Source organism: Chenopodium quinoa, unplaced genomic scaffold (genome assembly GCF_001683475.1).
Source record: "Chenopodium quinoa cultivar QQ74 unplaced genomic scaffold, ASM168347v1, whole genome shotgun sequence".
Classification (NCBI taxonomy): Eukaryota; Viridiplantae; Streptophyta; class Magnoliopsida; order Caryophyllales; family Amaranthaceae; genus Chenopodium; species Chenopodium quinoa.
Window position 1 is genome coordinate 1 of NW_018743788.1, and position 58,198 is coordinate 58,198.

At 38.8% G+C, this 58,198-nt stretch overlaps 4 protein-coding genes across 5 annotated transcripts; 2 read left to right on the forward strand and 2 right to left on the reverse strand.

Moving 5' to 3' along the window:
- Nucleotides 1-8,452: 8,452 nt before the first annotated feature.
- On the forward strand, nucleotides 8,453-11,894 carry LOC110684941. The gene is made up of 4 exons (XM_021861383.1): nucleotides 8,453-8,616; nucleotides 10,792-10,818; nucleotides 11,380-11,609; nucleotides 11,710-11,894. Exons 1-4 carry the CDS (start codon nucleotides 8,538-8,540, stop codon nucleotides 11,806-11,808), a joined length of 435 nt encoding a protein of 144 aa, XP_021717075.1. The 5' UTR covers nucleotides 8,453-8,537; the 3' UTR covers nucleotides 11,809-11,894.
- Nucleotides 11,895-12,838: 944 nt separating this feature from the next.
- Nucleotides 12,839-13,327, reverse strand: LOC110684936 (nucleoplasmin-like protein ANO39). The gene has a single exon (XM_021861378.1). It carries the CDS (start codon nucleotides 13,325-13,327, stop codon nucleotides 12,839-12,841), a length of 489 nt encoding a protein of 162 aa, XP_021717070.1.
- Nucleotides 13,328-44,783: 31,456 nt separating this feature from the next.
- On the forward strand, nucleotides 44,784-49,155 carry LOC110684943. Its single transcript, XM_021861386.1, has 4 exons — nucleotides 44,784-45,332; nucleotides 45,466-45,697; nucleotides 46,150-46,175; nucleotides 48,872-49,155. Exons 1-4 carry the CDS (start codon nucleotides 45,282-45,284, stop codon nucleotides 49,037-49,039), a joined length of 477 nt encoding a protein of 158 aa, XP_021717078.1. The 5' UTR covers nucleotides 44,784-45,281; the 3' UTR covers nucleotides 49,040-49,155.
- A 255-nt stretch (nucleotides 49,156-49,410) lies between these two features.
- On the reverse strand, nucleotides 49,411-57,949 carry LOC110684942 (cationic amino acid transporter 2, vacuolar-like). Of its 2 annotated transcripts, none has more exons than XM_021861384.1 (14): nucleotides 57,443-57,949; nucleotides 55,418-55,619; nucleotides 55,226-55,310; nucleotides 54,765-54,905; nucleotides 54,539-54,657; nucleotides 54,355-54,451; nucleotides 54,073-54,245; nucleotides 53,900-53,966; nucleotides 53,603-53,761; nucleotides 53,123-53,369; nucleotides 52,743-52,851; nucleotides 50,650-50,762; nucleotides 50,026-50,101; nucleotides 49,411-49,820 (listed from the first exon to the last, which is right to left on the reverse strand). In XM_021861384.1, exons 1-14 carry the CDS (start codon nucleotides 57,609-57,611, stop codon nucleotides 49,664-49,666), a joined length of 1,914 nt encoding a protein of 637 aa, XP_021717076.1. In that variant the 5' UTR covers nucleotides 57,612-57,949; the 3' UTR covers nucleotides 49,411-49,663. The 2 variants fall into 2 exon arrangements, with proteins under 2 accessions (XP_021717076.1, XP_021717077.1); XM_021861385.1 differs by lacking the exon at nucleotides 57,443-57,949 and adding an exon at nucleotides 55,849-56,781.
- Nucleotides 57,950-58,198: the final 249 nt, after the last annotated feature.

Consider the following 58,198-nt stretch of genomic DNA (forward strand, 5'->3'; position numbering starts at 1 on the left):
TCCTCGGGAGCCTCCTTATATCCCGAAAGGGAAGCCGAAAGAGCACCCAACTCTCCGAAAAGGGAGACTCCCGGAGTTTCTCCCTCACACCATTTGAAAGGAATGGTGTCCTTCCAACAAGTGTATTATTTCGACAGAAGGTTCAGAATTATCAGAGAGCTAATTCTTCAGTAAGGTCAAGTGATCGAAATGCCTAGGTGGAGGCCACTTCCGATCAATGATATTTATATCACACCTTAATCTTGACTGAACCCTTCGGGTCGAACCCAATCGAACCACCGATCCGATACGACGAATCAATCCGAAGGATTTGATGAGTCGTCAGAGTATTACGAACAAAGATGTCGGATATCGAGCCTAGGGCGTCGAGACCGAGCGTCGCAAGTCTAGACGAATTAAGAATTCGACAAGACGTGAAATCAATCAAACAAGTCTAAGTTAGTCCGTAGCCCCGCATTTGGCTTAGCCATGCGAAGGCTAGGCTAACTTGAGCCGAAATGCCCATCGCAAGCCTAGCATGCATCGCAAGGCTAGGCCCTTGCTAGCATGCTAGGCGCTAGCGCACAGCCTACCAGCAGCCATCGCAAGGCTAGGCCTTGCTGGCTGACTGGGCGCTTGCGCACAGTAGAGCCCAGCACCCCTCGCAAGCATCGCAGCCATGCGTGCTTGCTTGGCGTGCTGGCAGCCCGGCATCATGGCACCACGCACCAAGCAGCACCTAGCTGGCCTGCGTGTGCGTGCGTGCTGGGCATCATGGCACACGCACCAAGCAGCCCTAGCTGGCCTGCGTGTGCGTGCGTGCTGGGCATCATGGCACCACGCACCAAGCAGCGCCTAGCTGGCCTGCGTGTGCGTGCGTGTTGGGCATCAAGGCACCACGCACCAAGCAGCGCGTAGCTGGCCTGCGTGTGCGTGCGTGCTGGGCGTCAAGGCACCACGCACCAAGCAGCGCCTGGGTGGGCTGCGTGCGTGTGCATTGCCAAGCGATGCACCAAGGCATGCGTGGCTTGCTAGCAGCACGCATACCTTGGGTGCGCTATGTGTGCTAGGCCACGCATAGCACCAGCGCCCAGCACAGGCTGTGCGGCAGCACCAGCACGCATGGTGTGCGTGGCTTGGGCTGCGCACAGGCATGTGCTGGCTGGCATGCTAGCACAACCATGGTGCTAGGAGCCAGCAAGGCTGCCTAGGCCTTCATGGCTGGCAGGCTTGCCAGCTGTCCCAGCCAGCTCACCATGCCCATGAGGACCGGTCATGGTGGTTGGGACATGGGGGCCATTTGCAAATGGTCCCCCCCCTTTGGTTGGTTGGTTAGGAGGGAAAAGTGAGTTGGTCCCCCCCTTGGGGTGGTCCTCATTTTCCTCCTTTCACCTCATGCCACTTGTTGCTTCATGATTGATTTGCACATATTGAAACTCTCCCACATTGATCATGAATGGGAAGTTCAAGGATGATTTCCTTATAAATACCAAAGTTTTGGTATTTGGGAAATCACTTGAGTGGAACTAAATAGGCATCTCATAATTAGTGAGAAAAACCTTAAGTTCGTAATACTCTATTTTATATTTGGTCGGGTCTCGACTAACCTTCGAGACTTGGGCCGTTCGGGTCGGGTTTGTGGGTACGAGCCGTAGGAGACCTTCGCGCTTGCGGGGTTCAAGTAAGAGCTCGGGTTTGCGAGCAAAGCACGCGTCAAGGGTAATTATCTCATACTTATTCTTGTTAATTAATGTTTAATTATGTGATTGCATGCTTAGTTTGCTTTAATTAGTGGGCGGGTCTTGGGCGGGTTTTCTATTCCGTGTAGGGTCGGACTCTACGAAAACCCAAGCTAGGCTTTGCTGGCTTGCTGGGCGCTGGCGCTTAGCAAGGCCCAACACCCCTCTCAAGCATCGCAGCCATGCGTGCTTGCCGGCGTGCTGGCAGCCAAGCTTCGCAGCCTAACGCATCGCAGCACGTACCATCGCAGACCTAGGCTATGCGTGTGTGCGTGTGCTACGCATCGCAACACGCACCATCGCAAGCCTAGGCTATGCGTGTGCGTGTGCTAGGCATCAAGGCACCACGCACCAAGTAGCGCCTTGCTGGGCTATGAGTGTGTGCCATGCTTAGCGATGGCACGCCCAGCCAACACGCACTGGCTAGTTATAGCGCTAGGCATGCATGGCACGCTAGCAGCACGTATGCCTTGGCTGGGCTATGCGTGGTGCTATGCGATAGCATGCACCAAGCTGCAGCACGCTATGCGTGCTAGGCCACGCATAGCACCAGCGCCCAGCAGCACCACGCACAACATCCTTGCGATGGATGTGTGGGCTGGCTGTGGGGGTGTGCTTGTGCGAGGGGTGGCTGGCCCCTTGGCTAGGTGGCACGCCCATAGCTAAGGAGGGGAAATGCAATGGTCCCCTCCCCCCTTTGGTTTTGTTGGTTAGAAGGGAGAAGAGAGATGGTCCCCCCCTTGGGTGGTCCTCACTTTCTCTCTTCCTCCTCATGCCACTTGTTGCTTCTTGATTGATTTGCACAAAATGAAATTCTCCCACATTGAAAGAAGATGGGAGAATCAAGTCTCCTTTCCCTATAAATACCCAAGTTTTGGGTTTGGGAAAAATCACTTGAGTTGAACTAGAAAGGAATCTCCTTAGAAAAGTGAGAATACCTTAAGTTCGCAAAACTCTAGTTTTTTATTGGTCGGGTCTCGACCAACCTTCGAGACTTGGACCGCTCGGGTCGGGTTCGTGGGTACCAGCCGTCGGAGACCTTCGCATTTGCGGGGTTCAAGTAAGAGCTCAGTTTAAGAGCGAAGCACGCACCAAGGGTAATAATCTTCTCCTTCTCTCCTTAATTGGTATTTAATATGTGATTGCATGCTTAGTTGCCTAATTAGTGGGCGGGTCTTGGGCGGGTTTTTTATTCCGTGTAGAGTCGGCTACGAAACCCAACAGTTAACACATCAATGACCATATTCATAATATATCTAACCAAAACAACAATACTACCTTAATCAAATTATAAAAAACTAAAATGACATACATGAATTTTTCCTATGGCATTTGTTGGAGTGTCATCTGCTTGGACTTTCGAATTTGCTGTGACTATCTTAGCCTTTGACACATATAAAAAAATTTTACCATTTTAGGAAATATAATTAAACGACTGTTGTACATTAGTATATTTATTGATAGATTTACCTTCTTTTTTAATTTGGAGGTATTTTGTAACCAATTTCAGCTAGAGTTTCATATCGTCCAGCTTAGGGCCTGCCTCGACCTCTCTTCTTAGGAATAATGGGGTATTTCATTACTATGCCATTGTCACAAAGTGCACCGTATGGTGGCTTGATCAGCTTGAGGAGGTGGCTTCTGAACTGATGATGTAATCGCCCTATCTTCTGAACTTGGTATAACCGTAGCAGCACCTTCTCCGGGGTAACTCATAGCTACGGTTTTGTCTAGCTTCCTCTTCATACGCTTAGTAAATTCGGACTTTAATCTAGTAAGCGATGTTAACACCATCTCCACCATCTCATCATTAACCCTAGCCGCCTCATCAAATATCCCTTAATGCGATCATAAGCCTATTGTAGCGGATAACTTCAATTGACTTACTTGGATCATGGTAGGACACCTTCACCCTTGTGTGCTTTCGTAGTATATCTTTACGCCATCTGTTAACAATGTACTTGTGATAACTTGCTATTTGACATGATTTTGGGTGTTTTTGAACCTAGTTTACTTGATAGATGTTTTGGTTCACTTTTACTCTATTATTATGCAATTTTTGTGTATCTTATGCTTCACGGGTTGTTAGTGTTTTTTGTTGAGATTCTAGGTCCAAAGACGACCAAATGAAGCCCATGGATACTAAACCGAGGTTAGAAGAAAGAAGATGGTAGAAAGAAGCCAAGTAAAGGAGCAATATAGAAGAAAAGATGAAGAAAAGGGCTTAGAAGACCCTGCATGGTCGTGCCAGACCTTGCACGTTCGTGCAGTAGTGCTCCAGAAAATCAGAACCTTCTGCCAAGGCCTGCACGGCTGTGCTTATGATGGCACGACCGTGCAGAAGAGGTTGCACGCCCGTGCCAGATCTTGCACGTCCGTGCAGGAGTGCTCTAGAAAGTCAGAACCTTCTTCCAAGGCATGCACGGCCGTGCTTAAGTTGGCACGACCGTGCAGAAGAGGTTACATGTCCGTGCCGTAAATTGCATGTCCGTGCAGGATTTCAAGCCCAAATAGAAGCTTTTGCCTTCCTCTGCACGGCCCGTGGCAAGTCCGTGCAGCTTGGTCTGCACGTCCGTGCCATACCTAGCACGTCCGTGCAGACCTGCAGTCGAGCCCGATTCTTGTTTTCTCCGTCCTTTTTATTTGGAGGTCTTATAAATACCCCCTTTGAGCTCATTTGTAGGGAAGAAAGGTTTTTAGAGCTTTCTCTTAGTATTGCAATCCTAGAACATTAAATTCTCAAATCATTAGTTAGATTCTAATTATTAGCTTGGAAATATTCAACTTCAATCATTGTAGAAGACAAGTTCCAACATTGTTGCTCACTTTGAAGCTTCATAGTAACTATTTCTTACTCTTCTCTTCCATTACTCTCTACTTTGTTGTTAATTACTTGCTTAATTCCTGCATGCTTAGATTGTTAATTAGCTTAATCCTTAGTTTGAACTTGTTCATGAATTGCTTGAAATCTTTAATTGCTTTAATCTCCATGGATTGTGAGTAGTCTAATTTCTAGGGTTTGGGTAAAACCCTCAATGTAGTCACTAATTACTTGTTGCATGTAATAATTGAGTAATTATTGGGTGTTAATTAGTTGAGCTTAAGTGGTTTAATTGCTCAGTTCTTGTATATGGCCATTGCTAGAACTATATATATATTTATCCAAGCTTTCTCAACGAAGGATCGAGAGATGAACTTGAGTTAGCTCCCTTATGCTTAATTGACTTAAAATGCCATGAGAATAGGAATTTTCGGTCAAGGGAATGTTTATGTCATCGTGATTATGCTTTAACACTTGCTTTATGCTTTGTAACCACGAGAGTAGGTTGTATTCATGATTCAAGTAATCCCTCTAGTTTGAGAGAGTAGTTGGGTGCCTTAGATGACTTCCCCTAATTTATCCCCTTAATTTACTTTGATTGTTGCATGTTAATCGTGATTTGTGATGAATTTGAGTGGTATAACCCGAGCCCTTGATTCCTCTAAATATTGTGGTATAACCCATCTCACAAACCCATCATCTTCTCCTATCATCAAATTTTTGGCAAATACACCCAGATGACTCAATCCGACAACTCATGTTAGGAGGCTGCTAAACAATGACACCCACGTTACTAAACACACTTAGTTAGCACATATCATCAAACAAAAACATACAGTAAATAGTCTTACCCTCCTTCTGCTCTTAGCAAGTTGTAGCATCACCTCTCCTCTCGCTTTCACAAGTCCTCCATAAGTTAACCTATCATCTTACCACAACAGCTACATTACCAACTGTTTTAATTTATTACTACTAACAAACCAAAATCGTAACCTAGCTACCTTAAAAATTACAGGGTACAACTCTATTGTTTTCTACCTCGGTGTGCCTACTACCTACAATCAATTTAGTCCAAAATTTCATTTCACGGATTCATATTAGTGTAGCAAAACAGAATATATTATATGGTTATACCTTATTACTCAACACAAATCCATCATCTTCTTCACTAACCTACATTGCTCATGTATTAATTCACATTACTCACCAACCAGCAATTAACATCTACAGAACAAACTCAGTATTCAGCAAACTGTAAAGTACATACCACATTCTCTGGTACATCACATTATCACAACATGTACGTCTACGCTTACAATTTCCTTCAGACGTTTAAACAATCCTGTTGTGATGTATTAATTCATCTATTCATGCGCATCTATGAACACACACCTCATCTATTCATGCACATCTATGAACACACACCTCTACCAGAAATAATTCAACCAATTTCAATTCATGCACTTCAAACACGGAAATTAAAACCAGTTCATCAAATTTACAACAACACTTTCGTAATTCAGTAATTCACCTCATTATTTGCAAATTATCCGACATTTCTACAAATTAAACCATGTTCCGAACAGACACTTCAAACCCAATTCAAATTTAAAGTTACCTTTTTTAGATTACCAGTAGATATGAGGTGCCAAAATTCCTCCACTTTACGATCTCCGATCTCCAACCTGCAAAATGTTCGAGTCCTCTCTATCTCCTCTTTATCTCTTTGATTTCGTTTTTCTACAAAACTCAGATTTCGTTTTATTTTTATCGATTTTCTGTAATTTAATGCTGTAATTTTTAACCGTTAATAACTCCGTCAATGTCTGTCCACCAATCACCATACGTGGAAACAGTTGGCAATCTCTAGTACACATCACATGACAGCATTACCCCCTGAAATGACTATTTTGCCCCCAAGAGAAACAAGAATGTTAATCTCTAGTTGTCGGATTATATTTTTAGGTTTATTTGGCCCATACCTTCGGGCCAACAACAACTAGGGGTGTTCAAAAACCCCGACCCGGTTGTCCCGTGCTGATTACCCGATGACCCGCCAAAAATCCGATGGAAAATTGACACATTTTTCTGTTTTTTCTGGTCGGGTACTCGTCCCGCTAAAATAGCAATTTCATGGGCCGGGTCATGGGACAGACTTTGCTAATCTCGGGTACCCGGATACCCGTTTAAATAAAAAAAAAAAAATCGTTATTGATGGATAAGTGATGAAATGTGATTGTCTAACCTCTTTTTCGTTGTACTTGGCTTGTTATTTATAGTTGTACTATTCCTCGTGCTGCGGGCTGGGAGATTATCCTTGACTCTGGGCTGGAGCCATGAAGCTAAGCCCCTGTGAGGTTATCCCTGGTTTTGGGCTGGACAAGCGTGAACGCGCACCTCTTAAGTGGTGCCGGGAGCATGGGTCAGCTCAGCTAGAGCTACCCTATACAGTTGTAGTTGGAATTATGACAAGTGCGTTTGATTAACTATCTTATCTTATGTTCGAATTCTTTGAAAAAATTTAACCCATAAATAAACTTTTTTGGTAGGAAAAATTGGTATACGATGTTGTATTTTTGGACTTAATATTTTTAAGCTTTTTGAAATTTATGGCTCCACTTTGACAGCTTCTATGATAATCAACGATAGTTTGTCTAAATGATTCAAGTGTTTTGAAGGTTCTCTCTCAATCAATATTTTGTGCAGCATGTATATATGTGTAGTGTAATTTGAATAGTTAATTTAGTTAATCTGGTGTGTCTATACTATATTACCAGATATAAATCGTCGTTGGATGTATGTTGATGACCGAACAAAGCGTGAATACAACGATGGTGTCGAGGAGTTTTGTGATGTAATTGATATTGTAGCCATCTTAACTCAACAGTAATATTTGTAGAAGTGTGGGTGAATGAGGCTTCCCTTCAGTGCTACCAGCAACGCTGAGTCACGTCCTTCTCCAAATTTTTTTCTGATGTTTACCTGCAAAAAAGAAGAATAATCCTTATCTCCCCTCCGATGCCTAAGTAAGTATGTGTTTAGGGAAATTAATAACAATATTAAGTAGATAAACAAAGGCTAATCTAGAGAGAAGTTGGAGGGGGGTTTTAGAGAGAAAGTGTGTGTCACTTTCTTAAGTGAGTATTCCATCCTCCTCAAACATGCACTCTTATGGGGTTTTTATAAGAACAATACAGGGGTCATTGACCTCTCAAATTTTGACAAGTGTAACTCACCCATTAGGTGGTTTGGGACACGTGGTCCATTGTTATTATGCCAAATTGAAAATATAATACAATTCTAATTTTTCAAAATAAAAATAAATTTTTTTTATGATTTTTCTAAATAATGACATGCGACATTCATAATAAAAATGAAATGTATGATGTGGCATATTTATAGGTTGGGGTTTGTTTTTAAATATTAGTATAGATACAGATATAGATATAAATACGTATGATGACATCATTTTTACTTATTTATTTATATGACGCTCAAGAATCGTTGAGAAGGAATTTTGGCTAAATCTATCTATCGGTGTGAATAATTTGCCTAGTGGTGGAAAGATTGTTGATGTCGTCGTTGAGTGCAGTTAAGTTTCATTATTAAGGAGAGGGAAGGTGTTTGTGACAAGAGATGAGAGGATATAAAAGTAGTTAGGCCTTTGTGACCATATAAGATAAATACTTATGAAAATACTAACACCAATGTGTTGAGCATATAAGATAAATAGATTACGAAAATATATCATGTGTGATATATTTTCAATATAAATAAGATATGATATAATATTCTAGTTTTTATTTAAACCTTGGTAAAGTAAAGGGTACTTTAGTCAATTAAAAATACTACAGTAACAAAATTTACCACGGATTACTTGGTAGATAAAGCCAAGAACAAAGGAGGCAACTTCAGAAAATTACCATTTACCAGAAGAAAACCCTAGCTAAAGTTTTTAGTTTTTACGCTCCTTCATCCTTGCCTAGTTTTCGTAGACGATGGGCGGAGGCAGTAGAGTCGGCGGCGGCGGCAAATCAAGCGTAGGAGGGTGGTTGTCACGCTCCCGATTATTCCGAGGTTACAGTTTCATAATTGTTTCTGTATTTATTCTCTCTATGAATTTCATAATTGTTTTGCTTTGTATGATCATCAATTTGTTTTATTTTCCGTTTAGATTAGCTGGATATGAAATTATGAATGAGGTCTCGTTTAGTCTTAGAGGTGAGCAAATTAGGTTTCGGGCGGATTTCGGGCTGAAAAGGCGGGTGGTTGGGCCCGGTGGTTTAAGACTCGGGTCGGGTATTTCGGACCGAAAGTACAAAAGGCCCGGTTGCAAGGGTCGTCCGGGGTTTAATATTGTCTGGTCATCTAGATTCTGAGTTGCATTTTCATGTAGTTCGCTCTATGACCACTTACAGAATCTTCAACTCTCTGAACTTTTTGTTTGCACCTTTACTACTTGGAAGGCAAAGGTACAAAAGCTGGTAATTTGGGGACTCCATAAGCCGTTTCCCAATATTTAAGGCGCACCAGCCTTTTGTTTTCAGTGTCTCTGATGAACTCGGTGACTCCATAAGCCGTTTCCCAATAGTCACATATCGATTTCAATCACCTTCATTAAAGTTTGCTTTGGTTGTCCTTTACCTTTCACCTTCCTCTATCCGATCCTTTCCAATTTTCAAGTCTCCTCATCCAAATTCATAAGATTGGGGCCTTATATAATAAAACAAAGAACAGCCTATTCAGCTATGTAATTCCTCACCCAAATTCCGTTATGCGGGCGAACAAAGATTGTTCTAATTTATGTTTATCCAATGCTACATTTTATCCTTATTCCATAACTAACATATGATAAACAGTTTGTATCCTGTACAAGTATGAAAGCCTTAGTTTGTGATCTGATTAACTTCTGCAATGTACACCCTCTTTTCTTTGTTAAGTTTCATTATCTTCACTGAATTGAGTTGAAGTGGCCTGACCCTTTTTTTTTTTTTTAATTGTTATTAGGGATCACACAGAAAGTAACTTTTATATGAGTCAAATTGTGAAAGAATTCAAACTGACGTTGCTTCAATTTGATAACACTTTTATGTAGAATTGCATGTCAATCTGTGATTTTGGTTGAGGAAATGAGGCTTATATGATTGTTTTTAGGAAAAGTGGAAAACAATAATCCCACCTTTGGGTGGTATTCTGTTATGGACTGGTTTTTTTGGGCAGAAAATGTATAAAGATGGTGTGTGATTGTGGTGAATAGAAACGGCAGAAATAAGGAGAAAGTAGAGGATTACACTAAAATATATTATCTTGTTCTGGCTACTTCAGTGCGCCCCTTGATATGGATCAGTTTTTGGGTGGATTTCAATGACAGGAGTTTCAAAGGTTAACTCCCCTTAAAAATATCAATTTTTTTCTGGTTTAATTAAATAAACAGAACTTTATAGTGATTTATTTACAATTTTAAGTTTTTAACTACACAAGTTCAACTTTAACTACACAAGTTCAACTTATTAGTAGAATTAAGTTGTTTTATGGAATGATTTATAATTGATTCCAAATTATTAACCATTGGAAATCTTGTACCATGTTTTCAGGATAAGACTAGGAGCATCTTTTTTTGTCCTGATTTGCAACCTTAATTTTAGTAGTTAAACACGTTAATCATTCTTAGCTGATATGATTGAATGGTGCTGGGGCGAGAAACATAGATCTATTAGAAGTTGCATTGGTTAGGTACAATCATACAAAGATGTTGTGATGTTGGGGTAGGAAGTTGTGGTGGCAGGGGTTGAATTTTTGGATGAGGGTGGTGCTGTACAATTACAGAAGATGTGAGCTGCAAAGATATTGATTATATTTTATAGTTTTAAGCTTTTTAAGAAAAATGAATATCTAAACCAATGAAAACTTGACAAGTGCTACAATTAACTTGATATATCGGTTACCATAGCTTAGCAACAGGTAAAAGGCTTGTTTTATTAAGATTGAAGTTAAAGGTAGGATTATTTTGAAATTAAGTAAATGTGGGACTATTTTGAGAAGACCACCCAAAGGTGGGATTATTGTTTTCTATTTTTCCTTGTTTTTATTGCTCAATTATGTCACAAATTTTCAGAATATTGTCCCAACTTTCTTTTCGCTCAATCATGTATTGTACTCTTGTTTTACCCTATATCATGTATTGCTCAATCTTCATACTCTTCCTTTCAATGAAAGTCCTTTCTCACGTTATTTTACTTGGCCTTGAAACAGCATTGAAGCTTGGAGGACCAGGCTACTGTAAGTCGAAATTTTTTCCATTGTTTCTCTTTTATGTATCATATTTTATAAATCATGGGGCTCAATTATATATATGGGTGCTCTTATTATTTTATGATCATTCTTGGAAGCTCAAGTATCGTTAGGACATAATTTGACTGAACTAAAACAAGGCCTAACTCGAAACCACATCTTAAATACAAGCATTACAAGCATTATTGCAAGAAAGAGGCCAGGACATGATATACACTAATTACTGTTAGACTAACAAACATGCTTGGGGAGCAATCTTCTTCCTTGAATGATGATGAAAGTCTATTGGAAGGAGATGAGCACACTTGCTCTTGTTGCGAACTTCAAAGAAATAATATAAATACTACAACTACAACAACAAAGCCTTGATCCCAAAATAATTTGGGGTCGGCCAGAAATGATGAATCAATATAAAGAATGTAGAAGGCGTCAGCATAAATTCTCTCCCTCAATTCTTCTCTGTTTAAAGCCATATTTTTATCGCAAAAATGATATAAATGTGCAAAGTTATAAATAATAATAATGTGAATGTTATGTTATTTCTTCCAGATCATCATGACATGCTTAAGCAAGTTGCCGTTTTACGGGGTTTATCAAGTGTTGAAGAGCTTTTAGCCTCCCTGGGAAAGCAAGAGAGTGGCATGTCAATTCAAGAAGAACTTGCTTTTCTGAACAAAGAGCTTGGGACTGCAGCAGTTACGCACTGGTTAGTAGCCCAGTCTTATTCTGGAAATAAAGGTCGTAAGAGGTGTGAGGATCTCTTCAAGACTTATATGAAGGTTTGTTAGCTTTGCCATATATATGCTCATTATGATTTTATAATTCACTTTAATTTTGTAGAAAAATGAAGACTTCTAAAGATTTTGTCTATTGTTGTAGGAGGTTAAAGAGTATGGGGAACCTTGCTTCTCTACTGTATCTCGTTTGACAAAGTATTGTGATTATGAGCTTAAGGATTGCAAGGAAGAGAAACTATAATTTTTCTTCTATCGTTATGATATTTCTGCTTGATTCTTCTTGTAACTACTTCGTATTTATTACAGTAAGAGAACTAGTATCTATTTTATTTAACAACTAATAATCTATTTTTTTGCACTTTTGTTTGGGTTTAAAAAAAATATTCAAATCAATTTGCAAACGCTTCATTATTGTTAATAACAATAAGAACTATTATTTTAATTGTAGTTGTTGTAACTGCTTTTATTGTTATTATTATTATCTCCTGCATAAATGATGCTCTTCGTATTACATATGTACTATCCATTTTTTTGGACCAAATTCCCTAAAAATTGTATAGCGACGGAGGGAGTATAACAATTTGTGTACGTACTGAAGCTAATTAGTTTGACATCTCTTATATTCTCTCTCTTTTGGTTTAACTATTACTTCAATTTATGGTTGTAAACTGTTTGGAATAAGACGAACAACATACTGATTCAATCATTGATCCATGTCGATTACATTCACATAATCTCATTCAATAGTAAGTGTATAAGACTTGGTCTTCGAAAAGAAAGATTTGCTCACATAATCTCATTCAATAGTAAGTGACCAAGTCTTATAGTTGCTCACATTCAATAGTAAGTGTATAAGACTTGGTCTTCGAAAGAGTACTCAAAATTATCTTGTAGAATTATACCGATGTTAGCACATCAAAAAATTTGAGATATTAGATTAAAAAAAACCTCAGGAAATATAGGATCAAATTGACTAGATTAATACTATTTGTAATTAAAGGATAAAATTCATATACTTGTAATAAATTAAAAGGAAACATTATTATTGCTATTGAAATAATAAAATTTAAGATTAATTTAATAATAAAAGCCCAACCATTCATTTCACTTCGTTAATAACTACATATTACATCAACAACCATAAATTAATAGATAAAACACAATAAACTTTTGAATCAACAACCAACACCATACTAGCTAGTAACTCTCTATGAAAAAAAAACATACTTAGTAGTTGGGCGTAGGATACAATTATACTAAAACAACCCCTATTACTCATCATCTTCACTCTCATCACTCTCACTCTCATCACTCTCTTCATCCTCTTCATCTTCACTCTCCTCCACATTTGCTTTGCCCTTAGCTTTCTTTTCCTCATCAATCTTGTTGAGCAGCTCTTCTTGCTCCTGCGCATCTCCTATTGCCTCCTCAAGCATGTTGTTCACATCATGGTAGGATGCATTCGAACCCGAGACACCGAGCTTGCTTTTGAGCTTCTCAAAAGTAACATCTCCCTCGGCATACGCTTTTGCCACCGCGCCGGCTTTAAAGGTGTACTCGACTGTAGCACCCGCCATCGCCAATTTCGATGCTTTGTCCATAATATCATCATCAATATTTTCATTTTCTTGTTCTTCATTGATGTCTTTAACATCTTCTTCGTTCATGTCAAAAATTATTTCACCTTTTGGAACTTTTGGATCAAAGTTTTTGATGTATTTGAGTTTGGTTATCTTTGATATAGCTCTTGAAGAAGACATTGTGATATAGAAAAGTTGTTTGGGTTGAAGTTAGTTCTGAGAATGGTTTTAAGTTGAAGAGCAAGTAAGATAGCAACTTCAAGTAAGATAGCGTTGTTTGGTTTGTTATTTGGCTTGTGCTCTACTCTTTTTAAAGGGAAAAAACAAGTAAGATAGCAAACTTCAAGTGTAATTTGCATGTAGTAAAAAAGTACGTAGAACACATATTGCATGCAACTTTGGTCATGGTCACGCGTTAACATCCCCTCTACATTACTAACTAAATTTATTCCACATATGTAAGTCATGATATATAGTTTCTGAACTGCAGCACATATGTAAGTCATGATTACTAACTAAAAAATACTGAATGAACTAAATACCTTGAATGCAGATTTTGATTCAAGTTAAAAACAATAGACGCAACACTTAAAAGACGTACGCTGTCCTAAAACACATATTCTCCAAAAAGGCGGGTGTACGTTAATGTATTGTAAAACGGATTAAAGTTATGTTAAAAGTACTTAAAGTTATCCTTTATACTGCAAAAGTTATAATTTTTCTATTAATAAATTTTATCTTACAAATAAACTTATAATATATTAGATTAATCATGTTAGTTTTTATAATATGTGACCACGTATCTATAAGAAATTACACATTAAAACAAAATTCAAAGCAACGATAAATTAAAAGTTACCCTTTAAGTGGTTAAAGTTACCATAAAAATAGTTAAAGTTACGCTCAAATTGATCGTTTTACAATAAATTAATGTACACCTGTTGTACACAAGACTTATTCGTCCCAAAAATTGAAAAAATGCAAGGAAATAATATTACATGATTATTTTATTAATCCTCATAGAAGACTTTGATCAAGAATTAAATCCAAAAATAAAATCATAAATATATACTAAAATAATTATTTTACAAAATTTGCTCTTTAAAATTATTGTATGAATACATATATGAAGTAGAGTACATTATATTTATAATTGGTCACTCTAAGTGAACTGTTAAACATCGCCCGCAAATTCCTACATAAAGCCCACAAAATAAGAGTGAAATGACACTTTTGCCCTCAAACTAAAAAACACAATTTCTCTCTCTACTCTCTACTTCCACTTTCTCTCTCTAAATTATTTCCCGAGCTATGTCGAGGCGGCCCGGCAAGGAAGTGGCGGCTCCGGCGGTGGGCGGAAGGCGGTTTGCCGGCGAGAAGGTAATTTTTGTAATTTTTTTTTTAAAAAAAAAACCTCCGGCGACGGTGGGGCGCCAAGGCGAGACGCCACCACCACGGAGGAGGCGCCTAGGCAGGACGCCCGTACGGTGGAGGCGGCGCCTAGCCCAGACGCCACTACCACGGCGGCGGCGGATAGGCTAGGCGCCACAGCCGTGGTGGTGGCGTCTGGGATAGGCGCCGCCACCACCGTACAGGCGTCTTGCCTAGGCGCCTCCTCCTTTTTTTTTTTTTTTAATTTTTTTTTGTTTTTTTTTAATTTTAAATTTTATTTTCGAATTTTTTTTTTTTTTTTTTTTAAAATTTGTTTTTCTTTTTTTTAAATTGTATGTTCCCTTTTTTTTTTTAAATTTTGTTTTTTTATTTGTTTTAATTTTATGTTCTATTTTTTTTTTAAAAAAAAAAATTGTTTCTGGTTTTAATTTTTAATTTTATGTTCCTATGTATTGTTTTTTTTTTTTTTTTGAATTATATTTTTGTATGTAAAAAAATTATAAGTTCCCTTTTTTTTTTTTATAAATTTTCTTTAAAATTTTGATGTTCTTCTTTTTTTAAGTTTTTGCAATTTTAAATTTTTTAAGTTTTGTTAGTTTTTTGTTTTTGGTTTTTCTTTGCATTTTTGATTTTTTGTTTTTGTTTATGTTTTTCATTTTTTAGTTTGTTGTTTATATTTTTTTGTTTTTGGTTATATATTTTGTTTTTGGTATATTGTTTTGTTCATATTTATATTTTTTTATGTTCATATTTATATTTTTTTATGTTTATATTTATATTTTTTATGTTTTTATTTATATTGTGTTGTTTATGTTTTTATTTTTTATGTTTATAATTTTATTTCCGTTACTTGTTTATTTGCTTTTGTGTTTATTTTCGTCCTTTTTTGTATTTATATTTTTTGTTTTTGGTAATATTTTTTGTTTTTGTTTATGTTTGTTTTTTTTTTGTTTGTAGTTTATATTTTTTGTTTTTGGTTATATTTTTTGTTTTTGGTATATGTTTATGTTTATATTTCTTATGTTTATATGTATATTGTCTTGTTTATATTTATATTTTTTATGTTTATAATTTTATTTCCGTAACTTGTTTATTTGCTTTTGTGTTTATTTTCGACTTTTTTTTAATTTGTTTTCGTTATTATGTTTCGTTATTTACTTGGAGTTAGGCATCGCAATTTGGACCTGGTGTGGGGAAGAGTATTGACGTCGTGAGGAGTACGATCTACTCAATGGAGAGCTCGGGGCCCAGACACGTTAGATCCCGTGGTATTTCGGCCTCGGCCCGCAGAGAACGGGTGCACTGTTCTGCGGATGATCAAGATGATGATGATGATGATGAGGAGGAGGAGGAGGAGGAGGAGGAGGTCGAGGACGAGGATGATGCAGATGAGGATGTCGACGATCAGAGTGGACCATATGATGATTACGGTCCATTCAGTCAGAGGCTTGATGATACGTATGAGACGCATAGGGTAGATGTGCGTAAGGGTCGAGATGGTAGGTTTGTTAGTAGATCTGGCACATCATCTGCGTCCACTGTGTCTGTGGGTAGCAGAAAACGGTCGAGGGCCGTTAATGATTCTTGGATGGTGAGGGGTGAGGTGGCCGGGGGACCTATAGACGGGAGTGTGATTCCTAGCTTTCTAGGACACATCGCTACCCGTATTTGGGAGGACCAGGAGCGGGCTTTGGATAGCGGCATTTTGAAATGCCAAACCCGGGAGAGGACTTGTAACTTCTTGTGTAGTTGGGCTGAGGCTTGGCCGGAGGAGAGCGAGATGGTCGGCCGATTGAGGGGCACTAGAGTGAGCGATGGCAGCCGGACACGAACTCTTTCCACCTTCCGTTCGGTGAGATGACGATCATGTTGCATGACGTCGAGGCCATCCTTGGGATTCCCGTAGAGGGAAACCGAGCATCTGTTGTCACAGATGCGGATCAGGCAGATTTATTGGCGGAGCTGTTGGCGGTGGATAGGGCTGCGCTGTACACAGCGGCACTTGGTGTGTGGGATCACGGCGGTGTTAAGATCGCAGCAGTTTTGCAGCGATGTTTGCACCCCACTTCACGTAGGACGCAGGACACACAGCTGGCTGCATATGTTTTTCTTCTTCTCGGGTGTACCTTGTTTCCGGATAAGAGCGGAAACAAGCTGGTATGCATCCTTGAAGTTATCCAAGGCTCGGTCGTACTCTGCCTCCGTGGTAGCTTGCAGGATCTTCCGCCACTTACCATTTACCAATCTCTCTGCTGAATCTAAGTTCTTGTTGAAAAGGTTGTAGGCTTTGACTTTCACGCATTTGTTGATGTGCCATGTGCACAGTAAATGGCTCGACTCCGGAAACAGCTCCGCTATAGGGGCAAAGAGACCTCCCTCACAATCGCTGACGATGGCCGATGGCTGAACACTTGGGCCGATGTAATTTCTCAACTTCTCCAACACCCAACGGTAACTCGCAACCGTCTCATCCTTCATAACTGCATAACCAATCAAAAAGTTCTGGTTCGTTGGAGTCATCCCAACCATCTCAACCAGTGGAAACTTATACTTGTTTGTCTTGTACGTTGAATCGATCAGAATCACAGATGGCCAAGACGAAATCATATCAGCACAATCAGGATGCACAAGGAACAAATGAGTCACCTCCGATGTGTCTTCATCAGATTCAAACCAGTACAGGTAACCACGTGCTTGTGCCTGGTGTAGAAGCTGCTGTATAGGGTTCCTTCCCTCTGACCGTTCAAACCTCAATTTCTGTCTGACGTTGTAGATGTGTCTTCGGTTTGGCTGGTCTTCAGGAAATTTCTCCAACACAGATGCTAATATTTTAGCAGGCTTCACTTGAGCATCACTCATTTCTTTTACAATTAGTTTCGCACCAGGACTTAGGCCACTTAACTGTCGATGACCCACTTCATATGCGATCATCTCATGGTTGTGATACCCCCATTTACCGTAACTCTTCACTTCCCAACCGTCACCCCTTTGCTGTTGTCGAACCTTTACTCTGAACTGACACCCACAACCTTTCCGCTTTGTATCAAACCGAATCGCTTGACTGAAATCTCGTTCCTCCCTTTTGCGATAACGTTCGCATCTCAAAATGCGATCCATTCTACCATCCCGTTGAGATTTATGAGTTGCTACTACTAAACAAAAACCTGATCTAATTGCAACATGTTTCGCCCAATCAACCGCTTGTTGAGCATCTTCGAACAGACCATCGTGTACAAAAATCCCACTATAATCATTTCCGTCTCCACCATAATCCTGCAACAATAACATATAAATATAATCACATAAGATTAGATTAAATTAATACATTTGACACAACATTAGCACAAAAGCAAAAACAATAATAAAATATAAACAACAAACAAAGAAATAAAAAACATAAACAAAAAGTATTCAAAAAAAAAAAAAAAAAAACAAAACACAAAAATAAAAAACATAAACAAAACTTTAGATTAAATAAAAAAAAAAAAAACCAAAAAAAAAAAAACAAAAAAAAAACATAAACATAAAAAACATAGCGATCAAAAACACAAAAATCAAACACAAAATTTTACATTACATTTTAAAACAATTAAAAACAAAACAAAAAAAAACCAAAAAAAAAACGAAAAAAAATTGTAACACAAAAAAAAAATAAAAAATAAACAATTTTTAAATTAAATTAAAAAAAAAAAAAAAAATGCAGTGGCGCCTAGCCAGGACGCCGCTACTGTGGCGGTGGCGTCTAGCCAGGACGCCGCCACCGTGGCGATGGCGCCTGGCCAGGACGCCGCTTTCATGGTGGCGGCGTCTTGGCCAGACGCTACGGCCACGGTGGCGGCGTCCTGGCCAGGCGCCCTACCTACGGAGGCAGCGTCCTGGCTAGGCGCCACCACTACGGTCACGGCGTCCCGGCAGGACGCCAGCCGCCAATTCGTGGTTTTAGATGGCTTCGTACCTCCTTTTCCGGCGTCAACGGCGTCTCTCCGGTGCATCTAGCCGACGTTGAGGGCTCTTCGGTTTCACTCGGCGATCCAGTCCTGCTCCACATTTTTGGTGAGTGAAAATTTTCAATTTCGGTAAAAATTAAAACAAGGGCAATAATGTCAAAATTTTTAAAAAATGTGGGCTTTATGTAGAAAAACGCGGGCGATGTTTAACAAGTCCCTAAGTTTTTCCGTTACATTGCGAGAGATGAAGAGGAGAGAGAAAGTAAAGGGATTAAGATTTGAATAAAAAAATTAGCGAAAAAGGTAAAAAGATTATTGCGCTTTTTTAAAGAAACTATTGCGCTTTTTTTGGTAAGAATTATAATTGATGATTTAAGATTATTAGGTAATTTTTGATAAATTGGGTTTTGTTTGGAAAGTGCAATGTATGGATGTTTAATGAATCAATAAATTGTTAGATTTATGTGGGAAGTAATATTTTTGAGAGCTTTAACTTCTAATAGAAAAAAATTGGTTTCGAAAATCTAATCTAGTGTGCAATTATGTTGAGGTCAAGAACATCCCACATAAATAAGTAAGTTGTTTTTTTAATTAAACTTTTAGGCCGGCCTAATTTTGGGCCGAAAAGCCTGATTTTCTTGGACCAAAATATCTGATTTAGGCACGCCTTTTTCGACTGGAAACTAGGCCCAAAATGGGCCAAAGATTTTGGGCAAAGCCCGTCCCGACCATATATGATCTCCTCTAAATTTAATGAAATTCACAAGTAATTAGGGACTTTTCCAAATAGAACATAAAGTAAGGTTTTGTTTTTCCGTTACGTTGCGAGAGATAAAGAGGAGAGAGAAAGTAAAGGGGTTAAGATTTGAATAAAAAAAAATTAGCGAAAAAGGTAAAAAGATTATTGCTCTTATTTTAAGAAACTATTGCGCTTTTATTGGTAAGAATTATAATTGCTGATTTAAGATTATTAGGTAATTGTTGATAAATTGGGTTTTGTTTGGAAAGTGCAATGTATGGATGTTTAATGAATCAATAAATTGTTAGATTTATGTGGGAAGTAATATTTTGGAGATCTTTAACTTCTAATAGTAGCAAATTGGTTTCGAAAATCTAATCTAGTGTGCAATTAAGTTGAGGTCATGAACATCCCACATAAATAAGTAAGTTAAAAACATATAAGTTACACCATTGAGTTGTAGTGATGAATTACTCAGACAACTCATCTTCACCTTTTTTTGGGGATAAGTCACAAGTTTTGGCCAAATATATGATTAATTTCTTTTTTGTGACTATATTATCTCTTGTGGCAAAATACATGAGCACTTTTCAAGATAACGAGAACATTGTGATCTTCAAATAAATAGAAGAGTGTGTAATACTCTATAGGATTTCCTAACAACAGTTTACTGTATAACTTATACCAACATGATGCATTTTTCTTTTAGGAAACTCATCATATACTTCTTATATGCTTACTTCGTATATGATAAGGCACTCATGTGAAGTTTTTTCAAAGAGCACATAAGTGAATACAAAATATGTCATGACTCGTTAAAATTGGCCTGAATCCAGTTATTGGTTGTACTTTTAAAGGTTGGGTGTGTTTTTAGGTTGTGTTTTGCAAAAATAGTCTTAAGGGTTGTAACCTTGTAACTTGTAAAATGGAAACTTTTGTTGGTTATATTTGGTAATTTATCCAACTAATGTGATGTTTGAGAACAGAGGATAATAAGGATTAAAAATTGAAATCATGTACGGTGAAATTCAATCTATAAAAAATTGTCTAGAAAAAGAAAAAAAAAAAGTAGCACGTTTTGGCAAGTTCATCGATTTAAATAAATAAAGAAAAATTGAGAAATTCTTTTTTATCATATATAGAAAGATTTTAAATGGGAAGAACTTTTTGAACTTTCCTAATTGAATAACATAGAGAACTAAAAGGATGGGAGGGATTATCATTTTAGTACTATTTTTATTTAGGTTTAATTGGATTTTAACACCACACAAATGTCTGAAAATGTTTTTTAACACCCCCCAAAAAAAAAACTTTTATTTTAACACCACCAAAAATTTTAAAAATTGGAAGTTACCACCAAAATCTTGTCTCCGTTAACGGAACTGTTAGTGGGGCCTACTCCAACGGATATTTTTTTATAAACTCTGTATATATGCACGATTTTTGCACGAATCTCCCCCAATTATCCCCTTTTGTAACGAAATCTTTCTTCGAATTGAGTAGAATCAGATTGCATTGCATATAAAAAACCATAATCAGTGAATCATTGTTTGATTTTTGAGAAGAGGAAGAAATTGAAGCTGCTCATAAGAAAGACAACGAATAATGTGTAATCAAATTTAGGAAATATAGTTCGTTTGTTTGGTAATTAAAGTTTAAATTGATTACGTTTACTATTAACAATTGTTTTGTACTGGAATTGATGGTTGGATTGTGTTATGCTTGTATGTGACTGCCCAATTACAAAATTAGGGTTCCTCACAAATTGAAATTGGGGCTTTTCGTATTAGGTGATTAAAATTGAAAATTGTTGCTGACAATGTTAATTCGTCAGTGTACAAATCTATAAATGTGATTGTTGATCTAAAATTGATGCAGATTATGTCGTTTGTTAGCTCTTCTCCTTCTAAGGAAAAAAATGCCAGTGTGGTGTGCCAATGGCCAAGCTCACTAGCTGGACAAGGGAGAATCCAGGCAGGAAGTTCATATCATGTAAGTTTTATGACCCAATCACAGAAACAAGGGGCTGCAAAGCTTTCGAATGGGTTGATCAACCTGATGGGACAGATTGGCAAACAGAGGTTATCAACAACCTGTTGTTCGATAAGAAGCTGCTAAAGGGTGAAGTGAATGAATTGAAAAGGGAAGTTGATGAAATCAGTGGCCAAAGGAGGTGCCTACTTAATGAAGTTGATAGTTTGAAGATGAGATGCAAGGCATTGAACGCTGACAGGAAGAGAATGAACAGGGAAGGCAATGTAAGGAAGATGTCTTCAATCAACTGTTTTGGTTGGGTGGGCATGGCCATTTTTATTGGTTTGTCAATGGTTGTAGTTTTTCTAATGGTTAGGGGTGTTTAATAGTAAGTTGTATGTAGTATTTGATAATTTGTTGTAATGACTTTGGTTTTAGTGTTATACATATGAAAAAATTATGAGTGTTGTTATAGTGATAAATATCCAATATATATGTATCTGACACAGCATCTTTATCACTTGATTAAGCTGTTAAATTGAAAATGTTTAAACTTGCACATATGCACATATTAAGCACTTCATGAAAACTTCAAGTTGACAAAAGAAAACATTGCAAATCTACATTGAAAATGGATCAAAGTACTTCAAGTGCAGGTTGCCAAAAGAACCTTACTTGAACCTGTTTAAATGGCAATCACTGCCATGGAAAAGCTACAATAATGTATCCAATTGTTTAAATGGAAATCAAGGCCATAACAGACACAATGTTATATTACACAGAGACAATGTTTTATAACCAATCAGGAGTACATCACTGGGTGAGGTTTAACTTGCTAAAGGTTTGCAGCTTGGACCTTGTAACAACAGCTGTTTGGAGTGGTTGTTGAACTGTGGGTGGTGCAGGCTGACTTGAGGAAGGCTGACTTGAGGAAGGCTGACTTGAGCTTGGCTGCCTGGACTGTGACTGTGTTTGCTTGCTTAATGGCAGGCAACCTTCTTGCTCTTGGGGAAACTTCTTGTTTACTATGCTGTTTGGTCCTGCCCCAATTGCACTCTATGACATGGATGTAAAATATAAAAGTCAGTGAAAAAACGTACATATATATTAAACCAAATGGGATTTGGTGTTATGATTGTGTTACCTTTTTTGCAGCCCTAACCTCTTTCTTCTTCCTCTCCTCCACTATCCAAGCTGTGTTCAAGGGGGGTCTGCCTACTGACTTTATCAGCTCTGTTGCTGGTGCAGCAGGTCCTTTGCAGGTCTTGGCATAATGCCCAAACCCCCCACAGTTGCTACATTGCTTCTTCCTCTTTGTACTTGCTTGACCCCCTGCAGTAGAACATTCTCCTGGCTCAAGCTTCCTTTTTTTGTTCTTAGGTCTTCCAGGCTGCACCTTAACAGAAGGAGGTAGTGGTTCCCTTATTTTGACTCTCTCCAAGTGCTTGGGACCAGGCATTGGTTGGACAGCTGGTTCATAAGCATCCCTGTATGTGTCCATGGTATAGTATGGGTCAACATATGCCTCTATGTCACCCCTCACATCCAACATGCATGCATAAGCATGAACACAGGGAATGCCAGTGAGTTCCCAATGGTAACATGTGTAGGTCTCCTTATCCAAATCAACCAAGACTTGGTCATCCTTCAGCTGCACCTCAAATGTATTCCCTCTTGATGGTTGCACCACACAAGACCTAGCCACAAAGTCTATCCTAGCCAGAACATGCCTCACATATGGCACTAAGTTGTGTGTAATTTCTTTTGAATCCTCCCACTTTTTATTATTCCTGTTCATTATATACCTCCTCATCCATTCCATTTGGGTGAGGATAGGTTTATCTCTGGCAGGCCTAATCACTGCATTGAAAGTCTCACACATGTTGTTCACCAACATGTTGGACTTGCAGTTTGGTGTAAATGCATGTCTACACCAATGCATGACTGGTAGGAATGTTGGCTAAATAGTCATATGCCTCTTCATCAAGGAATTTGATAGACTCTATGGCAATTTCATGCTCAAACTGACAATATGCAATGACATACCAGTTCAGAACAACATGTATAAAAGCAGGACATTTATAACAGATACAGACAAATGCAGACAGAAGCATATAAAAGCAGGACATTTATAACAGATAAAGACAAATGCAGACAGAAGCATGAACCAATATTCAGACAAGATAAGTAATTATGCATTTACTGTAGCCCAAGACAGATGCAGACATATGCAGACAGAAGCATGAACCAATACCAGTATTCAGGTTAAATGAAGCATATAAAAGCATTTATGTTTTCAAAAAGCAAACCAACTTACATAAGTGGTAGCCCTGACTGCTCTCTAAAATAGCTCCTTGAAGGTTGATCCAGTGTAGTTGAGCTTGAAGTTATCCCATATATGCCTAACACAGAACCTTTGTTCTGCTTTGGGAATAACATCAGCCATTGCTTTAATTAAACCCTACCAAATGCAGACAAAAGCAAAGTCAAAAGCCATACACATGGAAACTTAAAAATTGAACCTAAATACTAAAAAGGGAAACAGAAGCATACCTTCTGCCTGTCAGACATGATGGTTAGCCCAGCTCCTTGATCATGTGTGAACATTGCCATAAGGGATTCCAAGAACCAACCCCAAGTTTCCTGGTTTTCTATCTCCACTGTAGCCCAAGCTAGGGGAAATAAGTTGTTATTCCCATCCTTAGCCACTGCCACCAGAATTTGCCCAGGAAAGGCACCTTTGAGGTGACAACCATTCAACCCTATTATTAGCCTCAAACCTTTTGCAAAGCCATCTCTCAGTGGCCTTAAACAGATGAACATTCTCATGAACAAGGGTGGCTCTGGGCTGTTAATACCATCAACAACAACATTGCACCCAGAACCAGGGTTGTACTTCATCACAACTTTCCCATAATCCCACACCCTTGCATACTGCTCCCTAGCTAAACCAAATATGATCAGTTTTGCCCTACACCTAAATAACCATGCCTTATAATAACTCACTTCAATTCCTAAATCATTCAAAATCCTAGCCCTAATCTCCTTAATTCTCCAACCTGGGTTACTCCTAAACTCTTCTAAATACCTCTCTGCTATATATTCAGCAGTAAGCATCTTGTTCTTCTTCACTCTGAAACGGGTGTGGTCTAATATCAAGGTTTTTATTTTCCAAGTTTGCTGCTTCACAAGTTTTGATGCAAACACCTTGAAATGACACTTCACTCCCCCCACACATGTACAAGCAGGCATTCTACAGGTGTAGTTATTGAACTCACATGCACATCTATACCTACACTGAATTGTAATCCTTTTGCCATCATTATGCAAATAGTAGAACTCATACCTGTTTTGAGTGGCATAAAGTCTTAAGGCCCTCCTTAAGACTGAAGAATTGCTGAATTTCTGATTTAACTTCAACTGGATTGGGTTGTCAAAGTCCACAGCAGCATTAAACCATGGAGCAGAATCCTCTTCCTCATCAGATCCACGCAAACTTCTTGAATCATCTGAATCACCACCAGCCTCTGGATTCACCTTCAGTTTTCCAACATCCAAGTCATCCCTCAACTCTGCCCTCTTATCTTTACCAACTCCCACATCTATTTCACTCCCCAAACCTTTCCTAAGGCTCTTGTTCACCTTGTCCAAGATCTCCTTTGACCCTTCAATATACCATTCCTTATCCCCTTTATCATATTCTTCTTCACCAGGTTCCCAATCCTAGCCCTCATCACTCAAATCAGAACTTGAATAACCAAATCCTTCACCTCCATCATCTTCCTCATCATCAAACCTCAAGACTTTAGCCTTAGCTGAGGCTTTCCCTTTCAACTTCACCTCTGTATTTGCAAAACTAGAAGCTCCTACTTTTGCTACCTTCTCTTTCCCTTTCTTTGTGAGAAATATATCCCTAGGTGGACTCTCCTCCCTATGTTCAGTGTCTACCTTCTTAAACCTAGGGCTCTTCCTAACACTCACAGTTGTTGAACTTCCTACTTTCTGGCCCTTTTTTTTATTTGTCTTTGGTGGATTGGGTTGGGCCTCCTTTATGGGCTTAGTAAGACCTTCTGCTGTTACAAAGACTTCAACATACCCCTCTGCATTTACTGTCTCTAATAGGCCCTTAACCTCTTCATCACTGTTAACTAGTTCCCTTTTCCAAGTGTTAAAGGTTTTCCCCTTCTGCCTATACCAACACCTGTAATGCATAGGCACAGCCATATCACCACTAACAAAACCAAGAATTGCAGCTGTTCTAATCAAATGCACATCCACTTTAGAAACCTGGACTTTCCTCTTCCAGTAACACCAACCACCACACCAACACAGCAGCTGTCTGTCTTTGCTAACTCTTTTAGGGACAAAATCACCTCCCACCCTAAGGTAGATGTCAACCACACTATCTTTGTCACCCATTATCTACCATATTAAAAGCCATGTATCAATACATGCACATTACGAATAAACAACACAAGTACCAAACATACAGTACAAAGCTCCAATTCCAACATTCATAATTAATTGAAACTAAACAATTGAAACCCAATTTAGGTGCTCAGTAACATAAGTTAAATTAATAAACAAATCATACATGCACAGTAAATAAACAATAAACCACTTTATTTAATCTCTAATTGCAATTAACCAATCCAATTAACCTAAGTCGCATAGTCAATTGCAGAAATTGATTTTTTAAGGGTTTCCTACTCTGTTGCCAATATTGACCCTAATTTAGCCCAATATTGCAATTTTGACATCAATAAAGCACCAGTAACAGACAAAATTGTTATCAACAGTAAAAAAAAACAAAAAATTACCTTCGTTGCTGTCAGATTTCCACCAACTTTTGCCCTTTTCTAGTCGATGAAGATTGGTGACGAAACACTGCTGACCTAATCTTCACCAATGTTGACAGCTCCCTCCTACACTGCACTCCTCAGCACACAATTTAGGTTACAATGCGAAATCAATGGTGGTTCAGAGAGAATTGAATGAAGATGGTTGGTGAGAATTCAATGAAGGAAGAAGGTTCGTGTTTTGCTGGGTGAAAAGTTGGAGTTAAAACCAAATTGTGGGACCCACGTCATTTTTCCGTCACAAAAACCGTTAACTGGTGGTAACTTCCAATTTTTAAAATTTTTGGTGGTGTTAAAATAAAAGTTTTCTTTTTTGGGGGGGTGTTAAAAAACATTTTCAGACATTTGTGTGGTGTTAAAATCCAATTTGTCTATAAATAATGTGAAATTATCAATATATATATATATATACAAATTTTATTTTTGTTTCTTTAATTTACTAAATGATGAAACATAAACTATCATAAAATTGATTAGTCAAATAGGTAATTTAAAACTACACATTTAAGCATATGATCATTTTAATATGTTTCAATACATATTGGTACATTTATTTTCCAGTATTCCAAATGAATTTTTTAATAAGCTATGTAATTAATCCCTTGCATTATTGGAAATAAAATATATAGGGTGCCTTATTTAAATTTTGTTAGACTTTTCCCTTTCTTTTTTTAAGGATATAAACATGTATTCAATATTCGCATATAACTAGTTCTTTGGCCCGTTTAACGCACGAGCTTATTATATGGGTAACTAATAATGATTTGTATTGAAAGGTCTAAAGTATATTTTATATTTGAAAATAATGTTTTCTAGACACTAAGGCCTTGATTAGTTCAACTTATTTTTGCTTATTTAAAAAAAAAAAAAAAAAAGTTCAGATTAGATTAAAAAAAAAAGTTCAGATTAGATCAGAAAAAATAAGATAAGTTCAGATCAGATCATCGTTTTACGTGCAGTTTTTTACCGCTAAATATCTTTAATTTCGTAATGAAAATTTTTATAAAAATTACATATTAATAAAATACACATTATTACGAATCTAATAAGACCCATTTGATAAATTTTTTCCTTATAGATTATCATATACTTAAGGTCAAAATTTGGTCAAATCAGACAATCAGATTAAATTAGATCAGACCAGATCAGATTAAATAAGGTCAGATCAAATCCGACTAGATCAGATAAGTTCATATAAGCTAAAATAAGGTGAACTAAACAAACCCTAAGTGTTACATTTGGGGGAGTTATATATATGAACAACTTCTTTTATTTCAATATCTTGTTTAAGCGAATTAATGACTTGACTAGCTACATAGAATGTAAAAAATGAGAATAATTTGTTGGCAGTGTTCCATCCATTTGTTGACAATGCTTTTGCTAATTCATTTTGTATTCCTCTATCACTCAAACCGAGCCTATAGCCTCTTGATCGATATACTGTTGTCTTCAATTGGTTAGAGTTTCTTCATTCTCGTGTGAATCTTGTAAATGCATTAAATTCAATATGTCCTTTATATTACCAATAATCAGTTTAAATTGTTTGGTACCTTTTTTGTTGTTGTATCTTCTGTAATCAAATTGATTAGAAATCCAAATATATACAAATAGCATATTGTTGTTTTAATTACATGTGCGAATGATTTTATATTAATATAATGTTTCCCATTCTATAAAAAAAATAATAAAAAGAATCTAATCACATTATTCAAAAGTAGTGATGACATAATTTTACCAAAAAAAAAAAAAAAAAAAAAAAAAAAAAACATTCGATTTAGAATCATAATAAGAAGCTTGAATTTAGCAATGGACTAGCTTTATAAATAAATATTTTGATGATTGAAGATCTTCATTTATTGGAAGGAAGAGTAACTCTCTCACAATTTATTGTGTTAAGAGAGTTAACATGGGTTGTAGTTGTTTGGGGGACGAACAAGAAGTTGACCATGGCTAGGGTGAGGTGTGTGTTATGGTGGAATGATTATGGTTGTCATTCTGCTCCCTACTTTGTAGTGATCATTGGGATCATTACTCTTGAAATTTTCTATCCAAAGCAGGCGCCCAAACTTTGTTTTGGGGTTTCTCGAGTCTCGACGTTGTCAAAGATTTCTTGCCAACAAGAACGGCTTATGAATGAAAGGTCACATGTCCATGTGATCTGTTTGAAGGCCTTACTTGGTGATAAGTTGATCCCACTAGGTAAGGTTAAACTAGCTATGATCGAACAGTTTCGATACTCTCTGCTCTCTTTGTGTTTTGAAGTAGGTATCCGCTCTTTGGCCTATAAAGAGGTCCTAATTCGCAACTTGTCCGGCCAACTCCAGTTATGTACTTTGGTTTTTAGTGTTGAAAGTTGTAAAGGCTTAAATGTTAAAAGCCATGTAGTAGTAAGCTTTAGTTTTTATTTCGTATGTTGCAAACTCTGATTTCATTAATAAATATAATTTGCTATTGTCAAAAAAAAAAAAAAAAATATTGATACAATAAAGGGAAAAAGAGATATGAGGTTGGTAATTCATATTAAAAAGCACATGAAAATCATGTTATAAATTCACATGAAAAGATGAAAATGAAAAATAAATAATCAAACAAACTCAAAAGATAAAAGTAACTCTAAATTTAAACATGCATTTGAATATGATGAAGGGCCTCAATTAAATAGAGTTAAAATCACATAGAGAGATGAGAAAATAGTCCTAATAAATAATTATGGATGCTAAGTGTAACTGAAGATATGATTATAAAAATTAATTTAAGGGGTGTATGAACTTGGAGGTTACTAAAGAAGAGGATAATATTGAGAGATTGAATTCAAGGAAATATGGACGGTTGATGTAAAATTAAAGTTGAATAGAACACTTATTAAGGAGGCCTTAGTGTTGTAAAGTTTGCTGGAGAATTTTTAATGGAGCAATAAGAATATATATACCCTAATGTCGAAGATGAATTGTGAAGCCAAAACTTTTCTTTTATTTTGTGTTTTCTTCTTTAGGAAAAAAATAATAAAATAAAGAAAAGTGTAATAAGAAGAGAACACATGTCTATTTGAGTTAGTGTTTTCATAGTTTATATATAGATGTATAGAGTTGAAAACCATTCACAATTTTACTGCTTATTAAAATATTTTTTTTACAACATACCTCTTCATTTAGAAAAACATGCCACATATTGACTAACACATTAGTCAACGTAAAATTTGACCAGTAATAGTAATAATAATAATAATAATAATAATAATAATAATAATAATAATAATAATAATCTAATCTAATCTAATCTAATATATATATAAATAAAGTAGGCATTTTTCGAGAGCATTCGGCGCGCCACATAAGCAAAGGTATTATTTCGACCAATTAAAAATTAGATTTGTATTTTATTTTAGAATTAATAAATTCACTCGCCACTTAAGAAAAAGTGACGAATGAGATTTAAGAATTTTGCCACGTAGTTAAAACAACGAATAGTGATTTATTAGGATTTAATTTATTTAAAAAACTAAAAATCATTCTTAAAAAATCTTCTTTAGATATAGGATTTATATATCTAAGATAAATCTTGATAGTGTTTATGATAAGAAATAAAAATTATTCCTTAATAATAAATAAATTAAATTTTGTGATGCATACTATTATAAATTGACGCATCCTACAACACTAACAAAATTTCGTATCAATACAAAACCAAATCAAGCGAATTTTGTGTCAGTTTTAGTCATCAATGGCTGAGTAATTCTTAGCTTAAATTTTAAAATTCATGTTTAAATGTATATTTGTGATTATTGCTTACATTGCTTTAATTGGAATACTTAACGATTATATGTTTATGTTTTGTTTACTGAATTTTGTTTTTACAAGTAGATCTGATTTATTCAGAGAATTAGATTCGAGCAAAAATAATTGGAAAATCAAAGTATGAGTTTCTCGCCTGACACATAAGCAAAGGTATTATTTCGACCAATTAAAAATTAGATTTGTATTTTATTTTAGAATTAATAAATTCACTCGCCACTTAAGAAAAAGTGACGAATGAGATTTAAGAATTTTGCCACGTAGTTAAAACAACGAATAGTGATTTATTAGGATTTAATTTATTTAAAAAACTAAAAATCATTCTTAAAAAAATCTTCTTTAGATATAGGATTTATATATCTAAGATAAATCTTGATAGTGTTTATGATAAGAAATAAAAATTATTCCTTAATAATAAATAAATTAAATTTTGTGATGCATACTGTTTCGGGGGTTTTTGAGGTGTCCCACGGGAGAGTTACAACACCGGGAATGTACGCCTGACTTCTGTACCTGCAAAACCACGAAACTCCGGTTGGGTGGAGTTTCGCCTCCGACGGTCAAGTTAGAATAACTTCGGATGAAATCACGTGTAGAAGGTAAATTGATTCTCTCGGATTCCGGGAGATTCCGCAATTAATATTGCTCGGGTTTTGTGGGTGTATTTATGAATATCAATAAATGAGGTAGATTCCTCTATTTATAGCAGATGGGCCTGCTCCCCCATTGGGGGTACGATGCCACATGGCATCCATTGGTTGGATGCCCATGGTGCAATGGGGGGATGACACGTGTCAGATCCCCATAGGGCCACGTGTCCAGGGTAACTTTTACCCTAAACATTTGCCCCTCACGGGTGCCTACGTGGCTATGCCACGTGGCACCTGTGACACGCACCATCCAAGCAGGAAGGGGGCGATTCGCCTCCTTCCCTCTCTTTTCAAATTTCAAACTGAAGGGGAGGGTGACGGTTCGCCTTCTGGGAACCCCTATAAATAAGCATCCCCCTCCCTTCATTTCTCATTTTGCCATTTTTGAGAGAAATTTCTTGAGAGAAAAAGCGAGAGCTCTGGACCCCGCCTACTTAGTTGCGCAAACAACCACTCTTCTGGATACCGCTTGAGTCTCGCATTCCGTCTCACTAAGGTACCCTTCTGACCCAGTCAGACTTTGATTGATTGTTTGATTATGCTGCAACCGGCATTTGCCGTGTGGAGCTTTTTAGGCAATTTTGTATAAATTGCGTCTATTGAAAACCTCAGCCAGTGTAGTCCGTCTGAGTTATCTTCTGGCACTTATTGAATGTGCACTCAATAGACCCTCAGTCGGTTCAAACCGTCTGGGGCATCAAACAAGCAATCTCATTGGAGTTGCATTCAATAGACCCTCAGCCGGTGAAAACCGTCTGGGGTATCTTCAAGCATTCTCATTGGTGAGTTGCATTCAATAGACCCTCAGCCGGTGAAAACCGTCTGGGGTATCTTCAAGTAATCTCATTGGTGAGTTGCATTCAATAGATCCTCAGCCGGTGAAAACCGTCTAGGGTATCTTCGTTCAAATTTTCTTTTGGCCTGCCTTGCTGCCTACCCAGCCAGTCTCACACCGTCTGGGGGGGGGGTGAGCAAGCAATCCCCTTCTAAACTGTTGTGGCCCCTATTCGGTCTTCGCCGCTTGGGGGGCACCAAAACAGTCTTCACTTTAACGAGTGTACAGCCGGCCCTTCAGCCGACTGTATTGGCTTTAGTTTTGAGCTTTTTGCGAAACTCAGCCGGTTTATGCCGACTGGGGGGTCTTTGCCCGATCTGATAAAAATCTTAGATTATTTGCTTGTTATTCTCCCCCATCCGGCTTTTCCCCGCCTGTGGTATCTTTGGGCAACATTGGTGATTAATTTCCCTTATTTTGCCAATTTGCAGTTTGCTCAAAGTGATACCGTTTGGGGTATCTTAGGTCAACAACCGTCTTTCAACTTCTATTCAATCTCAAGGTAACGTCTTGGTTCCTGCCCTTTTTTCGGAGTTCATTTTTGAATCTTTGATTGTAAATACCTTTAAATAATGACCTCACCCATTACACACACGGCACACCATAATTTAGAGGCCAGCCGGTCTCCTGGTACGGCTGAGTCTAGGACTGGGGGTGCCGGCTCTGGGTACGGGGAGTCTCCTTGTTCTTCTCCGAAACCGACCGTCTCTGTCTCTGTGCAGGACGCAATGGCTCGCATAAAAACAACTGCCTTCGATCCAGAGTACAGAGAGGCAGAATCAGGCGAGCTGCCGCCTGACCCTAGTCAGACGGAGGGGACAAGGGATTCCCCGCCTGGCACCCCAAGCACTCCCAGCGACGGGATTTTGGAAGAGATAGAGAGCGAGGAAGAGGCCGCCTCGCCTTCTAGAGAAATGGAAAACGAGGAAGAAACCGCCTCGCCTTCTCGAACTGGACTGGTACACCAAGAGGGTACCAGCGACGACGATACCGCCTCTCCATCCGGTAGAGAGCAAAGCGGCAGCAGTAGCAGCCTCTTGACACCGGATGCTGATAGTGAGGCGGAGGAAAGGCCTGGTTGGAGTAATAAAGGCGACCCATACCTCATCACCGTCTCAGGCAAAGATAGGGCTAGTATGGCTAGTAACTTAGAAGACTTTGTGAGGATTCGCCCGCTTGGGGTTGACTGGAAAATAATTGTGCCGCCTGAGATGGGCACTATTGTTTGGGAAGACGAGTAACCTAATGCAGACGGGTATTTTGGCTGCTATGAGGCGGCATTCCTCGCTGGTCTCCGCTTCCCTCTTCATAACACAATAAAGGCCATCCTTCGAGGATATGGCCTGGGTATTTGGCAGTTAACCCCTAACTCATGGGTTAACATAATTGGGTACATTGCCGCCTGCGAGATGCAGGATATAAACCCCGGTTGGGAGGCTTTCGCCCATATGCATTACTTGAGCAGAAGCCCAGGCGGTTGGAGAGCCTGGTACACCCTTACAACCTATCCCAAGTACCTGATGACCCTAGACAAGCCGTCTAAGTGGTCTGATTGGAAAAACAGGTTCTACTTGGTATCCGCCCCTACTAAGGCGGAGAACCGAGAGTATAGGGTATACAACCGGAAGCCTGACCTCCTGGGGCATAAATGCAAGAAGCCCCGCATTCCGGATGAGGACTATGAGCGAATAATAGAGTCCAAATTCTTTGAACAGACCACTGTCCCCCTCTCCAATGGAGACTTAATAAGCGTACCCAGAAACTGGGTACCTAAGCACGAATTTCTTCGAGACGAGGCGTTATTGTCCGTCTGTAAACTTAGCACTCAGTTTGACAAATGTAGGTCACATTAGAGACTGCCCCTATCTTGTTATTTGTTACTTATTTTATTTACTACTGACCGGATGGGTACTTTTTTGTGCAGTGCGTGGATTAGCAATGTTGCCGGCTGAGAAGACTCCCGCAAAGTCAGCCGCCGAAATCCGCAAGGCGAATGCGGAGAAAAAACTTGCTGCTCAGGCTGCAAAGAAGGTATCTTTCTTTTCACTCTTCCTGCATAAATTTCCGTTTGGTTTCAATGCCGCCTGACTGTTATGTTTGCTTTTAGGATGGGAGCAAGGTGCCCATTCAGTTTCTAAAATAATCAGGCCAAGGCCTGGAGAGGAGCCGCCTGCCCAGAACAAGGCAAGGAAGACCTCTTCTTTGACGGTCCCAAGCCGTCTAACTATTGGGGGTAAATCCCTCAAAAACCTCAGCGTGGGGCTGGACCTGTCAAAATGGCAACCGAATGCTCCACTAAAGGAGACGGTGCCTACAAAGGCATCCGGTGCTTCAGCCCCGGCTGAGGGCAGTCACGACCCTCAACCCACCACACAAGGTACTCTTGACCCCTTCAACCCTTCTTTGCTTGGCAAGCCTGTGCGGGTCAAGTCGCACTCCCAGCTCCAGCCAGCAGACTCTTCTGGCAGCCGGCAGTCAATAGGAGGGAAGTATGTTGCCTTCTCACCATCTGTTTCTGGTGCAGATCACTCCCCTCGCTGGCCGGATGTACAAAGGTACGCTCGGGCCATGCTGAAGGCCATCCCAAAGGAGGAGAAGGAGGCGATCCCAGGGATCCATTCCTTCAACGCCGACCAGGTCCTGGCCGGCCTGTCTGAGGTACATAATCCTTTGTTTATTTTAAAGTTATTATGCCGCTTGGTTGCCTCTGATACCGCTGGATTTTTGCAGTCAATGCTGCGCGTGGAAGGGCTCAAGAAAGCTTATGCCCGCAAGTGTGACAAGGTAAGGCGGGCTAAACGGGACGCGTCTGACGCCCATAACGTTGCCCAGTATTCCATGATTACGCATGAATTAAAAACTGAAGGCATAATCATGAAACAGGCGGACAACATCAAGCGGCTCCAAAAGGCGCTCGATGAAGCCGGCACCAAGATCCATAACCTCAAGGCGGAAAAGGACAATGCCGAGGCGGAGCTGAAGAAGGTGAACGACTCTTCCAAACTCCTGGAGGTGGCCAGGAAGGAGAACAAAAACCTCCTTGCTGAGAACGTCCGTCTGAAGGAGGCGGCAGCCAAAGCCAGCGACAATTTTAAATCTACGCTGGAGGCTGAACAGAGTCGGCTCATCGAAGAGAATGAGCAAGACTGCATCGCTCGAATACAGAAGGCTTGGTCCCTGGTCCATCCGGACGCAGAATACACCGTTTGGGAACTCGCCTATAAATATGCAGATCTTGCCATTGATGCGCAAGAGACGAACCAGCCGGCTCCGGAGCCTTATGAGGAATGGGTCCAAAGGCAGATCGCGGCCATGCAGGCGGAGAATGGCTCGGAAGGGGAGAACCAAGAGGAGATTGCCCCTCCTATCCCGGGGACCGCCTCGCAAAGCCAGGATCAGGACCAGGCTCCGCCTCAGCCTTAAGCTCTCTGCCTTCTTATTTTCCGGCCTGCGTGCCGCGTATTTGATGTATCCTCTTTTTACCGGACGGGGGTCCGGCTAACACTGAACAAATTCTGTAATATAATTTTATGCCGACTGAGTCGGTTATTTTTTGCAAACCTTGCTCTATTCTTTGCTTTTCGCTGTTTGTATGCTTATGCTTTTTTCTTTTTTTTTGTTTTTTTTTTTTTTTTTTTTTTTTTACAATGCCGAATGGGTTTATTATGCGTGCCCCTGGGTGGGTGATTGTTTAGTGCAAACACTAAGCAAGCGGTCGCCCATACATTCCTATTCCCAGGTTCAATAATCTGAATTTCTGATTGCCGCTTGAGTCGCACTCTAGCGAATTAGGATAACAGGCATATGGAGTTTGATCCAGCCTATGCCGGCTGACTATATGTATTTTTTACCGGCTGGGCTACCTTGGGGTAACATCCATATGAGTTTGACTACCTTTTGATTGGGAGTTAGATAGAATTTTTTCACCGCCTTAGCTGCCTTGAGGCAAGAAAGGCTACAACGTGAATTGCAAATTCCCCGTCTGGGGTGTCATGGGGTAACAGTCCAGTCAGGATCTGTTGGAGGTTAGTTAGTGGGCGCATAAGCTGTCTAAGTTGCTTTTTGGTAATAGCCGCCTGCCCAACAAGATTTAATTTTGCCGCCTGTATTACCTTGGGGATAATGACAGGTCATCTTGTTTGCAATAGGTCATTCGGGCGGTTATGTGATTAACCTAGCTGGTTAAGACCGTCCGACGTTGTGACGCTTAGAACAATGTACCACCCGGAAGGGAGATGCTCTCTTCGACAAATTCACCCGGAAGGGCGTTGTCGGATGCCTGTTCATGGGTAGAACAGGCGGTTTACTCATGTTTGGCCATGCTTCTTTAAACGGCTAAGTTAGGTACTTAGTATTTTTTGGTTTATGTTTGAGGCAAACGGATGCCCAATCTTTAGAAATACACAGAAATTGAAATAAAGCATTTCTCATTGATTCTCTGTTTTACAAAAAATGACTACATCCTCCTAGAAGTGGTACTTTTTCAAGTTATCCACGTTCCAGGTCCTAGGTAACTTCCTACCGTCTGGAGTTTCCAGGCGGTAGGTGCCGTCTCTGACTTCGTCATATATCCGATAGGGGCCTTCCCAATTGGGGGTCAGCTTCCCTTGCTCATTTGCTCTGCCAGTGGCCTCCATCTTTCGTAGTACGAAGTCCCCCACTTTGAGAGGGCGCTTGCGTACTCTTTTGTTGTAAGCCCTCGTCATCCTCAGACGGTATATTTCATGGCGTAAGGCGGCATTGCGCCTGCGCTCTGGTAGTGACTCCAATGCTAGGCGCATGGCTTCCCAGTTAGCCTCCTCGTCATAGAGAATGACTCGAAGGGTTGGCTCATAGAGCTCTATTGGCAGAACCGCTTCAGTGCCGTATGTCAATAGAAACGGGGTTTCACCGGTTGCCCCCTTCTCAGTCGTTCTGATGGCCCAAAGGACGTGAGGAAGCTCATCGGCCCACAGACCACCGGCTCTTTCGATCTTCTTTTTTATGCCGTCTGAGATGAGTTTGTTGAAGGCTTCAACTTGACCGTTTGCTTGGGGCCGGCCAACGGATGCAAAACAATGAGAGATCCCCTGATCTCCTAACCAATCCTTGAGGGCAGGCGTTTCAAACTGAGGACCGTTGTCAAAAACCATGGACATAGGCACCCCAAACCGGGTGATGATGTTTCTCCAAATGAAGGAGATGACATCCTTTGTCTTAATGCCTTTGACCGCCTCGGCCTCAACCCACTTAGTGAAGTAGTCTACAAAGGACCTAAGATGTCCATACCCCACTTCGCAAAGGGAACCGGGCTGTAGATTGCTGTTAGGTCAGTTGCCGGACGGTGTATCAGCCGGGCAAACTTCTGACATTTATCATACTTTTTCACCAAGTCCATGGCATCCGCCTCAAGGGTCGGCCAAAAATATCCTTGCCGTCTGGCCCTCTTTGCTAGAGTCCTGCCGCCTATATGTGAAGCGCAAAAGCCCGCATGCAGGTCCTCTAACACCTCTCTTCCCCGCTCTGGGGTTACGCATTTCAGTAAAGGCTGGAGATATCCCCTTCTAAAGAGTTCCCCTTGAACATTTCAAAGCTTAAAGCTCTCTTTTTAAGTGCTGCCGCTTCTGAGGAGGCATCCGGCAAGATGCCGTCTACCAAATAGTCCCGGATGGGGTCCATCCAAGTGGAGCTTCGGTCTAAGATTCCAATGGGATCATGCTCAATGCTTCTTTTTTCCATGACCTCCCAAAAGACTGACCTAGGCGTGTCGCAAGTGGCGGATGATGCCAGTTTGGACAGGGCATCCGCCTGGTTGTTCTCAGACTAGGGCACTTGACACAAGCGGAACTGATCAAATGCCCCCGCCTCCTCTTTGACCGCCTGCAGATACTTGATCATTGCCGGATGGGTGGCCTCGTAGTCACCATTGAATTGGCTGACGATCAATTGGGAGTCTGAGCAGGCGTCAACTTTCCTTGCCCCTGCCGCCTTACACATGCGCATTCCGGCTAATAGGGCTTCATACTCAGCTTCATTGTTTGAAGCTTGAAATTTGAACCGTAGTGCATATTCGTAAGTATCTCCTTCTGGAGATTTGCAAATTACACCTGCACCACAGCCGTTTGTCGTAGAGCTTCCGTCTACGAATAACTTCCAAACCTGCCCAAGATCTTCCGGATGGGCCGGCCTAGTCATTTCCACAATGAAGTCAACAAACGCCTGACCCTTCACTGCCCGTCTAGGCTCAAAAGTTATTTCCAGGCTCTGGATCTCAACAGCCCATTTAATCATTCGGCCGGATGACTCCATGGTGGTCATTGGTCGTTTGAGTGGCTGATCGGTATAGACAGTTACCGGATGGGCCAAGAAGTATGGCTTCAGCCGCTTGACTGCTTTGTAGAGAGCCAACCCAAATTTTTCAATCACTGGGTACCGGAGTTCAGCATTTCTGAGGATATGGCTGATGAAATATACTGGAAGCTGCTTGCCGTCTCTCTCAGCAAGGAGCACGGCACTAAGGGAGTGGTCTGAGACGGCAAGGTACATGTAGAGAACCGTCTTGGGCAGGGGGCTCACAAGTCTAGGCAACGAGTGTAGATGTTGCTTTAACCTTTGGAATGCCGCCTCAGCCTCTTCTCCCCATTCAAATCTGGACCTCTTCCTGATTGCTTGGAAGAAGTAAAGGCACTTGTCGCCTGACCGGCTGAGGAATCTTCCTAATGCCGCCAGGCAACCGGTTAACTTTTGGGCCTCCTTGACAGTTCGAGGTGATTGCATATCAATCACTGCCTGGACTTTCTCCGGATTGGCCTCTATGCCTCTTTGATCAATCAAGAATCCGAGAAACTTCCCAGACTCAACACCAAAGACACACTTCTTGGGGTTAAGCATGACCTTGTGCCGCCTGAGTGTGGTGAAGGTTTCTCGGAGGTCCGTTAGGTGATCCGCCTGGAGCTTGGATTCGACTATCATGTCGTCTATATACGCCTCTACATTCCTTCCGATCTGATGGGTGAAGACCGTGTTGATCATTCGTTGGAAGGTAGCAGGCGCATTCTTCAGCCCAAATGGCATCACCGTGTAGCAGTACAAACCCTGATCAGTGACGAAGGCCGTCTTTTCCTGATCCTTCTTCCATAGGGGAATTTGATGAAAGCCTAAGTAGGCATCCATGAAACTCATCAGGGCATGGCCGGCTGTCGAGTCAACCAGACTGTCTATCTTGGGAAGAGGATAGCTATCCTTTGGACATGCCCTGTTCAGGTCAATGTAGTCTACACACATCCGCCAGGTTCCATTCGGCTTTTTGACAAGTACCACATTAGCTACCCAATCCGGGTAGTAGCATTGCCGAATGAACCCAGCGTCAAGTAGCTTTTTGACCTCGTCGGCTGCCGCCTGAGACCTTTCCTCGCCATGATCCCTCTTCTTTTGCCTAACTGGCTTTATCTTGGGATCAACAGCTAGTTTGTGGACATCTAGATCCGGGCTTACGCCTGGCATCTCTTCCACTTCAAAGGCGAAGAGGTCTTTGAACTCTTTCAGAAGTTGGAGCAAGTCTGCCCCCAACTGTTCAAAAGCAACCGTCCCAACTTTAATGGTTCTATCAGGACGGCTGTCGTCCAGGACGACATCAATGCTTTCACCAGCCGGCTGGGGCCGGGAGTCATCCGGCCTTTCCCCGGCTAGTGATTGCTGTTTCATTCTTTTGGCGGGGGCCAATTGGTCCGCCTTTCTCTTGGTACCGCCTGCCTTAGGGACAGGCCCAACTTCTTTGTCTTCGAGGTCAGTAGGTTCCTCGTGGGGGTCGGCTGCATGGGCAGTCGGCCTAACGTCTGAGAGATAGCACTCTCTAGCCGCCTTTTGGTCCCCGTTTAGGGAGCCTACTGACCCATCATCCCTCTCGAACTTAATCAGCATGAGAGAGGGGATGATTACCGCCTTAGACTCATTGAGGGTTGGACGCCCTAATATGAGGTTGTAGGCAGTCAGCTCTTCGACTACCAAAAACTTGACGACCATGTGTCGCCCTTCCCCCTTGCCTCCCAGCCGGATGGGCAGGTCAATCCTACCTACCGGATGCACTACCCCACCTCCAAAGCCGACTAGGGGGTGGGGGGCCTTGTGCATACTGCTGGGCTTGTATTTCAGTTTCGCCAGGCAGCGGTAACTTATTAGGTCAGTCGAGCTCCCGGTGTCGATTAGGATCCGGCCAACTCGCTGATTGGCAACTTTACATTCAATGACAATGGGGTCATCGTGGGGCCGCCTGACCGTACCCCTGTCTTTCTCAGAGATGAAGACTTCTGGGAAGACGTCTTTCAACGCCTGGCCTTCGTCCTCTGAGGCGGACAACTTCCTGATGTTGTCCTTGGCACCCCGAATGGTAGGGCCACCACTAGCGAAACCGCCTGCAATGGTGTAGATGTGCTCTTCATCTGTGTCAGAGCTCACCACCGTCTTCTTAGACGACTGCCCTCTATTTGCAGGGTTACCCTTGGACTTTGTCAGGTAGGACTTCAAAGCCCCCTCATCGGCCAACCGGTCCAATAGCCGCCTGAGGCTATAGCAGCCATTGGTATCATGGCCAATGTCCTCATGGAATTGGCAATACTTGCTCTTATCCCGATTCTTGACAGCGCTCTTTAGGGGAGCCGGCTTTTCAATAGTCAAGCGGTTTTTTATCTCCATGAGGATGGAGGAGCAGTCCTTGTTGAACTCGTACTTGGGGACGTACGGTTCCAACTTCTTTTGCTTCTTCTGGGATGACTGACCTGGGCGGTCAGCTGCCCAGACTTCTTTTCTTTTCTTTTCTTCCTTTCTGGCCGGCTGCTGGAACCGGCTCTCTTTTACGTCAGACCTCCTGGGTTCTGACGTGTGCTTGACGGCACAGAGCTCCGTCGCCTGTATATAGGCCTCAGCTTCCATTAGGGCCTCTTGGAGGGTAGCGACCCTCTTGCGAACTAGGTCGAACTTGAATGTCGACCCATCCTTCAGACCCTTGAAGAAGTCTGTGTACGCAACTTCGTCAGACAGTCCTTGTATCTGAATTCTCATCAGATTGAACCGCCTGACATAGGACCGAAGTCCCTCCTTGTCACCCTGCCGGATCGCCCTAGGTCGAGGCTGGTTTTCTTGGCTGGGATATTCATGGAGAAGTTGGACGCGAACAAATATGCAAGCGTCTTGAAGTTATTGATGCACCCAGCCGGCAAGTTGCCGAACCACCGTTGGGCTATGCCCTTTAGTGTTGCCGGGAAACATCGACACCAGGCCGCGTCGTCCAACCCCTGTAGGTACATGAGGTTGGTGTACGCCATCAAATGGTCTTCTGGGTTGGTGGTGCCATCGTAGGTACCAACCAACACATTCTTAACCTTAGCCGGCTGTGCCGCCTCGGTTATTTCGCGGGAGAAAGCTGAAGGCTGTTCCCCTAGGTTTAGCAGCCTGAGCTGCCAGTCCATGGGCTGGACGGTATTTTTCGCCATTCTCCCAAAAGGAGAATGCTGCATGTATGGTGATCCAGCTCCAAATGGCTGCTGAGTCCCAAATGGAGCCTGGTGGATCACATGAGGGGCAGTACGGACGGACGTGTCATGCGCGTGGCTCCTCAGGTGAGTTTCTGAATGCTTGATCGAAGAATTATGGAAGCTGTCTGGGTATGTCGACGTTGAGGCCGTCTGGGACATACTCTGACCTCTCTTATCTTCGATAAACAGCCGGGCATCTGTGAAAGTCTTTTTTGAACCATCCGGCTGTATTTGCCGGATGGCCTTTCGCTGCCCTGATTCGGGGAAACGAATCTTTGAGAGGTCGATTAGGGGCCCATCCCCCCTCTAGGCTTTGGGTGAGGGGTAGGCACCCGGTCTTTGGTGGGCTTCTTTCCTGAAGCCCTCTTAGCCGACTGGCCCTTGTTGGAACCAGCTCACTTTTTGAGGATGTCGGTGATTTCCCCTTTGAAGCTACTCATGAGGTTCATGAGCTCATCTCTGGTGACGGGGGCCGACCCCTCCGCCGCCTGGGTCTGTCCGGTATGCTTGCCGCCTGGGTTGTTGGGGCAAGCCTTGTCCAGACCACGTTCCCTTCTTTCTTTGGAACGGGTGCGCCTGGAGCGGAAAGACCCGTCTGGGGCCATATAGGTTTCGACATTGCAGTCGTCACCACTTCCGCTTTCATGATCCGTGTGGACCACAGGGTCAGTAGTGGGTCGGCTGCCCTCTGCGTTTAGTACATTTTCAGATGCCATCCAAGTGGTACTCTCCCCACAGACGGCGCCAAATGTTTCGGGGGTTTTTGAGGTGTCCCACGGGAGAGTTACAACACCGGGAATGTACGCCTGACTTCTGTACCTGCAAAACCACGAAACTCCGGTTGGGTGGAGTTTCGCCTCCGACGGTCAAGTTAGAATAACTTCGGATGAAATCACGTGCAGAAGGTAAATTGATTCTCTCGGATTCCGGGAGATTCCGCAATTAATATTGCTCGGGTTTTGTGGGTGTATTTCTGAATATCAATAAATGAGGTAGATTCCTCTATTTATAGCAGATGGGCCTGCTCCCCCATTGGGGGTACGATGCCACATGGCATCCATTGGTTGGATGCCCATGGTGCAATGGGGGGATGACACGTGTTAGATCCCCATAGGGCCACGTGTCCAGGGTAACTTTTACCCTAAACACATACTATTATAAATTGACGCATCCTACAACACTAACAAAATTTCGTATCAATACAAAACCAAATCAAGCGAATTTTGTGTCAGTTTTAGTCATCAATGGCTGAGTAATTCTTAGCTTAAATTTTAAAATTCATGTTTAAATGTATATTTGTGATTATTGCTTACATTGTCTTTAATTGGAATACTTAACGATTATATGTTTATGTTTTGTTTACTGAATTTTTTTTTTACACGTAGATCTGATTTATTCAGAGAATTAGATTCGAGCTTTGGAAAATCAAAGTATGAGTTTCTCGCCTGATGGTCCTATTGGATGAGAAGGTATTATATCTTTATAAATTGTTTACATTTATTAAATTTTTTTATAAACCTTTGTAGTTTATATTAATTAATTTTATGATTAGAACAATTTTTTTGTGATTTAGGTAGCTTAATCAAGTCATCAAATTAACTTAATTTTGATTACGTTCATACCTCAATTAAAGTCAACTTTGTAAAATTTGTCCTATAATTAATTGAAAGAAAAGTTTACTCAATTAAATACTTTTCATTCGTCACAAATAAGAAGCAATATTGCACGCATTGTCAGTGACAACAAAATAATGATTCAATTTTTCAAATTACTATTGTTCGAGCGATTAGGGACGATGAAAAAATTCCAATGCATAGATTTGATTTTGTACAATTACAATTTTTAGATCAATTTTACAACAATTTTTCACTTCCTGGTAAATATATTGATTTATTTTATAAGACTATAACGGTTAATTTTATAAATTTTTTTTTTTGGTAACATGTTTTATTTATCCACTTTTATTAGATGGAAGAGATATGGGTGTGAACGAAGTAGGTGATTCTATTGAAATAGAAGATAAATAGCATACATGTTTTTTTACTCCCTCCGCCCGTGAATATCTGCAACATTTGCCAAAAACGGATGCTTTTATTATCTGCAACAAAAGTTTTTATTTCCTTTTTGGGTAATATTTAAATATTAATTACCCACTATTACCCACTTTTTGGTTAGTGGTCCCCTCCACCACCTATTACCCACTACCTAAACCCACTACAAATATTTGTGTTCACACTACAAATACCAAATATACCCTTATTATTCAACACTTAAAAGTTTAGTTTATATATATCATTATATGGGTAATTTTGTATTTTTACCTTTCTCTCTCATTAATTAAACCCACCAAAACTCAATTAACACTCCCCTAAAAGTTTTTCCTAGGATTCCGAAAATATGTCCTTTGTTGCAGATATTCACGGGCGGAGGGAGTATTATTTTTTATTATTTCTATTTTTTTAAAAAAAACTAATAATGATTTAGGATTTAAATTATTCAAAAAATGAAAAAAAAAATCTTTTCACATTAAAGATTTTAACCTAATATGTAATCGAAAAAATATCATATTTACAATTTTTTTTTGAAAGATATCATATTTATAATTTATTCATATTATTAAATTCAGTTGTCATATAACTAACAACAACGAATAAAATACAACACAACAATAAATAAAGTCGCATAATAAATTACATTTAAAAAAATAAAATTATACTTTTGTAATAGGCAATAACACTTTAATTAAATTATTATGTGTTTTTTTCATCTAAAATTATTAAATAGTAAAATAAATCAAATAATTATATATATATATATATATATATATATATATATATAAACTTAGAGTCTATAGGAAAATATCTTTTCTTGAGATTTATGTATGAAAAAAAAACCGTGCATCGCTACCTAGATAATAATAAAGAATTAGACTTGATATATCTAAAATTTTAATGCCAAGTAGATTATAATCCACGAATTAAGTTATTTTAATGAAAAAAATAAAGTAAAAATATAAGAAAAGATAAATTTATTAATTCAATACTACGAGTATAGGAAATCCAAAAAAAAATATACTAAAAAAAAATTTAAATGATAAACGCTTATAAAGTTTGAAACCTATCATATAAGATAAATTTTGATAGTATTTATGATAAGAAATACAAATTGTTCGTTAATTATAATTAAATTAAAATTTGCGATACTTACCATTATAAATTGACAAATCATACGACACAAACAAAATTTCGTATCAATAAAAAACCCCATCAAGCGAATTTTGTGTTAATTTTTGGTCATCAATGGTCGGGTAATTTTTAGCTTCATTTTAAAAATCTTATGTCTAAATTAGTATTTCTAATTATTACTTACATTGTATTAATTTGGGATACTCAACGATTATGTGTTTATGTTTTATTTACTAAATATTTTTTTACATGCAGATCTAACACATCATACGACACAAATAAAATTTTGTATTAATACAATACCCCATCAAGCGAATTTTGTATTAGTTTTAGGTCATCAATGTCCGGGTAATTTTTAAAATCTTATGTTTAAATTTATATTTATTATTATTAGTTACATTGTATTTATTTAGAATACTTAACAATTATTTGTTTATGTAATGACATACGCTTAGATGTTGTATACTTAATATATGGATGACTTTGGTGTAAGTGAATATTACTTCGTATAAAAGTCAAATTGAAACATTTATTTGAAACAGAAAATGTATACGACTAATTTTAAATTCAAAATAAAAAAAAAAAGTAAAAACTTTTACATCTTTTTATTTTGATACTTTGTGTATAGTATATATTAATTCCAAATCACAAGTACTTCGTAATAACACATCACTCAGGCTAATCAAATGAATCTTAGGGTTATGAGAGGGACTACAAAAGAAATGAGGAGGGAGTAGAGAGTAGTGGGGGAATTCTTAGCGGCAAACTTTGTAATATTTCCAAATTTTGGTAGGGAAATACCCAGAAAATCACATTTTTATACCATAAAATCAAATACAAGTATGTGGTACAGTATTTGGTACCAAAAGTCTTCATATGTGATTGACCATTTATGACTGGCCATATCACGTGGCCAATCATTTATGGGGGTTACTTTGTTAGTGCTATAGGATTACTCATTTGATCAGAAGTTACTCTTTCGATCAGGGTTATTAAGTCAGTCAAGGGGTATTTGGTCGGTCAGGATTGCTCGTCGGTTAGGTTTTACTTGGTGTGTGTCAGGTGGTTGTGTGCCCAGTCACACGCAAAAGTGTACTGTGTGATTTTGGTAACCATACTGCGGTGCGAGGGCTGCGAATCTGCGATTTACTGTCTTACTGACTACCCAAATGCCCAAATCCAATTAACCAGCGGAGATGGTTGAATAGAAAGGTCAAAGAAGGAATCAGGAAATTTCACGAGCAAAGTCTACAATGGCGGAACCAAAAGAATCTTCAAAATCCTCAGAACTCCCTCCTCCACTCGTAAGTCTCTCTTCCTCAAATCAATCTCTTAGTTTATTTCCTAACAACCACAACTCAAATAGATCAAAATTCAATAATTTTGCAACTTTTTTTGTGCTCAATTTTGAATCATATACTATATAAATTGACGCAGTTTTTAGAGGTGGCTTGCAAAAGTTCAGGAATTGTGAGGCGATTTGCCCCAGGAACAAAGGCAGGTTTTGCAATATCTTTGATCAATAATAAACTGGATGCTACTTCCCCTCATGCTTTGTACATTGAAGCTGTTAAATCTGGTGAAGAACCCATTAATTTTGGACCCAGTTCTGTTCTTCTAAGTTATGGCAATGGTTGGAACTTGCAAACTGTTTTGGACTCTCAACAAGGTTTGTTCCATTTTAATTAATCGTTACGTTACTAGTTCAAATTACACTATCTACGTTGATGTGACTATTAATTTCGGATGGAGGGACTGCTATTTGTTGTGTTCCTTATGCATCACAATAATGTTGGGGACATAATTTACACATTACTATTGCTACCGTCTTGAATGTCATTTGTTTGCTAAGTGATACGAAGTAAAATATATCAATGAGGCTCGACAAAGATTAAAGGCTTGCATAATTTGTAATGCTCTTATGACTCATTCAGAATAAAAAATAAAGTGATACTCCATAAAAAAAATTACTGAGGTTGAATCATAGAAATCAAATGTGGCCCCCATATATAGTGAAGGAGACAGTAATTTTTTTTTCCCATTTCTACCTGCAGTCCTGCATACTGTGGTTATGTTTGCACTGATTTTCTTTTTTTTTTATCTTTTAATGTTGTTTTGCAGTTAACAAGAAACGTGACGGCGTGCAGGTAATGGCAACGAACCCAACCTGTTATAGTGGTTATGTGATTTGCTCAGTTTTCTGTTATTAATTTTGGTGAATGTTGGGGTTATTTGCATTATAAGATCTTGTCTTTTGACTGATTTAGGTGATGTACCACTATAAGCAATAATCATTTATCCTTTGAATGGTCCATTAGGAGTGCACTTTTTGTTTTGTTAATTCTTCAAGATAAAATAGTTGTTAGTAAAGGTTGATCAAGTAAAAAGTCCTTTGGGATTGAATTTTCTTCTAGTGTGGCTCGCTTTGCTTTTGTCATCTTGGAGCTTGCTACTTGTTAATTTGTTATTCCTGCAAGGAGAAGGTGCTTGCCGCTGCTATGCGATGAGCTTTGTCCCCCCCCCCCCCTTCCTTTCTGTCTTTGTAGCTTAGTATGCAAACAGTGTTAGAGTTAGATTATGTAATTGCTAAAAGTTGATTAAAGAGGGTATTGTGTCTGGAAATTTATGGAAACTGCTTGCAATTCTGTCTGAAAATATTAGAGTTTTGCCCTCTAGTAATTGCATAATAGTTGGCGGAAGAGTACTAATGTGCTTTTTGCAAGGTTAAATGAATTGTTATAACTTACAAGGATAATAAAGATGGATGTTCTGTTATGCTAAGTTTTTTCATTAAAAGGAATCAATTATGATAAAACTCCTTTTCTTTGTCAATCAATTGCTCGTGTCAAAGTTATTTTGGAAATTTTGAGATCTTACTCTCTGAGAATAGCACCAGGCCACCAAGCACTATTATGTGAAAACCACTGTGAGTCTGTGACTTGTGCAATTGAATATCTTTGAATGAAATGAAGCTTCAAATATTGATGAAGCCACTTATTCTTTTCTTTTGTTGCTCCCGTAAGAATCAAGCAAAAAACCTTAAGAAATAGATATTTTGGAACAAAGTTGTTGGAACCCCCAGACTAAGCTTTGCTCCACCCTATTAGTGATGTTTTTACTAATAGTCTCTGCTGAGCTTAATGATTAAGTTATTAGCATGAAAGTGTTTTATAGGAAGTAGTAAGCTTTGTAACACTATGATGCTGCTGGATTTACTGCAATATCAGTTGTAGATAATTTACTTCAGAATTTTATCTTTTGTCTTCCATTAAAAAGCATACGAAGTATTACACGAGCTTGGTCTGAATAAAAAAACTTATGAGCTTGGGAGGCTCCACCATCCAATCACAACAGAATTAGGAGGCCAACTCTTGTTCTTTGGATTTTCCTATGACAGGTCTTTTGTGGACAAGATTTAGTGCTGTTGCTCCTACAATCCTGACTACCCTACCCTCCTCAGATTTAATAACTATTTCGCTGGACAAAAAGGTTGTTTGAACTTTTGTGGTAGTGTTGTCCTTGTCCTCTCAAAGGACATGTTTTTTCCTGCACATCGTGTGATAAGATGCTCCTTTGTTTGAATTTAAAACTGAGAAGACCATAGAATAGACTAAGATAGTATTATCGACTTCTCTTTTCTAAATCAGTTCCTCGAATAAAGATTAGGCGGAAAAAAAAAAAAATGTATGTGTTGCTTTGATTGGCTTGGAGAAGATCAGAGAAAAGACTTTCAATTTCCTTTATTCTGAATCATATCGGTGGGCAACAAGTGCCCATGTAGTCATGTACAATATCCAAGTTATACTCAGTCTTGCAGATTCTGTTATAGACAAAATGACCTTTATGAAACAAATCATATGTTTCTGAATAAAAAGTAGAAGGAAGAACATGTAAGGAAACAGATCAGAAGGACCTTGTGTAGGATAATGTGCTTGAAAGAACCCCTTTCATGTTTCATCCGTGTTGTAAAAATATAACATCATGTTGCAGACTGGTATTGGTATTTATTCTTTGTCAGCTGATTGGAAAACGATAGGATTTTGATCTATGAAACTTAAGACATTTGATGAAGAAGCATTGTTGTACTGCTGTTAAGAGTTCATTATTTCTTAAGTATAACCTAGAGCAAAGCCATTGGACGAATCTTAGAATGCTGATTTTGGCCTGCATTTTGATGAAATTTGTTGTCTTTTGTTAGGAGACTAGACAAAATGTCATACTTTTATCATCCTCAGTTTAGATAATGGAATTCATCTAAACAGGAATGTTTTGGATTAATAATTTGATTAATGTCTGAAAATATCTGTGAATCTAAGCAGCATGTTCAGGAAAATATCTATCTTCAGGTACTGTCGGTGGTAAGTTGGTAACCTACTAACCTTGGTCTTGATTTGATTTATATGATTTACTATTTAGCTTCCCAAAAAATAGGCTGCATTTGATATTTGGTGGCCAAACTATTATTGTACCGTCACAGAAGTTACTACCCGTATGACTGTATCTCTAAAAGTTCTTTCCATTTGGACTGTGATTGTCTCGCTAACATATTTTTAAATCAGAACTGTTAGAGATGAAATACAAATTTTAAAAAGTAAATCTAAGAGAGTATTGTATTCACAATCAATCCCATAGTTAAGTACTAAATAATTAAATATGGAGTACCCCGTAGTTTTCCTTGTCAAATTTAATAGCTTTTGACTATGTAAGTGAGTTACGTGTTACTATGTAGGGACGGAAGGACTATTAATTAATTAATAATTAAATCACTGTCGAGATGAGTATTCTGTCATTACAGTTTTGTACTGAAGCCTGATTTGAATGTTCTGGTTCATAACTTTTGCAGGAATTAAATGCTGGAGCAAAGAGACAAGATTCAGAGCCAACTATCAATTATCTTTACATTTTGAAGATATTTGTTGCTCTTCTTTTCATTTTTCTACTGGGTGGGATTTTTACAGTAGCTCTTGAAAATCTACCAAGACTTGTGCTGTTCATCAACTCGTTTTTGTAGTTCTTGATCTTTTTCTGCATTGTAGCAACTATATCAATAATTTTTCATTTGTAAATGACGAGTATGTTCTCATTTTACCTGGAGATAATGTAAATTCTAATTCTAATTCAGCGTAACAGAAATTACATTTGCAAATGTAGAGACCTAAGGCTGATCGGGTTCAATTCAAAGTCAAATCAAAACTTCCTCAAGTTAGTTTAAAGAGCGATGAATGCTGGAAAACTGAAAATACTGAGAAAAAACCCAATAATAATGAATCCTAAATGAACAAGTTTGAATAAGTTGCATATATATTGTATATGTCAATCCTTCATTCATAATAGGGTCTTTGCTGCATTGTCAATTATTGTATCTACAGTTTAAGACATACCTTAGGCATCAATAGAGAAACAATAACTTAGAAATTGAATGTAGGATGAGAATTCGCATTAAAGATTACATATTTACATTTTTGTAAGCGGTAAACCTTTGTAACAATTTGATACATGTATACACAATATACAGCCAGCAGCGGATACAATAAACTGCCCCCTGTAACAACTATTGCAAATGAATGGAACAATGCAAACTAGTGTACACCTAAAACATTTAAAGCACAAGAAGCCGCCTGCTGGCTGTAGAAGGCTACACCAAAATATCCTGTGAGCTACTGCATATCTCATCGACATGAGCTGTTGGTACGTACACTACATTCCTTAGGGAGCTGTGTCTCCTTCCATACACTAAGTAAACAAGCACCCCAATTACAAGCCACACTGAGACTCGCATCCAAGTATCAGCTCTGAACCAGTCAAAAGAAATTCACAGTCATGCTTAAGCAATTAATTTATTACTCCAAATATTTCAATAGGTAATTGGTAATTATATTAAGTAATAGAAGACATCCAATTTTTAAATTTATAAATCTTTCAATAGGTTAATGATCTTCAACTTTTTGATTCAACATATAAATTGAAATGTATGAGAATGAGAAAAGTAGTACTTACCCCAAGTTTATCAGCAAGTAGACATTGATCAAAATGCAGGCAATTGGCAGTAGAGGAACCAGTGGGCAGATAAAACCTGGAAGAACACATAATCAAATATCGCAAATGATTTAGAAATTTGATGGCCATGGCAGTCCAAACAAACGACTTATAAGCACTGGAAGAACATTTCAGGCAGATTATTGATAATTGAAAGCAATAGACAAAGCTTCACTTGTACAATCAATGTAAAGTTAAAACTATTACAAGTTTATACAGGCAGGATATATCCAAGGATCTATTGATCAAGGAAGAACGAAAATGGGAGAGGAGAGTAAATAAATTCTAGTAATATACTTGACTATTACCTGGATAAAAGGAGTTAACCACCATTTTCAATTAAATTTCTGGGTACCAACAGAAATGCTTTTAATTCAGCAGATAAGCATTGCACTGTACACACCCCTTTTAATTTTTAGCATCAAAATTCATTATGAGTCACTGGCCACGGGCACTGCTGTGATAGCCAATTTGCCTTTTACTTTTCATACTTACCCGCACAATAAGCCCTTTTATTGTCCAAGAATAAAATATTTTATTTTGCAATGAAATATTTATTTGCATTTATTTTTTTTGAGCACATACCTCCAGTGTGGCCAAAGCTGTGTCTGGCATCATCTTGGTCAATGCAAGTGAGCACTGTCAGACCAGATAGAAGAAGACCACCACCCACCCCGCACAATGTGTATCGAAACACGCTGATGAAAAAACCAAATTAGAATAGTACTATAATTAAAGCATTAGTCCCAAAATGATTTGGGATCAGCTAACAGGAATCATCATAAGGAACCGTCTGCAATTTATGTAATAAAGAAAGAAAATGATACAATGATAAAGGACGTAAAACGAGGAAAAAATAGTTAGCAAAGCACTGTTGGGGAAGGAGGGCTATGGAGAACGGAAATCCAAAAAGAGAGTATAAAAATAAGTTTCGAGAAAGTATTAAACAAGGGGGCAAAGGGAAGATAAAAAGAGAGGAAAAACATGCGGGTAAACACTTAAAAGTTTGAGAGAAGCTTAACAAAGGAAATAAATAGAATTTGCAAAACACAAAAAAGTGCACACATGCACATGCGCACGCAAACGCACACACACACACACACAAAGGTTATATATAAAAGGTCATGATATGTCCTCGGTGTAGATTTTCTCCCTTCACTCCACTCTATCCAACGGATCATTTTATCAATCCCCATAAGATACATATCAATTTCAATTACTCTCCTAGTCTCCTCTATGTATTCTTAGGTCTTCACTTACCCCTCATGATCCCATCACTTTGCCACTTTTAAAGCCTCTTTACTAGAGTCTCACCCGATCTCTTCCGTCTTACATGGCCAAACCACCTAAGGCGATTCTTCCTCATTTTGTTCTCAATAGATTTAACCCTACTTTCTTCCTAATAGTTATATCTTTCCTCAACCGATCCTTTTTGCATGGCCACACATCCAATGCAGTATACACAACTCTGCCACATTCATCTTATGAACGTGACAATGCTTCACAACCAATATTTCGTACCATATGCTTTCTCCGATTTTAATTAATTGCAACACTTTCTTGTTTTAGTTTTTGATTAATTGCAAGTTTTGCAACACTTCTTTATTTGGTAATAACCCACTATTAATTTATTATCTCTCAACCACTAACAACTAAATATCCCCCTACCAACTATACTTTTTATTACTAAATCGTCACTTTGGTTCCCACCCTGTAATTTTTCTAAAACTATGTCCCAAGCCTATTGTTGCTTTAATTAGAAATGGATGCTGCAAGCCTAATTGTTGTGCGATAGAATAGTATAGTAGATGACTAGAAATCAAAATTCTATACAAAAATAAATCTCACTTATGATGTTTCCCCACCAAGATCCCCCCCCCAAAAAACTCCCCTCTCTTTATTTTTTTAAAATATCCTTTTTTTTTTAATTCTTTTTATCTCCCCCCCCCCCCCACCAAAAAAACTCCCCTCTCTTTATTTTTTTTAAATTTCCTTTTTTTTTATTCTTTATTTATTTATTTATTTATTTATATTGGTCCTTCTCTGTGTACTATGTAGGTAATGTTATGTATAATTGTTCAGAAGTACCGGGTAGCACCCTTAAGGATTTTGCAATTTCTCATGGTACCTTTGTATTTTTACGAGGAAAATGATACACAACAACAATTTTATAAAGCTAAAAGTGAAGTATTTAGTTTAAATCAAACATTATTACCATTGATCAATGCATGTTTTAATCAAGCATTTCTAAATTATTATCAATTTAGAAATTGTATTGATATTCATATGCAGCTCTTAGATCGTAAGATGTACATGGTTTATATAAATGGTATACCTCATTACTTATCTTAGTGACAGAATTCTTAAATGTAAAGGGAGTACAGTGACCATAATGTCCTTAGATTATCTACTTATCAAAACATATTTTAAGTACCCAAATTTGATTCTTAATAATTGACATGTCATTGAAAAATGTTCAAACAATGGCATTGCAACTTATGTACATGATGCCTATCATTACTATATATTGATGGATGAAAGGTGATAATATTTTAATGTTAAATAAAATGTTAAGATTGTTTCAGATAAAATGAGACAATACAGAGGCATAGCTCTAAAATCTAATAAATATGATGGAGAATACCCGATTACAAGGATTTCAAAAACATATCACATACCTGGGAAGGCCTACATAAGAAGCAGAAGAAGTGAGGAGCAGCACTCCAACACAAGTAAGCATGATAGTCCAACCCGCAACTTTTCTTCTATTGTCATCACTTAGAGCATCTGTCGAATTATCAAATCACTACAGGATTTTGATTGAAAAATGTGAAATAGATATCACAAACAATTTTGGACACAGATCAAGAGTAAAATACAACTCAAAAAGTAATTTGATTTTCTCCTTGTCATTTGATAGAGTTCCATGTTCTTACCAGAAAGATTGAAGTTTAGATTATTCTATAGCAAAACCTAGTCAACTATCCTAGCCAATCTTAAACATTTATCAACCAAACCCTACCAAGATAGAGGAAAGTGCTATGTTGAATGAACTTACAACTGCCATCAGCTACTTGCTTCAAAAGCAAAGGAAAACTGGCTTCCACGGTGGCTCCACCAAGTAGTGGTTTGGCAATATCCTCAGAAGTGCCAAAATCCTTTGTAAAGTCATTGTATCGCAATGTAACAGCATCTATAGAATCCTGAAGTGATGACGGAAGTGGCACCACATCTGGTGGCACATATCTTATTATTAGAAGTGAGATAGCCACCATAGTGAATGCCAGTAGTGTACCGACACTGACCTGCACCACAAATGTAACAAATTAGTTTGGCTACATTTTTGGGGTATGACAAAACCCATCTGACATCTAATAGATCAATGGATTTATAGTCTCTAACATGTACACACAGCGTTAGACAATGTCATGCTAATTGAAGCTATGCCAAAGAACTTGAAAACTTTAGAAATTATCCACCACAAATTGAGACAAACCAGTCATATCTATTTATAAAAGGTTTATAAGAAAAAACTTACCATCCCTGCCAATTGTGAAACATCCATAGAAAAAGAAAGCAGTGCAGAAATGATTCCGGTAGTTATAGTGCTCTTCACAGGAACCTGAGTTTTTTTGCTGACATCTGAGAAAAAGGATGGCAGCAAACCATCTCTAGACATTGCCATGAGAATTCGTGGCTGAAACAATAAAGACGGATTTATTAGAAACATATATAATGTTTTTCAATGATAACAATATGTTTACAGAAGATTTCAATAAACTTATGCTATCTTTCAGGCTCCAAGAAAAGAAAAAACCTAAAAGTAGTAGCTTACCTGGGGCAGAAGTGAACCCATCAATGTTGAACAGAGAGCTGTAACTGCTCCGACAGTAATGATATATCTGTACATGGATTTTTTTTTAAGAAAAAAATTCTTAAAAAGCTTGTCCTGTGTCGCATGTAATTGTGATGCAAATATATGTGAAAGACACATCTAATACAACTTACGCTGCCCAGTGCAACCCATGACTTGAAAATGCAGAAGATATAGGAGTATCGGGATCCATAGCATAATAGGGTACCAGACCAATGACAACAATAGAAACCAACATGTATAATGCACAGCATATAGAAAGTGCAGCAGCTATTCCTATTGGCAAATCCCTTTGGGGATGTTTCACCTGCCAAGAAAAAAAAAAAAAAATTATCTTTCACATTCTTTGAGCAAGGAGGCAATATCAAAACATTTCTTTGAACAAAAACTAGCAGGTAATATACAACGGCTACTACCTCCTCAGCAGTGCTTGCCACTGAATCAAAGCCAATGTATGCAAAGAAGACAGTTGCAGAGCCAGCAAGCATTCCATCCACCCCGAATGGAAAGAATCTAGAACAAGGGGAGGGTATAAATGGTTATTGTCAATGGCCTAAGATGACATATTAGAAGTAGATTTGAACATGATAAAATTATTACCCTGTAGATAGATCATATCCAGGCCATCCATTCTGGTATCCAAGATACCCACCAGCAATTATAACAAACATCATAGCACATACATTTCCTGACGTGACAATGCCTTGTGCAAAAGCACTCTGCAAAAGTTAATAATGTCTAATTATATTAGCTTTTACAACCATACAGAGATTAAGTTAAAGTAGAGACGAGAGAGCATTCAGAATTGATAAAGAGAACTGCATACCTCCTTGATCCCAACACATAGAAGCCCAGTGACGACTAATACAAGTACAGCAGCACAAGGGTCAACTGTGATGTCCAGAACAGGAATGTATTGGCGGGCCAGAAAGGAAGGCAGGCTGTTCTCACCACCAAAGAGCAACGCCTAACATAAATCAAATGCAAAATAAGGGGTCAGGTCCACAAAATTCCACCAATAAGCTGACATAATCAAACCCTGTGACAGAGCTACAGCACAGTTTGCACTGCTGTTGGTTACAAAAAATGATGCAGCTTTCAACATAACAGAATGGAGCCAAGGGACATCTTAAAATAATCTGCTTGCATTGCAAGTAACAACCATGAAGATGAGGATCATAATACAGTTCTTGAAAAGATACATTAAATTAAAGTACTGTACAGCTTGCCAGTGCAGTTCTGGGGCTAAGTATCTCAGGCATTATAGGAAAAAGAAATGAAACACACCAGATTTGGCGAGATACCACGAGCAACTGCAGAGCCACCGACAGTATATTCCAGAATCAAAGCCCAACCAACTAACCAAGCAACACTGTGAATTAAAATATAAGCCACCTTTAGATCATAAGCTTATTTTTGCAAAACCTTGTTTAAACTCTACAAAGATACTTCAGAACAAAAGATTTACTTATTTATCACCTTTCCCCAACACATATATAGGAGTAATGGTAAGCACTTCCAGCAGAAGGACATCGACTAGCAAGCTCTGCATAACAAAAGGCTGAAATGCCAGCTGCTATACCAGCTATAAGGAAAGAAATAGCAAGTGATGGTCCAGAGTGCTCTCTTGCAACTGTGCCAATAAGTATATAAACGCCAGCTCCAATAGTTGAACCAACACCTAGCACAACAAACCAAAAGCTTTAGTGTAACTATTAGATGTATAGTACTACCACTTTCCATGTGTATGTAACAGAAAAGAAAATGATACAAAGTAAGAGGATAAGATCAGCCAGTAATCAAGGAAAAAGAAAACAAATTCCAGTCTTGCAATGCATCATTACATCAGAATGGGACATGTCAAAGGATGCCCCATGATCATGAGACCAAAGAGAAGCTAAATACACTACATGCTTCCATAAATTAACCAAAGAATACTCTCAAAGTCCCAACCACAACCCAGCATATCATCCTCTCAAGCCAAAGCACCCACATAAGCATTTTGCCACAAAATTGTGTGCTCCCTTTGCCTTCAACCTTCATAAACTCTATCTGCAAAAGGCGCAATGAAGTTTATACAACCAAACCAAATGACTTGTGCCAAATGGTTCCTCACAACCTCTCAGAAGTTCAATTGAAGGGCTCACTTTGTTTCCTGGTCAAATGTAGCATAGATAAGTAGAGCACTTTGTTATTTGAGAGGATTCGAAAGGTTTCCATTCTCTTTAAAGATTGTCAACTGCAAATCATCCTCATTCATCTTTCTTTTGGCTGAGCGATGATGATAGCTTTTCTAGGAATATTCATGATTTCATTCAAAAAGGGTTTGGGCAGTATAGGAGCTTACTGGGAGTTCCATCCTTTGTAGAGTTTTAAATCTATTTCTTTGTCAAATTCCCATGTTCTTAAGGGTCTTTTACGGTTTTACCTGTCATTACTTTTACAACTACCTTGACATCGACACAAGGAGTGTTTCACCCATAACATTCATGAGCTTCCATACTCTAACATTGGATACCAAACCACATATATAACACACTCTCACATACTCCCTCTGTATCTGAATAAGTGCATTACTTAAATGGAAATATCCCTCTATGATTAATTATTTTTTTCTTTTACCATTAACCCCACTTGCTACTTCATTAAATTTATTTCTCTATCTTCCCATGGTCCTCGCATATACTCACATTTTTTTGAATAAAAAATACTCCCACTCACCTTTTATCATCATATCTAATTCCCAATTTCACCTATCTGTACATTATAATACTCAGCTTACTTCACAATTATATACGCAGGGGGTACTGCATAAGAATGACCAAAAGTATCATAGCCCTATTATCGCTTAAAATGTTACTTTACCTTATGCTATACCTTTCCATATGAATCAGCTTACACATCCAAAAAGCAAACTACTAATCGTGAACGGCTAACTTATGAAACACTTATACATAATATGCCATCTCCTTTAGACTAACGCCAGCTGTTATAAGCATATATCTACTTAGTATATGCTTATTCGAGTAATTTCAGACACAGCCTACAATCACAAGTAGCAAAATCCTCAACTTGAGTAATTGAACACTCTCTTCCCCCAAAACCAGTTCGAATACCACCTCACTCTTGCATCATATGTAGTAATTGAAATACTACGTATCTATATGACTATTGCTATGCCTATAATCTGCAATCAATTACTTAAATATGATGTGAACACCAACTAGTTTGCTTGGTTAAAGCCTTATTGATAAAACCCAAAACCATATAATAAATCCCGTCTACATCAGTGCCCTTTGTCCACTCTCTACATCGAAAATATATACTACGAAATTATACTACTATAACAGAGTTCTACACGGTAACGCTACTTCATACATGATATAGATGAATGATTGTCAGCAATAAAGCAAGGTCATATTCAAGTAAAACATTACAGAACTTGAATTGACATCTCAAAATTTAGTACCATAACAAAACTTAAAGAAAGGAAAATGAAATTACCAATAGCAACAAGATGAGGAACAGTCAAAGCTTTAGCTAATTGGTGCCCACCAGTTGAAGAAGAATTGTGGTTGCTATTTTCTGAATCCACACGTTTTCTCCTTACAAAACTTCTCAATCCATCACAATTATCACCACCCCCAAACATAATTTCTTCACCAAATCCCATCTAATTTTCTCTCTCCTCTTTCTTTATACTTCTTCAAAATTGAGTCTTTTCAAAAACCCACCATTAATTTCAAACACCCAATTAAATTCAACAAGAAACCCAGAAATTACTGGTTCAAAACTCTTGAATGCGTGCAGTTATAGAACCGTTGAATAATCGGGTAACGTAGAGAGGAGAGAGATTGGATAAGTGGGTAGTGAGAAGCTCTTCACCTCTATAGAAGAACTTGCTACTTTGCCCACGTTTTTTGGTAGCTATATAACCTCTTGAAAGTCCTTATTTTAGTAATATGGTTGATTGAATTGGCAATCGAATGTGGGGTTTCGCAATCTTGAACAATATGGCCGATGGATCGAGAATCTTGAAATAAAAAAATAGTAATCAAATTTTGATGTTGATGTTATACCATCTGTTTTAAATTAATCGCAATATTAGGCTTTTCTTTTAATGGAACGGCGCCACGTAATACTTTTTTTAAAGAATTGTGGTCGCAACGTTATAATGCACACAGCCGTAGCTAGGCAGGGCAGCCGAGGCGGTCGCTCGGGGCCCCCAAATCAAAATCTCAGTTTCATTGAAAAATACTT

Excerpts from the sequence above, each read along its gene's own strand:
- LOC110684941 (XM_021861383.1), top strand. The coding sequence starts at position 8,538 with ATGGGCGGAGGCAGTAGAGTCGGCGGCGGCGGCAAATCAAGCGTAGGA. Across the intron at positions 8,617-10,791 it reads ACGCTCCCGATTATTCCGAG|CATTGAAGCTTGGAGGACCA; the intron begins GTTACAGTTTCA and ends GCCTTGAAACAG. Across the intron at positions 10,819-11,379 it reads GCTTGGAGGACCAGGCTACT|ATCATCATGACATGCTTAAG; the intron begins GTAAGTCGAAAT and ends TATTTCTTCCAG.
- LOC110684936 (XM_021861378.1), bottom strand. The coding sequence starts at position 13,327 with ATGTCTTCTTCAAGAGCTATATCAAAGATAACCAAACTCAAATACATC.
- LOC110684943 (XM_021861386.1), top strand. The coding sequence starts at position 45,282 with ATGGCGGAACCAAAAGAATCTTCAAAATCCTCAGAACTCCCTCCTCCA. Across the intron at positions 45,698-46,149 it reads TGTTTTGGACTCTCAACAAG|TTAACAAGAAACGTGACGGC; the intron begins GTTTGTTCCATT and ends GTTGTTTTGCAG. Across the intron at positions 46,176-48,871 it reads AGAAACGTGACGGCGTGCAG|GAATTAAATGCTGGAGCAAA; the intron begins GTAATGGCAACG and ends TAACTTTTGCAG.
- LOC110684942 (XM_021861384.1), bottom strand. The coding sequence starts at position 57,611 with ATGGGATTTGGTGAAGAAATTATGTTTGGGGGTGGTGATAATTGTGAT. Across the intron at positions 55,311-55,417 it reads TATATATGTGTTGGGGAAAG|TGTTGCTTGGTTAGTTGGTT; the intron begins GTGATAAATAAG and ends TTTAATTCACAG. Across the intron at positions 49,821-50,025 it reads TACTTGCTGATAAACTTGGG|AGCTGATACTTGGATGCGAG; the intron begins GTAAGTACTACT and ends TGACTGGTTCAG.